At 44.4% G+C, this 67,799-nt stretch overlaps 4 protein-coding genes across 8 annotated transcripts; 3 read left to right on the top strand and 1 right to left on the bottom strand.

Moving 5' to 3' along the window:
• The first annotated feature begins 7,595 nt into the window (after window positions 1–7,595).
• On the top strand, window positions 7,596–24,709 carry LOC142889666 (P2Y purinoceptor 14-like). Its single transcript, XM_076028464.1, has 4 exons — window positions 7,596–7,718; window positions 18,271–18,424; window positions 21,201–21,457; window positions 22,007–24,709. The coding sequence occupies exons 1-4, from the start codon at window positions 7,699–7,701 to the stop codon at window positions 22,830–22,832; spliced, it is 1,257 nt and encodes a 418-aa protein (XP_075884579.1). The 5' UTR covers window positions 7,596–7,698; the 3' UTR covers window positions 22,833–24,709.
• A 332-nt stretch (window positions 24,710–25,041) lies between these two features.
• On the top strand, window positions 25,042–34,845 carry LOC142889665 (coagulation factor IX). 5 transcript variants are annotated; one of them, XM_076028462.1, is made up of 11 exons: window positions 25,042–25,408; window positions 25,517–25,686; window positions 25,774–25,798; window positions 32,143–32,256; window positions 32,352–32,486; window positions 32,907–33,154; window positions 33,264–33,378; window positions 33,554–33,750; window positions 33,833–33,958; window positions 34,041–34,296; window positions 34,513–34,845. In XM_076028462.1, the coding sequence occupies exons 1-10, from the start codon at window positions 25,345–25,347 to the stop codon at window positions 34,287–34,289; spliced, it is 1,443 nt and encodes a 480-aa protein (XP_075884577.1). In that variant the 5' UTR covers window positions 25,042–25,344; the 3' UTR covers window positions 34,290–34,296; window positions 34,513–34,845. The 5 variants fall into 5 exon arrangements, with proteins under 5 accessions (XP_075884577.1, XP_075884578.1, XP_075884576.1 ...); XM_076028463.1 differs by having other exon boundaries at window positions 34,041–34,300; XM_076028461.1 differs by having other exon boundaries at window positions 34,041–34,334; window positions 34,559–34,845.
• Window positions 34,846–35,003: 158 nt separating this feature from the next.
• On the bottom strand, window positions 35,004–42,180 carry masp1 (MBL associated serine protease 1). Its single transcript, XM_076028457.1, has 13 exons — window positions 41,898–42,180; window positions 41,433–41,697; window positions 40,972–41,149; window positions 40,729–40,860; window positions 39,212–39,408; window positions 38,904–39,051; window positions 38,703–38,821; window positions 38,515–38,593; window positions 37,921–38,040; window positions 37,586–37,663; window positions 37,252–37,499; window positions 36,989–37,177; window positions 35,004–35,971 (listed from the first exon to the last, which is right to left on the bottom strand). Exons 1-13 carry the CDS (start codon window positions 41,903–41,905, stop codon window positions 35,516–35,518), a joined length of 2,217 nt encoding a protein of 738 aa, XP_075884572.1. The 5' UTR covers window positions 41,906–42,180; the 3' UTR covers window positions 35,004–35,515.
• A 291-nt stretch (window positions 42,181–42,471) lies between these two features.
• Window positions 42,472–46,108, top strand: clrn1 (clarin 1). Its single transcript, XM_076028471.1, has 3 exons — window positions 42,472–42,742; window positions 44,340–44,519; window positions 45,627–46,108. The coding sequence occupies exons 1-3, from the start codon at window positions 42,490–42,492 to the stop codon at window positions 45,890–45,892; spliced, it is 699 nt and encodes a 232-aa protein (XP_075884586.1). The 5' UTR covers window positions 42,472–42,489; the 3' UTR covers window positions 45,893–46,108.
• The last annotated feature ends 21,691 nt before the right edge of the window (window positions 46,109–67,799 follow it).

Raw genomic sequence — 67,799 nt, 5'->3', positions numbered from 1 at the left:
TTTATTTGAACATCCAACGGCATCGTTAGATGGCGAACCAATGGTTAGCTTGATACTATGAAAACGTCACTTCCGGAGTTGGCCAGCAGGAGGGAACGGCGGTGACGAAACGAGGAAATACGCTGAAGGTTAGACCGTCCCATGTGGTTTACGAGGAGGCGGGGTTTGGTCCGTCCTTCTAGGCTGGGTCCTCGAAGAACGCTTCCTTCAGACGGAGGACACTCGGTCTGAAGGGTGCAGACCCTGAATTGAGATACAGCAAGTGTCAGCCTGACCGCAGATATGTGGACTTCCATCAACATGGATGCGTATCTTGCTCTCACCTGTCATGCTATTCATGCAGGTGAACTCTCCACCACTCTTTTGGGAGTTCGGCCTTTTCCCATCAGTCACACAGCAGACAACATTGCTGGAACTGCTCGAGAGCTTTTAAAGGAATGGGCTCTTGAAGAGAAGGTCAAGTGCTTGGTGACTGATGCCGCCGCAAACACGATTGCTGCGGCAAATATTCTGCAGGTGAAGCGTGCCGTCTGCCTGGACCACGCACTTAATTTAATTGTGAAGAAGTCCATGGATGCTACTCCTGGGCTTGATAGCATCAGATCAAGAATGAGGCGGATGGTCACTGACTTTAAATCAAGCACCACAGCAAAGGAGAAGCTGCAAATGGGCCGTCCTGTCTCAAAACTAATAATTGAGGTTGACACAAGATGGAACAGCACCTACAAGATGCTTCAGCGCTTTTATGAGCAGAGGGACGCGGTGGCAGCTGCTCTGACCAGTCTGCCCACGGATTTGCAACTATTTTAAGTGTGCATCTCAGTGTATCAAGATGCCGTCACCATTTCATGCTGCCACTGTCGAGCTTTCAATTGAAAAGAGAGTGGGTGGATCAAAAGTGATACCCCTGGTAAAAATGCTAAAGCATACATTGACTGAGGTGATGGCACAGACCACAAATGAAATGGCGAAACACCTAGGGATAAACCACAGCTGAATTCTTAATGATAAACTCATTGGAATTGAGATCACAAGTATCTTCTCATTGTCTTTGTTGCTTGAGCCAAGATTTAAAACACTTGGATTTCGAAGCCCTGCAAAAGCTGAGGCAGCTGTGCGCCAGTTAAAATCTGAGAGTGCGGCATTGTTGCGGAATGTACCGCATGAAGCGGAGCCGCCATCTACTTCGAGAGCACAGCCAGAACCAGCTGCATCTTCCCAAGGTACAAAACACATAGAATTTGGATCAATAGACTTTATTTGCATTTTTTTCATGTACGGACTAAACTTTATATAATGTTTTATTTTCAGCCATTGACCTGTGGAGGCTGTTGGATCGGGACGCTGAAGAAGCGAGGGCATCCAGCAATGCTACGGCTGATGCCATAGTGGAGGTGCGGTGTTATCTGTCAGCACCTCCACTTGAACAATCACAGGACCCTCTGGTGTACTGGACGACACACAAAGCTGAGTACCCAAACCTACACAAGCTGGCAAACGAGTACCTGGCAACACCAGCATCCTCTGTGCCCTGCGAGAGGGTGTTTTCTAAAGCTGGGGAAATAGTTTCCGAAAAGAGAGACAACCTCAAACCCTTTTACTGTGGAGAAACTGTTGTTTTAAAAATAAAAACGCATAAGCATCCAAGTTCACCCAAGCACCTTAAGCCCATACACCCCATCTGTACATAAAATATATAAAAAAAATATGTGCATATATATACATACATAAATACATACATACGTATACATATCATGAATCAATTTCTTCTTTTTATCTGCATATTCACATGTACTTTACCTCTACTACTATTATTTCTAACCCTAACCTTTCAACAATGATTTTTGGCAATAGTTTATTTATTTATTATTCATTATTTATTTAATGTTTGCCTGAGGAACAAATTTTGTTCAAGATGAACAATATATCAAGGTGAAACTTGATATATTTTTAGGAGAAGGAAAAGCAACACATGAAATGAAGTTTGCTTCAGTTTTATTTAGAAATTGATGCTTTATTAATCCCCCAGAAAGAGAAATTTGTGTGTTCAAATGCCAACATACATACAAGGTCATACAAAAACACAGAGTCATAACACACAGAGTAAAGGTTATCAACGATGGTGATAATAATAAAAACAAAAGTGTACAAATACAGCAAATCTCAAAGTGCACACTTGCTCGGGTCATCAACCTTTTGCATGGCTGCAGTACAACCAATGCGCCAGCAGATGTCCCCCACGTTCTTAATGAATGAGGCTTCGAGTAATGAACCAATTTTCAACACAATTGTCCAAAAGGGTTCAAAGCCTCATGAAGCCTCGTTTGGACATCACTGGACATCACTAACCACACCAGTGATGTCAAGTCTAGCGTATCATGTGATTCACTGCTTTTTTCTTCTTATACCTTTCTAAAAAGGTTATGGTAACAGGGTTGTGTACATGTTGTGGAACACAAGTTCCATGATTAATAATCATTATTTGAAATATTATGTCATTTATTAAAACACATGTTGCCACCGTTCCAGGAGACATTAATGAAACAAATAATACCAAAAAGTTTAATTCAAATTTCATTTTAACTGTTTTATTTGAGATTCAATTTGGTCGTTAGGGGGGTGGGACAAGAGAAAAATGGCATTTTAGGGGGTACTCCTGATTATTTGGTATTTTTAAACCCATTTTCAAGCATTCTTTTCTTTTATTATTTTTTTTTTAATTTGGTCTCCGGACAGTTAAATTTGCTCAGAAACTGCATGTTTTAGTATTTTGTATGTGGATGATTTAAATTTTGACGGGTGGGACACGGCAGGGACCTCCAGAGTGGATCAGAGGGTATGAGTCAGGGTGTCCAGAGTGCAGACAGTTCAGGTCTGCAGCTCAGGGCGAAGGTCTCGCGGTACTGCGCTTCTCTGGAAGATGTTGAAGATGAAGAGGGGAAACAAATGCAATGATGTTGAAGCTGGTTTCGACTCTATGATCTGCTTAGTCAACACAAAGTCTTTCTGATGTGGCTGCTAGCAGCGGCGAGTGCTGCAGGAAGAGGGGCGGTAGTGCTGGTGGGAACAACAGCCGAGCCTCTCTTAGCCGCAGCGCTACTTCCTCCTGCTTTATCAGCCCGCTCACCTGACACAGTCGACGACAGCGGAGGTTCTGTCGAGGCTTCCAGGCGTTTTCAGACTTCGGACAAGAAGTCAGACAAGTCAGGTGAGTGATTCAGGTGTTATCACCGCCTCCGGGGTCAGATTGCCTTTGTCAGAACAAACCGTAAAAAGACGCTGTAGAGGGGAAGAAAAGGTTGTGTAAGTATGCGCTGAAGTTTGTGGTTGTTGTGATGTCGGCTGGCAGAGACAGAGCCAAAGACTCACAGAAATAATTCAGAAAACAATTCAGTAAATAGTCATCATGAAAGATGGTTAAAGTAGCCAAAGATGATTTTTTTTTTTTTTTTCTTACTGTGTTTCATAATTAAACAAGTCTCAGACTGAAAACACTTGGCCGGCTCTCACTGCTAAACTTCATTCAAAAAATATTTCAACAGCAATTACAGAAAATTGTGGCATCAAAAAAAATGTGAAGTTTTTAAAATAATGAATTACGAACATTTGAAATCAAAAGGTGCAAATATATAAAATGCAAAAGGTCCTTTAATCTGTCCCTCAGTCATGTCCAGTGTTGATTTGATCCAATGGCTTCTCTGCCAACTCTGACATGCTGATGATTGCCAGGCCAGTTCAATCAGCTCCAGTTCTTTGTCGTCATCATCATAGTCATCTGCTGCAGAACTCAACCAACATCCTGTTCTTCAGAGGCTTCTCACTTCCTCCTCCGAACCACTTGTTAACTGCAGGCAGGAAGTGGTTTTGACCTGTGAATGAAATTATTTTAAATGAAACGGAAGTTAACACAGTTCACATTAGGAGTCTCTTCAGTGTTGGCTCGGGACTCAGGGAAGACTCAATGTTATTGTTATTAAATATATTAATGTATATATATATATATATATATATATATATATATATATATATATAGGTCTGAAGGGTGCAGACCCTGAATTGAGATACAGCAAGTGTCAGCCTGACCGCAGATATGTGGACTTCCATCAACATGGATGCGTATCTTGCTCTCACCTGTCATGCTATTCATGCAGGTGAACTCTCCACCACTCTTTTGGGAGTTCGGCCTTTTCCCATCAGTCACACAGCAGACAACATTGCTGGAACTGCTCGAGAGCTTTTAAAGGAATGGGCTCTTGAAGAGAAGGTCAAGTGCTTGGTGACTGATGCCGCCGCAAACACGATTGCTGCGGCAAATATTCTGCAGGTGAAGCGTGCCGTCTGCCTGGACCACGCACTTAATTTAATTGTGAAGAAGTCCATGGATGCTACTCCTGGGCTTGATAGCATCAGATCAAGAATGAGGCGGATGGTCACCGACTTTAAATCAAGCACCACAGCAAAGGAGAAGCTGCAAATGGGCCGTCCTGTCTCAAAACTAATAATTGAGGTTGACACAAGATGGAACAGCACCTACAAGATGCTTCAGCGCTTTTATGAGCAGAGGGACGCGGTGGCAGCTGCTCTGACCAGTCTGCCCACGGATTTGCAACTATTTTAAGTGTGCATCTCAGTGTATCAAGATGCCGTCACCATTTCATGCTGCCACTGTCGAGCTTTCAATTGAAAAGAGAGTGGGTGGATCAAAAGTGATACCCCTGGTAAAAATGCTAAAGCATACATTGACTGAGGTGATGGCACAGACCACAAATGAAATGGCGAAACACCTAGGGATAAACCACAGCTGAATTCTTAATGATAAACTCATTGGAATTGAGATCACAAGTATCTTCTCATTGTCTTTGTTGCTTGAGCCAAGATTTAAAACACTTGGATTTCGAAGCCCTGCAAAAGCTGAGGCAGCTGTGCGCCAGTTAAAATCTGAGAGTGCGGCATTGTTGCGGAATGTACCGCATGAAGCGGAGCCGCCATCTACTTCGAGAGCACAGCCAGAACCAGCTGCATCTTCCCAAGGTACAAAACACATAGAATTTGGATCAATAGACTTTATTTGCATTTTTTTCATGTACGGACTAAACTTTATATAATGTTTTATTTTCAGCCATTGACCTGTGGAGGCTGTTGGATCGGGACGCTGAAGAAGCGAGGGCATCCAGCAATGCTACGGCTGATGCCATAGTGGAGGTGCGGTGTTATCTGTCAGCACCTCCACTTGAACAATCACAGGACCCTCTGGTGTACTGGACGACACACAAAGCTGAGTACCCAAACCTACACAAGCTGGCAAACGAGTACCTGGCAACACCAGCATCCTCTGTGCCCTGCGAGAGGGTGTTTTCTAAAGCTGGGGAAATAGTTTCCGAAAAGAGAGACAACCTCAAACCCTTTTACTGTGGAGAAACTGTTGTTTTAAAAATAAAAACGCATAAGCATCCAAGTTCACCCAAGCACCTTAAGCCCATACACCCCATCTGTACATAAAATATATAAAAAAAATATGTGCATATATATACATACATAAATACATACATACGTATACATATCATGAATCAATTTCTTCTTTTTATCTGCATATTCACATGTACTTTACCTCTACTACTATTATTTCTAACCCTAACCTTTCAACAATGATTTTTGGCAATAGTTTATTTATTTATTATTCATTATTTATTTAATGTTTGCCTGAGGAACAAATTTTGTTCAAGATGAACAATATATCAAGGTGAAACTTGATATATTTTTAGGAGAAGGAAAAGCAACACATGAAATGAAGTTCGCTTCAGTTTTATTTAGAAATTGATGCTTTATTAATCCCCCAGAAAGAGAAATTTGTGTGTTCAAATGCCAACATACATACAAGGTCATACAAAAACACAGAGTCATAACACACAGAGTAAAGGTTATCAACGATGGTGATAATAATAAAAACAAAAGTGTACAAATACAGCAAATCTCAAAGTGCACACTTGCTCGGGTCATCAACCTTTTGCATGGCTGCAGTACAACCAATGCGCCAGCAGATGTCCCCCACGTTCTTAATGAATGAGGCTTCGAGTAATGAACCAATTTTCAACACAATTGTCCAAAAGGGTTCAAAGCCTCATGAAGCCTCGTTTGGACATCACTGGACATCACTAACCACACCAGTGATGTCAAGTCTAGCGTATCATGTGATTCACTGCTTTTTTCTTCTTATACCTTTCTAAAATGGTTATGGTAACAGGGTTGTGTACATGTTGTGGAACACAAGTTCCATGATTAATAATCATTATTTGAAATATTATGTCATTTATTAAAACACATGTTGCCACCGTTCCAGGAGACATTAATGAAACAAATAATACCAAAAAGTTTAATTCAAATTTCATTTTAACTGTTTTATTTGAGATTCAATTTGGTCGTTAGGGGGGTGGGACAAGAGAAAAATGGCATTTTAGGGGGTACTCCTGATTATTTGGTATTTTTAAACCCATTTTCAAGCATTCTTTTCTTTTATTATTTTTTTTTTAATTTGGTCTCCGGACAGTTAAATTTGCTCAGAAACTGCATGTTTTAGTATTTTGTATGTGGATGATTTAAATTTTGACGGGTGGGACACGGCAGGGACCTCCAGAGTGGATCAGAGGGTATGAGTCAGGGTGTCCAGAGTGCAGACAGTTCAGGTCTGCAGCTCAGGGCGAAGGTCTCGCGGTACTGCGCTTCTCTGGAAGATGTTGAAGATGAAGAGGGGAAACAAATGCAATGATGTTGAAGCTGGTTTCGACTCTATGATCTGCTTAGTCAACACAAAGTCTTTCTGATGTGGCTGCTAGCAGCGGCGAGTGCTGCAGGAAGAGGGGCGGTAGTGCTGGTGGGAACAACAGCCGAGCCTCTCTTAGCCGCAGCGCTACTTCCTCCTGCTTTATCAGCCCGCTCACCTGACACAGTCAACGACAGCGGAGGTTCTGTCGAGGCTTCCAGGCGTTTTCAGACTTCAGACAAGAAGTCAGACAAGTCAGGTGAGTGATTCAGGTGTTATCACCGCCTCCGGGGTCAGATTGCCTTTGTCAGAACAAACCGTAAAAAGACGCTGTAGAGGGGAAGAAAAGGTTGTGTAAGTATGCGCTGAAGTTTGTGGTTGTTGTGATGTCGGCTGGCAGAGACAGAGCCAAAGACTCACAGAAATAATTCAGAAAACAATTCAGTAAATAGTCATCATGAAAGATGGTTAAAGTAGCCAAAGATGATTTTTTTTTTTTTTTTCTTACTGTGTTTCATAATTAAACAAGTCTCAGACTGAAAACACTTGGCCGGCTCTCACTGCTAAACTTCATTCAAAAAATATTTCAACAGCAATTACAGAAAATTGTGGCATCAAAAAAAATGTGAAGTTTTTAAAATAATGAATTACGAACATTTGAAATCAAAAGGTGCAAATATATAAAATGCAAAAGGTCCTTTAATCTGTCCCTCAGTCATGTCCAGTGTTGATTTGATCCAATGGCTTCTCTGCCAACTCTGACATGCTGATGATTGCCAGGCCAGTTCAATCAGCTCCAGTTCTTTATCGTCATCATCATAGTCATCTGCTGCAGAACTCAACCGACATCCTGTTCTTCAGAGGCTTCTCACTTCCTCCTCCGAACCACTTGTTAACTGCAGGCAGGAAGTGGTTTTGACCTGTGAATGAAATTATTTTAAATGAAACGGAAGTTAACACAGTTCACATTAGGAGTCTCTTCAGTGTTGGCTCGGGACTCAGGGAAGACTCAATGTTATTGTTATTAAATATATTAAAATATATATATATATATATATATATATATATATATATATATATATATATATATATATATATATATACATATATATATATATATATAAATATATATATATGTACTAGAGCTGTCAGTCGATTAAAAAAATTTATCCGATTAATCGCATGGTTTTCCATAGTTAACTCACGATTAATCTCAAATTAATCGCATATTTTTTTTTATCTGCTCTAAATCTACCGTAAACTGATATTTTTCCATTTTTTTAATAATCATATCAACATGGGAGTAGGCAAATACTTGCTTTCTGCAAATGCAGCATGTTTATTCGTGTTGGAGCAATGACAAGTACTACTAACAAAACAAAAGATGCACAGGATAAAAGAAATAATTATAAACTCAAGCCCAACAAAGATAACAGATGGGCATAACTGTAACATTACAGTACTAGTAATGATTACTAGTACTACCAAAATTTGTATATTTTACTTTTCAACACAAACTTGAACTATTCATCCCCTTTTTTTTCAGCAGCCATTAACACAAAAGGATGACCCGCACTCAGGTGTCCATCTCAAGACCTCTTTCATAATGATTACTGACCGGCATCTCTAGGATCAAACAGACATATTTTGATCAAGTCTTCCTCTGTGTGTGTGTGTATTTGTTTAATCTCTCTCGCACTCTGATACAATGTACTGACAAATATAACATACAAATATGATCGAATTTGTCATTCGGTTTTTATTTTGAAAATTCACCGGATTTTCTCGTTTTTATTTTGAGCGACTTCCTGTACTATTGACGAGGATCGCTCGCGGCTCGCGCACAAGATAGAGCAGACGCCGAAATCACAACTGCGTGGCGCGAGCAGCGCGCTTGTTCGCGTCTAGTGTGAACCACCACATCAATGAACGTGGGCGCCGAATGGAAGCGCTCAGCGCTTCGCTTCCACGTCCAGTGAACTGACGTTAAATGCATGGTGCGATCCGCGACGGGAGCCGCGCGCCTGTTCGTGTCTGGTGTGAACTACTACATTGATTGCACATGGGCGCCGAATGGAAGCGCTCATTACAGTAAATGCATATCACGCCTGATGACGCCTTATACATATATATATATATATATATATATATATATATATATATATATATATATATATATGTATACATACATACATACATACATACATACATATACACTCACTGACATCTGGGTGTTCTTGCTTTGTGTTTGTGCTTTTATTTTTAAAACGTTAAAACCAGAACTGTGATGTTGCTGGTCAGAATCAAGGACTTTTGGAAAACTGAACCATCCAGAACAGAAAGACACGACTACTCAGTTGGCAACTGACTCTGTCACTGTGAACGGCTCTCCTGACTCAATTTGAACGGTGCTACTGGCTCAGTCACTTTAAACGGTTCTACTGACAGTTGTCAAGACAGACAGTACAGACAGTAGTTGCTGGGAACAGCTCTCCTGATTCAGTCACTGTGAATGGTTCTATTGGCTCCATTGCTGTGGACGGTTCTACTGACTCAGTCACAGTGAACGGCTCTCCTGACTCAGTCACCGTAAATGGCTCTACTTACTGGACTGACCAGTGAAGCTCTCTGGTGAACTGGTAACCCGTCAAAGTTGAGTCCTGACTCGTTACGATAACAGTGTCTCGAATAAACCTGCTCTGAAGGTTTAAAGAAACACTCAGTAATTTGGACTCATTACTACCCCCTGTTGGTAGAGAAGTGCAATGATCTGTTCACAGTGTCATAAAGGGAAATCAGGCCTACACGTGAATGGATTTAAGGAGATGGCAAATCCTCAAGCGTCTTTTAGAAACACGTCCACCGACAAGGTAAAGTAGTCAAGCAGTTTGTTATACAGTATTTAGAAAATACAATTATGTCATTCTGTTTAGTGTGACAGAAAACTACGACGACAAAACAAATGGTATTGTTTACAGCAGTATTTTTGCTATCATGGTTGAACATTGCTTGCAAAGGATGTGACCTGTATAAAAAAAAAAAATTCTTCTTACCCAAAATGCCCGTAACAACCGTTCAGGCAATATGAGTGTGCCGCAGCATTATTTCATTGATTCAAATATGATCACTTTTATCATTATTATCACATTTCTCGAGTGATCTGTAGAAATGTAAACAGACATGAAGTAGACGTGGTGGAGCACTCGTTGTGGATCAGGGTAAATACCAATATGAAATACAAAACGGACATGGCACATAACATTAACATTGTAACCATCACTCAAAACCTTAATTATTTCTGTAGTTATTGAGGTTACTTGTTACTTCCCATGCAGCCACAACAACCTTACTCTGTGATGTATAACAAAGCACAGTGTATTAGTAAGATAGAGTAAGAGTATGATGTTTGGAGCTCCAACAAAACCTTTTGTTTGTTTTGTTTTTTTAATAAATATATGTATGTATATATGTATATACAGCATTGTTGACGCCACGTAACAAGAAATCAAATTAGTTGATAAGATAATAAATATGTATATATGTAATATATGACTTACAATCCCAGTAGCATCAAGGCTAGGTCACCATCAGTCTTGAAGCCCTTTTCCCCTTTCCCCTTTCAGCACCACCAAGTGTAGAAGCTGAATCCGAGTTTGGCATTGTGTCATGATGCCTGGACTCTGCCCTAAATTTATGAACAGGGACATAGAAAAGCTCCACTGACGCCAGACCCTGCAGGACAGCTGAGCATTGTAAACTGGATGAAGAAGTTTTGATATATTGCTTGTGCAGCCCGGAATGACATGTTGTCTGTGCACAATGACCAGGAGCTGGGAACAGAGCAGTGACAGTATCAGCGCACGGTTTAACAGATTTTTGGCTAAATAATAATGTTAAATCTCGTGTCCATCTCTGCTGAGTACAAGACAGCGTTGATTGTGGCAGTTGGAGTAATTTGCCCCCATCAGGGTCCGTGTGCAATATACTGGTGGACGATGGGCAAAACTCTTTTCTGCATTCATCAAAAAAAAAAAGAGTGGTTCTTGAAATTCTCCAGATCTAAAGCAGTCCTGTGTAATGTAACAAAACAAATTATTATTGTTTTTTTTATCACAAATTGTCTTGCAACAAAACAACATGCATACTATGTGTAGTAATTCAAACAACATTTATATATTTATTAGTATAGCATTTATAATGATAAATGCATCATTTGATAATTGATGTGAATTCAGAACTGTCGAGTGAATACCTGAAGTGAATGAACTTTCTTTCCTTTAGCCGGCACTTCTCCAATACAATGGCTGGAAGTGCCTGGTGAGCTGCTGACCCTGTAACCACATTACTTGACTGTGAGTAGGACAGTCATTCGAAGCAAAGACATCCCCTGAGTCTGATGAGTTACCTTGTTTCATGTGGTTTCAGTGGCTCATGATCACAGCACCCTGTTGCCCATGTATGCTACTTACAGACAGGGTGCGGGATAGCGTGCCTCTTTATCTGCAGGAATAGAAGATGTTACTGGCTCTCTCTCCCTCTGCGCAATTGAAATTATTGGTTATGTACCAAAACATGACAGTTCTCCCTGATATACTTTGAACTCCTCCTCAGAGAGTAGGCTTGATTGGAGCTCACCAGAAATAGTTCACAATGCCTTTTAAAAGTAAACAGCAAGTGCAAATAAATGACAATAGGGCAATAGACAGTCAATCAATCAAAAAAAATGGCCATATCACCATCTCAGACAAACTCACCTGGCTTCTAAAGTGGCAACTTTTTTTCATTTGTCATTTCCCTTCTGCTAGAAAGTTTCCACTGGGTTTAAACAGAAAATTGGTCAACATCAAAGCACTTCTAAAAGTGATCGATAAATGCTGTAGCAGGAATATACAGTACCCAACACGTTCGCCATTACCACCACCATCACTTCTCCTGCATCTCCCAGTCACCTCACCTGTGGCTGATCAGAGCACCCATCAGCTGCTCTATAAAAGGGCGGGGTCCAGCCCTTCTATCCCTCTCTCTATGCTCCATGCTCCATGCTCACCTATGACCGGTGCTCCTGAGTCGGTCCCATTTTGTCCTCCTTGTTTTGCCATTGTTGTATGCCCTGCCTTGGGACAGGTAAGAAAGGGGGCCTCCATACACCGGCATCACGTAGGCTTCCGGTCTTGTTAGTCACACCAGGTAAGGGGTGGTTGCCAACTTTTTATTTTTACTTGCACGGATAGCGTAGTTAGGCAGGCAGGCTTTTGTTTTCTTGAACTGTTAGTTAGTTAGTTTAGAGTGTGTTTCCTCCCTCCTAGCTGCTTGAGATTATTATTTTGGCAACACCCACGGTCCCCTGGCAGTGGCTTATTTTGTTTTGGTACCCTTCTTCTTTTTGGAACAAGAGAAATTAAAATAAGCACGTTCCTACTCCCCAATCCTGTGTGTCCCTCTCATTTTTGCCTCCCAAATGCTCGACGGCCCTCTGGTTTTTAATTTATGTTGCAACCCGTGACCCTAGACTACCTGGGTTCGTAACATAGTTGTTAATTCTCATCCCGAGTTGGTTATAGCGATTGCGTTGGTCCGTTACTTTATTTACAAAACCACAACCAACTCTGTATGACAACACGATCTAGCACAGGTGTGTCAAACTCAAACACACAGTGGGCCAAAATTTCAAACTTGGACGAAGTGGCGGGCCAACATGAGTAAAAAATGACCACAGATATAACAGTGACCCTTTAATATCGACCCAAACACATTTTTACTTCAACACTGAATATGGAACAAGCGACACTTAGTACTATACAATAAATAACTTCATATTGCACACCTACAAAATTGAATTTCCAATTTAAAAAAAAGCAAAATGAAATGTAAATAAAAATTGTATGCCTCTTTTTTGCAGCCGTCTGATTTAAATTTCAACAGTAACCTTTTTTCCATTACCTAATAATACATTTAAAATCAAATAGCAATAAAATACCAATTAACTAGTGATAATGTCCCTGAATGTGCAACCATTCAAGCCCATGCCTTGGAGCAGCAAGAAAAGGTATATAAAGAAAACATTACTTAAAGTCTGTTACAGTAAATAGTCTGGCAGAATACCAGCAGAGAATTGAACGTGTTTTTGCCGCGGTCTGCCAGGCGGTACAGTGCAGAGCGCTGTGACGACATCTTGGCAAGTCCAATAGGAGAGCAGCCGGTTCTGAAAAAAAGTGTCCATATGCAGTTATGTGTTAAAACCTCGATGTAGAAAAGTTTTAACACAATATTTTACCTGACAATATATGAACATAAAGTTGTTTTATATGTACATGTATATGTATATATATATATATATATATATATATATATATATATATATATATATATATATATGTATACATATATATATATATATATGTATATATATATATGTATATATGTATATATATATATATTGAGGGTGTCAAAGTTAACGCGTTAACTCAACGCCGCTTTATCGCCGACAATTTTTTTTATCGCGCGATTAACGCATACGGTGCTTTTTGAACCTTTGGTCGCTCCGTAGATTGTGGAAACGGGAAATGAATTGACTCACAGCACACAGTCACACGCTTGCAGCCAGCTTGTAAACACACACAAAAAAAGAAAAAGACACTGAGCGTAGATGAGCACTAGGAAGGACTAACATGGATAAGGCGTCAATTGTAAATGGAAAGTTCCACTTCAAAACCCTGCCTGATGGCAGTCTTGACAGGACAAAAGTGATATGCATTTACTGTAACGAGCGCTTCCATTCGGCGCCCATGTTAATCAACAGTCCACGAGGGGAGCCTCGCGGACTGTTGATCGCGCCATGCATTTAACGTCAGTTCACTGAACGTGAAAGCGAAGCGCTGAGTGCTTCCATTCGGCGCCCACGTTAGTCAATGTGGTGGTTCACACTAGACGCGAACAAGCGCGCGGCTCGCGCCATGCAGTTGCCGTTTCGGCATCCGCTCTATTTTGTGCGCAAGCTGCGAGCGATCCTCGTCAATAGTACAGGAAGTCGCTCAAAAAAAACGAGAAAATCCGTTGAATTTTCAAAATAAACTAATTTCAAAATAAAAACCGAATGACAAATTCGATCATATTTGTATGTTATATTTGTCAGTACATTGTATCAGAGTGCGAGAGAGATTAAACAAATACACACACACACACAGAGGAAGACTTGATCAAAATACGTCTGTTTGATCCTAGAGATGCCGTGATCAGTGATCATTATGAAAGAGGTCTTGAGATGGACACCTGAGTGCGTGTTTCTATTTACACACACACACACACACACACACACACACCTACGCCCGTTCGCGTCTGGTGTGAACCACTACGTTGATTAACATGGGCGCCGAACTGAAGAGCTCGGCGCTTCCGCGTCTGGTGTGACCCGGGCGTAAGGGTCATCCTTTTGTGTTAATGGCTGCTGAAAAAAGGGGATGAATAGTTCAAGTTCGAGTTGAAAAGTAAAATATACAAATTTTGGTAGTACTAGTAATCATCACTATGTAATGTTACAGTTATGCCCATCTGTTATCTTTGTTGGGCTTGAGTTTATAATTATTTTTTTTACGCTATGCTTTTGTTTTGTTAGTAGCACTTGTCATTGCTCCAACACAAATAAACATGCTGCATTTGCAGAAAGCAAGTATTTGCCTACTCCCATGTTGATATGATTATTAAAAAAAAAGGAAAAATATCAGTTTACGGTAGATTTAGAGCAGATAAAAAAATATGTGATTAATTTGCGATTAATCGTGAGTTAACTATGGAAAACCATGCGATTAATCGGATTAATTTTTTTAATCAACTGACAGCTCTAATATATATATGTGTATATATATACATATATATATATATATATATATATATATATATATATATATATATATACATATATATATATATACATATATATATATATATATATACATATATATATATATATATATATATATATATATATATATATATATACATATATATATATATATATATATATATATATATATATATACATATATATATATACATATATATATATATATATATATTAGGGTTGTGCATCTCTGGTCTGTGGCTGATACGATACGTATCTCGATACACTACCAACGATTCGATACATTAAAGATACGATACGATTCGTATATTATAGTTCCGATACGATACGATTCGTATATATACGATACGATTCCCCCAATACGATGCAGTGCGATTCAGCACAGTTTGATCCAACACAATGTGATTTGATTTGAGACTCCGATGCAAAGGAATGATGCTATGCAATTCAATGAGTTTGACTATTCATCCACCAAAATACAAACATTCTGTATTTTTCAATTTAAATTTAAAGGTATTTTGTGAACAACTGGTTCACAATTAACAATAACAAGGCAAGTGCAATGAAAAATAAATAAACCTTTCCTTATTGCTTACAAATGGAATAAATGTAAACTCTTCTTGCTGTTGCTGTAAACAGACAGCAGCCTAACTGTCATAATAAAACAGTCACGACAGTGAAATAGCTTGGCTGTGATGAGAAATTGAAGACAGAAAAAGATTCAAATACTAAAAAAAAAAAAAATAATGTCATGGTTCCTTGAACTCAATCAAAATTAGTACGCAATGCAACTATCATTGGTGTGTGACTTTCAGTCCATACTGTATTATTCAACCGACATGTTCCACTCTAAGGTTTTTCTTTAGGAATATCAGTTTGATCCACATGATCGGGGTGAAGCAAACTGCGCTGTGCTGTAACTTCCAGCACAAAAAAACAAACAAAAAACGCCGAAACGATCGCTGCGCTGTGCTGTAACTTTCAGCACAGCACTCCTTCCGCTGCGCCAGAATTCAGGAGTCCGGCGGTGACCAGTGTTCTTTGTTGTTGGGCACTTTTGGCTGTAGAATCGTTCCACGAATAGCCGCCGAACGATGGTGTCGTTCACGCCAGACTTGAAGCGGCACGCACCTCTGGGTCCGGCTCGCGCAGCGATCGTTTCGACGTTTTTTTTTTGTTTGTTTTTTTTTTAACTGCGCTGTGCTGTAAGTTCCAGCACTGCGCTGTGCATCGCTGTATCGGTCTGTGACAGACGTAAAAACCGATGAATCTAGATTTAATCCCAAAATTGCATCGATTCACGGCTGCTCTACCGATGCACTCGCATCGTGCCCGCGCCTGTCCGTGTATCGATACGTATCGGTTAATCTTCCCATCCCTAATATATATATATATATATATATATATATATATATATATATATATATATATATATATATATATATATATATATATATATACATATATATATATATTCGTCTGCCGGACTATGTTAAGAATGTTTTATGAGTTTGTGGTCTCAAGTGCTATCTTGTTTGCTTTGGTGTGCTGGGGCAGCAGATTGAAGGTTGCAGACTCAAACAGACTCAACAAACTCATCCGCAAAGCTGGTGACGTCATTGGAGTGAAGCTGGACTCCTTGGAGTCAGTGATGGAGAGGCGTATGCTTCAGTGTAGTATTCTGGAAAATACAACACACCCCCTCTATCAGTTCCTGGTCCAACACAGAAGCACAAGGACCAGGAGACTTAGACTTCCCACCTCAAAGACTGAGCGCCACAGAAGATCTTTTCTTCCTGTGGCAATTAAAGTGCATAATTCCTCATTGTAAAATCACTAATCACTGCCATATACATCCACATGCTTACATCCAAACATTTTACAGTATCTTATAGTTATATGCTCTTCATTTTTATATTATTTAATTTTATTTTAACTGTTAAATTTGCACTTTGGACTATGCCAATTTTTTCTGTCAGCTACTTAATTTTCTATTGTTTTTATTATTTTTACTTAGTTAATTGCATGCTTCTTTCTATATTTTATGTACATTTCTCAAGTTGACTGGAACCCTGTTACGAAAAGAATTTACCTCGGGATAAATAAAAGTAGACTTTGGCTCTGCCCTCCTTGGTTGTAATGGATACAGGTAGAGGAAGGGGAAGTACGAAGGTGCAAGTAGGAGGGGATTTTCCACAAACTTAGTCGGGCCAGTGCACCTCGGTATGAGAATAATTCTAGCATGCTAACGTGCTGTGGCGCTAGCACGCTGTATGCTAAATCTAACTAACGTAGGCCATTGTTTATCGGTAACGTTAACATGCTCGATCATAGGTGTCAAACTCTGGCCCGCGGGCCCACATTGTAATTATATATTTATGTATACATATATATATATATATAAGTTTGTGGAAAATCCCCTCCTCCTTGCACCTTCGTACTTCCCCTTCCTCTACCTGCATCCATTACGACCAAGGAGGGCAGAGCCAAAGCCTATATAGGAAGCCAAAACAACACCGTCCCTCCCCTTTTTTCCTGAGAAAAAAAGAAGCTGGCTGGTCGCATGTCAAGAGTTGCAGGATTATTGTTTGTACTGAGTTCATGAAATGTGAGTTTATTTATTTCTACATTTATAATCTGATGTGTGTGCTGCCTCAATATCCCAGACAATAACTGATTGGATCACCTCATCTGCCTCCACCTGACTGTTTTAATAGACAGAACCCATTAAGTTGATCACCCCCTGGAACCAGACTGTTTATCTAGCCTTCCATTTGCACACTAAATATTTTTCAAAGTTACTTCCAAAACACGACACTTGTGTGAGAACGTGTTCAGTAACGCCTGAAAACATAATTTTTCAGGAGTAACTAAATGTAAATCGAAAGTTGTCATTGTGCTCATTGTCATTCCTGTAATAACTACAACCTGAACTAGCATGCTAACGTTACCAATTTACCAGTTACCAGTTTACTCATTACACCGATTGTCTGCATGGATCAAGGATCTGCAACTTTTCAATACAGGACGTTTATAGTATTTCAGTCATCATTTATACATTAAAAAGCGTGCCAACTATCAAAACAGGCAGCATTAGATTCTCCCTGCTCCCGGTTATAAACTGTGGACAAATACGGGCAAATGTTGACGCCACGTAACAAGAAATCAAATTAGTTGATAAGATAATAAATATGTATATATGTAATATATGACTTACAATCCCAGTAGCATCAAGGCTAGGTCACCATCAGTCTTGAAGCCCGTTTCCCCTTTCACCTTTCAGCACCACCAAGTGTAAAAGCTGAATCCGAGTTTGGCATTGTGTCCGATCGCTGTCTCTTTTCCTTTGCTTCGCCTTCTCAGACAAAACCTTCTTGAATTTCGTGGCTGACTTGGTTTAGGAAAAAAAAACTTAGAGTAGTTATTGGCTAAAGCTACCTATGAGTAAACGTGTGACGTTGCCGTGAAGCAAATTGTACCCTACGTGACTATGTCACGCATACAGGCACCCACCCGAGCAGAAAAGTTACACAGTGTGGTTGCAGCTGGCAAGACCACCCTCCAGCTGCCAAGATTAAGCTAGTGTTGCTTTAACAGCTCCTCCTTCCGGTAGGTGGTGCTGCACTCACACACCAGCTCTGCTGAAGTTGTGCAGATCAAATTCTTCAGCGAGGTTTCCATCTCCAGCTGGGCTCATGAGTACGTTGGTTGGAGGGAACCTGTCCGGCCTGATCAACTCCACCTCCTGCCACCAGGTGGACCCCTCAGCCAACATGGTCTTCATTCTCTTCCACAGCCTGGTGTTCCTGGTAAGAAAACTGCTCCTGCTCTCCTCCTAAGACCCTGAGGTAGTGGTGATGGTAGTGGTGGTCATGGTGGTGATGACGGTCCTGGGGGTGATGGTGATGATAGCAGTGATGGTGATCCTTGAGGTGATGATGATGGTGGTGGTAGCTGTGTGTGTGTGTGTGTGTGTGTGTGTGTGTACGTGTGTGTGTGTGTGTGTGTGTGTGTGTTAATTGACACACAAGGTGTGTGTGAAGCGTCCAGTGCGGTACTGTGGTAGTATAGAGGTGTTTGTAGTCAGTGCTTGCTGCATGCTGCTTCATGCTTGCAATTCTTTGCTTTCAGGTATTGCCACTGGCTGGCCCTCTGACAGAGAGTGAAACGATGAGCCGAGTACGCAAGTCTCTCCTGCCAGTACTACGGCCTCTCCACCACCAAGATTCCTGTCGTGCCTCCTCAGGCCACACATGGTAGCTGGGTGCCCCGCGGCCCCAGGCTAAATCTGCAGGGGCTCTCGGAGCAGCAGTGTGACAGAAAAGCAATGTGCTGGGGATACACAATAGGCAGGCCTAAACAGAGACAGAACTCGTGAGCCATGATGAGGAACTGGTTTTCCCAGACTCATTCCACCAGATCATCCTCATCATGTTGAAGATGGTGCTACTGGGGGGGCACGCGCCCTACAGCAGCGGCCCCCAACTTTTTTTGCACCATGGCCCGGTTTAATGTGAAATGAAATATTTTTATATTTCCGGCATAGAAACTGTGGTATTTTCTAAATATAATAATAAACATGAATCCACAGTGTACACATTTGGAACTCTATTAGCAGCGTCCTCGTAACATAACATGAGTAACATATGCTTTTTTCTTTCTCAATAATGCCGGGTGCTTGGTCTCTGAGTGGCGAAGCAGTTTTGAAGGCTTCATTGCCTCATTAGAGAGCTGGTTGCCATATGTTAAGCAGAGTGGGTTTGTTGCGTAGGAATCTTCTGTCAAGATTAAGTTAGTAGTAGGACTCTGTTAAACGTTGCTTTCTTTTTCTTGGAAGTCTTGGGTTCTTCTGTCTCCTCACGGGGCCTTTTCCTCTTTCCAAAGACATTTGTTTTCACCCATGTTGCTTGCTAGTTTGCTGGCTCGTGGGTTTAATCTAGTGAAACGCATCACGTGACTGAGACAAGGGCCTTGACGAGAGTCAAGAGTTGAGCCAACAGAAGTTAATTATTCTTTCTGTGCGGCCCAGTACCAAATGACCCACGGACCAGTACCAGTCCGCGGCCCGGTGGTTGGAGTTGCTGCCCTACAGCACCCTCTGCGCAGGTATCCACCTCTGACCATGGCGGTATTACCTGGATCAACATCTGATGGAAGTCTGGCGACAGGGTCTCTGGAATGGGCTGGGGGCTCCGAATCAGAGCCTTACACAACAGTAGCACAGGGTATTGGTCACCAACAGCTTAACATGAGGCCCTTTACAACTGGCCAAAAATGGAATTAATCAGCATTTGGTGGCAGTGGGAAAGGCTCACCGAGCCACACGAAACGCGTCAAACAATCCGGCAAGGGACCCAGGCTGAAATCGGCTCCGATCCGTTGCACTTCACCTACGCGATATCAGCGTGATGACGTCAGCAGACACACAGCGGTGAAAGCGGAGGGGGAGCCGCTTGCCGGCGGGGGTGAGACCTTGCTGGTTTTGGTCAGTGGGAAGGGGACTAAATGCCAATCGATTGAGAGTCATTCCACGTTCAAAAACACATTGTCAACCCCTTAATTTTAGTGGGAAAGGGGCTATGGAGGCCACCTCTGCAGAATGAGTGCTGCACCAATACATCACTAAACTCTGGACCAGTGAATACATCCCACAGCAATGGAGAGATGGCAGGGCATGTCATAAGGATGCCGCAAAAACTTCCTTGCAAAGTGCTTTATGGCCAGCTACACCAGGGGCGACTCACTGCTGGAGGACAGAAGAAGCATTCAAAGACCATATTAAAACAGCACTAAAGAAGGGCTATATCAGGTCTGGGGAACTGGAGAGACTGGCAACTGACAGAAGCACTTGGTGGCAGTTGTGTCTTAGCAGGACCCAAACACTTGAGGAGGAGAGGACAGTCCGGATGCAGCTAAAAATACAAAGGAGATCCAACAAATGAGCAAATATCAGCAATACCACCACCGCCACGTACACCTGTCCTACCTGCAACAGGTGTGGTAGTCCTGGTGTTGGTCGACCTGGTGGTGATGGCCTGGTTGTGGTCCTGGCCCTGGTTTTCGGAGGTGATGACGGTCCTGGTGTTGGTGGTAATGATGATCCTTGTAGTGATGATGGTGACGATGGTCCTAGTGGTGGTCCTGGTGGTGGTGATGGTAGGGTCAGGTAACAAATCAGGATGCAGATCGGTGTTCAAAAGGGAGTCTTTTATTAAACAACAGGTTAGTCGGCAGGCAGTGGCGTGGTCAAAAACATGCAGAGGTCAGAACAGGCAGGTTCCAAGCAAACGTGACAAAAACTGGGAACAGATTTCTCAAAAGGTCAGGAACCATCAAGGACTGGAGCAGACAATCAGACAAGGTAGAACTGTCTAGGCTGGGTTTAAATAGAAAGGCTGGTTGCTGGAGATTAGAGACAGGTGAGTCAAGTGGCAGAAGGTTCCTCAACAGGGAAGTGACCAAATAAGGGGCAGGACCCTGACACATATGGATAGTCCTGGTGGTGGTGATTATGGTCCTGGTGGTGGTCTTGGTTGTGGGTCTGTTGATGGTGGTGGTGATGATCCCGGTCTCTCCACCTTGCAGGTCGGTCTGGTCCTCAACAGCTTTACGCTGAGGGTCTACTTCTGTGGGGGTCTCCTTCCGTCCAGCAGTGTCACCATCTACCTGAAGAACCTGGCGGCCGCCGACTTCTTCATCAGCCTGTGTCTCCCGGTCCGTATCGCCCACTACGCCAGCGCCTCCGCCCATCTCCATTTACTCTACTGCTCCATCGGCGCTGCCGCCTTCTACCTCAACATGTATGCCAGCATCCTGTTCATGGGCTACATCGCAGCCAACAGGTGGGTCCGCCTGCAGGGGACAGCGCAAACACCAGCAGCAAAGGTGAAGGTCTCTGCTGACAGACGACCACTAAACAGGGAGTCGTTCTCACTTCCAGTCAGAGTCGCCGCCTGAGCTGAGTAGCTGCACTGTGAATGTCATTCTGTGCCGTAGTCAGAGACCACTTTCTGCTGAGCTGCGGAGGGAGGAAGAGAGGGAACAATGAGTGGAAGACCAATCAGAAAAAGATCTTCCCTCCAGTCAGACCTATGAGACCAGTGAAGCCAGCAGAATCAGTGGGACAAGTGAAGCCAGGAGGAACAGTGGGACCAGTCAGACGAGTGAGACCAGTGCAGGCAGTGGGACCAGTAAGACCAGTCACAACAGTGAGACCAGTGAAGCCAGTCAAACCAGTCAAAACAGTGGGACCAGTCAAAACAGTGGCCTCCGTTCATAGAAGACGGATCCATTAGTTCATGTTTCTGATGCACTGTGCCACAGTTCTGCAGAACCGTCCACTCACTCCTCCTTCTCTCACCCTCTCTCTCCCTCTGTCTCTCTCTCTGCAGGTTCCTGAAGATTGTTCGCCCCCTGGAATCTCACTTCCTGCAGAAAGAGCGAAGTGCCTCCGCGGTCTCAGTGGCGACATGGCTCCTTCTCGGCGCTGTGGCGGGCGCCTATGCCATCCAGGCCCTGGCCACGGGCTGGGAGCGGCCAACCGGTGCCAGCAGGGGGAGCTGCAATGACCTGCACAGCAGTGAGGTGGGTATGTTGTACCTAATCAGCCACAGCTGCTCAGCTGCCATCTTCCTGCTGGTCCTGGTTAGCCTGGTCTGCTTCTACTGGAGTACCTCCCGCAGCCTGGCAGCGGCACAGCAGAGGCAGGCAGCCTCTTCCAGGTACCGGACACTGGTCAAAGCCCGTAGGAACATGCTGGTGTTGGTGGTGGTCTTCTGCGTGTGCTTCGTGCCATACCACTTGGTGCGCCTGCCCTACATCTTCCTATGGAGGCGGTGCTCCAGGGGCCTCGCCCTCTTCTACCTAAAGGAGCTGTCCATCATGGTGTCCACATTCAACATCTGCCTGGACCCCCTCATTTACTTCATCTTCTGCAAGGCCTTCCGGGCCCAGCTGAGCCGGACCAGGCGGGACAACAGCAGACAGAACCAGGAGTGGGCAGCGAGTGTCGGCCACACCAAACAGGAAGTCGGCGCTCAGGGGGAGGAAGTTTATGACACGCCTACAGCCGAGCACCAGCCACATCACAGACAGACGACTGAGACAACACCAGAATCAGGACAAGGATCAAGACCACGACCAGGTGCAGGAGCAGGATCAGGAGCTGGAGCAGGACCAGCATCAGGAGCAGAACGTTTCTCCATGGCAAATAACTAAGAAATGGTGCCAAGCCTACTGTCTTGGCTTTGCTGAAGGCACCAGCAGGTTGAGTGTATTACTACAGTAACATCATATAACATCATATATATAACATAAAGCAGCTGATGGAACCTGATGTCAAGCCGGACTGAAGTGGACTGAAGTGGCTCTGTGACTTCACTCTGGAGGGCTCCACTAGAGAACATTGATTTGCACTTCCTGTGCACAGATATTACAGCACCGTCAGCATCAGTGTTATCTGCTAGCATTAGCGCGTACTTTTTGGTTTATCTCCATTGATTTAGCTCATTTCTTGAAACAGAAATGGCATTCTCAAAACTCGAAGGTCACCATAGCTCATTACAAAATTTCATATCTCTTTCCCAAAACTGCTCACTCATGCTTCAAAACTGAATTTCTTTCCCATGCAAATAGTCATTGCTCCCAAAATGCATTGTCCCTTTGGCATTGTGTAAGCACTGTCACTATGCCAGAGGGCCACTGAAATATTCCTTATGTCCAGCTCTCAGTCTTTGCCCTGTCCTTCATTAACAATGAATTTTTTCTTCCCCTAGGCCAGGCATGGCCAAACTACGGCCGGCGGGCCACATCCGGCCCGCTGCGTGTCTCTGTCCGGCCCGCGTGAAGCTAGTCATTGTGCTTAAAACTGAAAAAAAGGATTTTAGGGTAACGGTAGCCTCAGAGATTTGACATCAAACATTGCAATCATACTGCCAGTGAAATTGTACTTACTATTCACATGCATTAAGTAACTTCAGTTTTACTTCACTCTATGAGAGTAAAAAGAAAATATATACAGCATTATATACTGCGAACACATAAACAAATAACAAGGACATTTCTATGCAGCCTACAGTGCTGCAAATAAAGCTGGAGTACAGTGCTTCACTGGTCACTGTCCTCACCCTCCTGGCCGTCCACACACTGCTGTCTGTCTGGCCACAGATTCTCGTCCACATCACGCCCGGTTCACACAGGAAGCGGAAGCGCTGCACCTGTGAAGATCACGCATGAGCCGCAGAACTCTGATACTTGTTACCGACAAAAATAACATACACAAATATGATCTAATTTGTCAATATGGTATTGTAATAGTATTTTATTTGAGTGACTTCCTAACCAGTTGACGCAGATCGCTCGCGCACAGAATAGACCAGATGCCAAAACGATCGCTGCACGGCGAGAGCTGCCAGTCCCGGTGTGAATGACACCATTGGTTAACGTAGGTGCCGAAAGGAAGCGGTCTCCGCGGTCTTCTTTGTGAGGGAAGAAACGGCGTGCATGTCGCGCATGAATGTCTCTGTGCTCCTCAGCCTCTTCTCTGTGTTCCACCAACCTTGATTCCTCCTCCTGTTCTGCCTCTTCCTCGAGCCGTGAGGTCCCTGTTGATTCTGGTCAAGCTCTGTATGTGTAGCTGTCCACGATTGGCAGTATTCACAATCATGGACAGCACATGTCAAGTAACGAAACATACTGTTTGATTGGTCATCTAAAATGTGTCAAACTCCCAGTTCATCAATTCTCAGCAATTGCCGGGATGTAGACTGTAAACAGATACCCATAGGGGGTGCTGTGACCTACATATTTCTGAACAGGTGTTAAAAAAAAAAAAAAATCACATATAATCTTGAAACTTTTTACTTAGTTTTTGTTTCTTTAAATAAAAGAAATAATTCTCAAATGTGTCAGAAATATTTAACCATGACATTATATCTTTGTTTCTTCTGTTCGAGTGGGTGTAAAAAGGACAGTCGCACTGCTGAGTGAACAACAACACCAACAACAACAGTGTTTGTTTGATTTGTAAAATAATAATAAAAAAAAACAAACTTTATAAACTCTGACTTAGTTTTTTCTCTGTTAAAGATTTCAACTCCAACAGTCACATCACATCACATGGTCTCAGTTATTTGTTGTTTCTTGGACTGACCCTCACCACAGGTTTAGTCACATGGCTCATTGCTGTTCATGAGTCAATATTTGATCTCTGATCGATCGGTCGATCAGCTGACCCTAGCGCCGCCATTTTAGCTGCAGTCAGTCAGACGGACGGACGGACGGAAAGACAGAGGCAGGTAGGACCTCCACCGACACTCGCGCACACCTCTGAGTCTTTAATGACTAATTTAACCAGGACAGAGACTCGTTTTCACGTCTGGACAGCATGAAAAGTAATCCAGAGTCTGAGAAGAACGCGAACCTTTAGACTGCTGAGTATTTGGTGAACAAGGTGGAAGAAGCTGAGCAACAGTTTCAGTCATCTAGGTCAGCAGCAATACATTCTTCATCATCTTCATCAGTTATCTCCTCATCTTCATCAACTTTATCATCTTCATCATTTCATCATCCCCATCATTTCCACAATCTCCATCAAACATCATCTCCATCCCATTACTCTCTATAGCAGAGACACTGAGGTGCACAACTGCACACACACACACACACACACACACACACACACACACACACACACACACACACACATCCCGGTGTGTGTCACTGTGCAGCTATGTGGCCTGTTTGGTCTCTGGGCTTCTGTTTGCTGCTGCTTGTCGCTGTGATCCAGTGTTCAGGTAAGTCCGACCTCTGACCTCTGACAAATCATCACTCTTTTTTATTCATATGTTCCTCTCAGCAAACAGTGAGTGTTGTTGTGTTGTCGTCGTTATTGTTTTTGTCAGTGTTCCTGGACCAGCCCTCGGCAGGCCAGGTCCTCCGTTTGGCCTCCAGGAGGCGCCGTGCCAACTCGCTGTTGGAGGAGCTCCTAGCAGGAGACCTGGAGAGGGAGTGTTATGAGGAGGTCTGCAACCAGGAGGAGGCAGCTGAGATCTTCCACAGCACTGAGAAGACGGTGAGGCACACACACACACACACACACACACACACACACACACACAGGTGTTCTCCATGCACTAACTCTTAGCTCCTCTCCTTCCAGCTGGAGTTTTGGTTCAAATACACAAGTGAGTCAACTTATCGCCCTCTGACTGATTCATCACTGTTTCAAATGAACCACAGCATGAGTCACTGGTTCACTGTAGTCTGGTGTCAGTCAAGCACACGGTGATCTGGACTTTATTTTTTATTTTTTTCCCTGGACACATTTCCACTTGGCTGCTACTTGGCTTGGGCCACCTCAGCTCTGCACGGTATGGTTCAGCATGGGTGCGTTTACACTGCGACTTGGTACCAGCTCAGTGTGGGTTGAGTTACCACAGTCTTTAACTTTGACAGTCTTTAACTTTATTCCTCACAAAGCACAAAACAGCAACCGCTTAATTCAACCAAATACACAGGTGTGCATTAAAATCAGTCTAAGAAGCGAAGCGTACGAATGAAGTTTTGCTGCCAGCGAACGCAAAATACAAGCAAAACATTGAGTTAGCGGTATTAGCTAACACAGGGGTCGGCAACCCACAGCTTTAGCATTGGGGGAAAAAATAATAAGGAAACATGGAAATATATTTTAGCTATTTTTATGGCCACGTTTACAAGGAGAGGACTTTTTTTTATTTTTATAAACCAAGTGTGTTAAGAAAAGCATTTAAAAAAAAGCTGATTACACGAAGCTGTCTCCAGAAATATCCGCATGTACACGGAAACACTGGAAAGTACTCACGCCAGCCCTTATGTGGCGTTGTGGTTTTACTCCCTGAAGGAAGAAGAAGAACACCTGGTGCTAGATACATTTACAGATGTAGCAGCTCGCTAATATAACACGGCGAAGACGGCAAAGAACGTGAAGCCGGTTCGGCTTGACACTGCCTCTGCTACGAATTTTGCGTTGTGTCTTTGGTTATGAACATCGAGGCGCAGACATATGCAGGTCGACTCGTCGGCTGAATTTATTTTCTGTGCAAAGAAAATAAAAAAAATAAAAATAAGTCTGGTACAGCACACCTCCACCAACCGTCTCTCTCCTCAGCAAGGCTAGAGCCAAGTCAGTCTATTAACATTTTCAACAACCGATCGACACAAAAGGGAGCCTACGTACCTGTACAAGGGGGAAAAAAAAGAAAAAATAAGTCCGGTACAGCACACCTCCACCGACCGTCTCCACCAACGTACACATTTAAAAGAAAAGCACGTAAAACAATGCAATAAAAATGTCTCGGTGCTGCGACCGCGACTCCTCAAATGAACTTATATATTGTGCACAATAAACATGGACATATAAAATGCTATGATTAACATTCTTTTTACCACATTTCACAACGCCATATGCGTGAGCACCATCACATCTTACCTCCCCTCAGCAAGGCTAAAGCCAAGTGAGGAGAAAACCGCGAAATGTACAGGAAATGACGCCGCTACTGTGTCAAAAGTTAATGAAATAAATTCAAGCAATAAAATTAATTTTACAAAATTATTGCTCGCCAAAAAAAGACATTTTAGAAAAAACATTTTAATGAATGAACTTACAGCACTTATTTCCATAAAAAAAATGAAAAAAAGAATAACTGATTTTTGTGAAATCGAAACAACCCGATTAACACATCGGTTACAAACGCACGCAAAAAGACGGTGCGGATAAACGACACAGTTGAACTACTGCTTTGAGTTACTTACCTACTTACTATGTCCGCCATCTTATCCTCAAAGGTTTTTGCACTGATGATATGCAGTGCACAAACACCCAGAAATGCGGCACCTGATGAGTCAGAAGCGCAAATTGCACTTTAGTAACCCTGAAGCATTTTGCGACCTCGATCATCAGATATTGTAACGCTGGTGCAAACGTCATCACCGGACGTTTCATTTCCAATGGAATGCGTTATTTAGCGACACGGTGGCGCAGTGGTTGGCGCTGGCGCCTCACAGCAAGAAGGTCTTGGGTTCGATTCCAGGCCGGGGACCTTTCTGTGTGGAGTTTGCATGTTCTCCCTGTGTCTGCGTGGGTTCTCTCCGGGTTCTCCGGCTTCCTCCCACACTCCAAAAACATGCATGTGAGGTCAATTGAACATTCTAGATTGTCCGTAGGTGTGCATGTGAGTGTGAATGGTTGTTTGTTTCTACGTGGCCCTGCGATGAACTGGCGACTTGTCCAGGGTGTCACCCTGCCTTCACCCTATGACAGCTGGGAGAGGCTCCAGCAGACCCCCGTGACCCTGAGCTCGGGACTAAGCGGGTATGGAAGATGAATGTTTCATTTTTTTTTTTTTTTGCTGTCAAATAACACGTGCATTGTCTTTCTTGCCAAACTCACGCCAAGAAAAAGACAGTTGCAAAAATCCCCACAGCCTCAGGTCTCCGTCACCCTCTTAAAGAGGCAGTATAATGACCCCCGGTACCCCATCAGGTAAATGTTAATTGATAGCAGATGAGGCAAGATGGCACTGTTGATAATGAAGGTTGCCGTTTATACATAGCATAAAAGCAAAAAGAATAAATAAAAACAAAACAAACGTTATATGCAGTTCTATTTCATTTTAAATGTCCAAAAGGGTTTTGTGGCTCCCAGCGTGTCCTTTTCTGGGGGAAACAGGTCTAAATGGTTCTGTGAATGGGAAAGATTGCCAACCCCTGTGCTAACAACTTACCTACATGAGACAGTACATGAGATGTACTTTGCAGATAGCCTTAAAAACGAAAGTTGCTTGTGGTCACAATACACTCACAGTCATCATGCATGTTTTCAAAATATTAGCTGAGTCAAGGCCGTCTATGTCTAATAGACATAGACGGGTGATGGGTAGATGAGGCGTCATGACGCGTTTCGACACATTGCCAAACCGTATTGATACTGTGTTGATACTGTGTCACTGAATACTGACACCTGCTGGACCTTAAAAATCCCTACAGGCAACCTAGTTGACGGACTCAACTGACACTGATTTGATGACCTAGTGTATATACAATAATATAATTGAAGTCATTGTATTTTATATTGTATTATTTCATATCTTCATTTAAATTTAAAATATCTTGGATATTTTTTAGATACGGTCAATAAATAATGTGAACATGTATCATAACGTGAAAATCTAAGTGAACGTGTTGTGAATGAGGATGCTTGTGGACTGATTTTGTTTTGGTTTTTCTTTACAAATTTTTATTCAAAAAAATACGTTCTTCCAACGTTTTGAAATTGAGTCTGTTACGCTTTTTTGAGACAACTTCTCCAGCTGTAGAAAAGACTCGCTCACACGGCACAGATGAGGCTGGAGTGCAGAGAAATTGTAAAGAAAGCTGGTCGAGGTGTGGATCAAAAATGTTTTGGTTGTCCCAGTATCTCAGAGGATCCTGGGACCCGGCAATATTGCCCTGTGCCAGGTATCTCTGCACCTCCTGGATGGCATCAGCTGTGGCACTTTTGGTCTGCCTGTCCACTTCGATGTCAAAATGTTGCCAAAGGTTATCTAAAAAACAACAAATTGGCATTTTAGTACATGATTTCCAAACAACAACAAACAAATAATACTGAATAACATGCCTGAAGTGGGTGCAGACAGCTGTTGTGAAGACGTTCCCGGCTGGGGCTCATTTGTGCGTCCGATTACAGACGCACATTCTGACCGCAGTCTACTGATGGCCTCGTTGCACTTGGAGAAACTGCGGAACCCGAGTGATTTAAATCTGGGGTCTAGAAGTGTTGCTCGGGTCAACACACTTAATGACTCCAGATTGGAAGCAGTGTCTGTGACTCCACGCTTCAGGTGTTCATGTAGGTGTATGGCTGCCTGTGTGTGCAAGGTTGAAGCATTACGCTCTAGTGCATGATAGAGCATCTTCATCATCGGGATGACCTTTGACCCCGACTCTTGCCTCTCTTCAGACAACTCCACTGTAGCTTGATGGAAAGGAGCAAGCACAAGAAGTGTTTCTCCTATGATGGTATACTCATCAGCTGTAAGTGGAGTCACATCTGTTTTTAGAGAGGCCAGAGATTCCCACACTGGTTCCCTCTCATCATATAGCCTTGACAGCATTTGATATGTGCTGTTCCAGCGTGTTGGCACCTCATTGATAAGTTTTAGGGTTGGTCGTCCCATCTGTTGCTGCACTTGAGCAAGCTTCTCCTTGGCTGTAGTGCTTGATCTGAAGTATGTGACAATGTGCCTGGCTTTGTGTCTGATGGATGGAAGTGTGGGGATCTGATCACATGATTTTCTAACTAATAAATTGAGACTATGTGCAATGCAAATTGAGTGCCGAATTTGGAGCTGTCTAGTGGATGCAATCATGTTTGGTGCTGCGTCAGTCACAAAACACTTTACTTTATCGGTTATGGCCCAGTCCTCCATCATGCCCCTTTTGACTTGGGCCAAATTGTCAGCAGTGTGACTTTGTGGAAAGTATTGCACTCCCTACACAGATGTACACAACTGCAAATTCTCATTAATGTAGTGACAGGTAAGAGCCAAGTAAGCCTCCATGTTCACAGATGTCCACATGTCAGCTGCTATACTCACTGCCACAGCTTGCTGTACTTCCATTTTCACTCGTTCCCGTTCCTCCTCATACTTTTTGGCCACCATTTGTTTGATGGTCTGAAAATTACACCAAGTCAAACCAAAAGCAAATCAATATATTTAAATTAAAGATGAAATAAAATTTAGATACTTTTACTTTTAGATAATACTTAAGATGATTTCTACATAAACCTTTCTGGTTGGCAAAACATATGAGGGCTCAAGGACCTGAACCAGTCCCCTGAACCCTTCACTCTCAACAATGCTGAGGGGCTGGCAGTCCTTCAGAATGGAATTCAGCAGAGCCTCATCCAGCATCTGCTTCCTGGAAGCTTGATGGTTAAAAATGAAGTAAATAATAAATGAATAGGAATTAATTATCAATAAAGCAACTGTGAATAAGTTGTCGAGTGGCTGTATACCTGAGTTTTTCCTGGGTGCATCTGGGACTTCATTCGCATGCCTGGCCCTATAATGCCTCAGCATTGAAGAGGTGCTTTTATTTAAATATGATAGTTCTGTCGAACAAATGCGACATTTAACCTGCAGAAAATAATATGAATTGTAAACTAAGAGTCACTTTGAAATGAATTTGAATTCAGATAGATCAAGTGGAAACTCTGAGAGGAACAGGATGAATCAACAAGGATATTAAAACAAATACCTTATTTTCGGACATGAGATCAAAATGGTCCCACACGGCGGAAACCTTTCTCTTTGCTTGAGGCTGCGCCATAATTCTCGGCCGATACATCCCATTGACAGATGCGCTTCCTTATAAACACAGTTTGGCGCGTCAGTGTCAGTTCGAAACAGTTTCTGTATCGGTCACGTGACTTTCTTAAAGCGATACGCGCACCGACACGGGGTTTTGCTCTATGAGCTCGACGCATGCGCCGACGCGTCGGTGTTGCCGGACCCATCACTACCGTCTATTCTCCCGTCGCCCACAGGCCGAGTCGAGGCCTCCTCCTGTTGCCCCCCGGCCCGATGGTACATCACATCCATGTCGCTGAACGAACCTACAACATTTTTCCTGTTCGTTCGACTCCAACTGTGTGAATGGCCTTGATGCTTTTGGTGGTTGCTCCGTAGTTTTGTTTTTTGTCTTTTTAATTTCTCCCAATACTGTTTTCCTGTACAGCGGCTATCAACTACCAGGAAATAATCATAAATCAAATAACCATAATCATTTCAGCTTTCAATACGTGAAAATGTAAGATTCTACACGCGAGGCAAATTACGTTTTTGGTGAAGGACTCGCACATCTTTCGTTAAAACTCTTACCCAATCAGTGCCCTGCTCTGTGTTTACGCCACCACTTTGGTCCCTGGTCCCTGCTTACACCACCACTTTGGTCCCAAACGGGCCGAGCAGGGACCAAAGTGGTCCTGAGGTTGGACCACTTTTGTTCCTACTCCCGAGGGAGCGGAGACCAAAATGTTAACGTTTGGAACCGTGTTGTTACAAACCAAGCCGAGCCAAGGTGCACTCGTGGAAACGTGCCCTCAGAGGACAGGAGCTAACAGAAACTAACGGAAATTAACATGCTGTCACTCATTTTGTACTTTTTTTGATTGTGTGTCAACACAACACCTTCAGGCAATGCCCCTGGGTGTCAATATTTTATTCAATGTAGAACAAATTAAAGAGATTCTCAGTGGTTCAGCTTTTTTTGTTTTTGTTTTAATTTAAGAGGTAGTGCCCCCTACAGGCTGCACGGATTAGTTCACACAATTACATCTGCCATTACAGCAGCAGGTCAATGAACTGCAGCAACAAGAACAAATTCAAGATTTTAGTGGGAGGGGCCTCCTGTTTTAGCTGACCAGCTGTTTAGCTGATGCACCAAACTAAGGCACGATGCCTTCAGGCTATGCCCCTGTCTGTCATAGATCTGAACCCCTGTGGCAGGAACCCGTGTTTGAATGGAGGGCTGTGCACCCTGGAGCGAGGACACTTCCTGTGCCTCTGTCCTCCTCCGTACCAGGGCAAGACCTGCGACACAGGTACACAAGTGCAGCAACAACAACAACAAAACTACAGAACAACTTACCTGCAGCAGCAGGAAAGACTCCCAAAAATTGTGTTGCTGTCGCCACAGTTGTGTCAGAGTGCAGCTACAAAAATGGTGGCTGTGTGCAGTACTGCAAAGACCTGCCGGGGGGAGCCGGAGTGCAGTGTGGCTGTGCTGATGGATATAAACTGCAGAGTGACGGACTCAGATGCTCCAAGACAGGTGACGTCGTCACACAGCACCTTCAACGTCTGACAATTAACCAATTCAATCGCAGACATGGTCCCACAATCGCAGGAGAAACCAACAAACGCTGATTGTAGCACAGCAACACATCACAGCCAAAGGAACACCCACATACAGTGACATTGAAGTGCTCGGAAATTTTACACAACACAAGCAACAAAGTTTTTGTCACACATTTTCTGGTTATATGCTTTAAACCCACACACACTCGGAAAAACACACATATATATATATATATATAGAGAGAGAGAGAGAGTCACACACATGCACACACACACACACACACACACATGCACACACATGCATACAGACACACACACACACACACACACACACCCTGAAACGCCCTCTTCTTGGTGTGACCATTCACTCTCAATCTTGTGTCGCCCTGTCCAGTGTCATTTCCCTGCGGCCTCCAGCAGAGGGAGCTGTTGCCTCACTACCGGACTCTGCTCAGTGACGAGCAGGTGCTCAACAGTAGCTTGGAGCTCTGGGAGGCGGAGTTCAACAGCAGCAAGCTGGAGGAGCAGCTGCTGACGGGCAACATCACACTGTCCAACCACACGGCGGGAAACAGGACGGAGCAGATGATGCCTCGGATTGTGGGCGGAGACCTGGAGAGGCTGGGAGGGAGTCCCTGGCAGGTGTGGGCGTGGTTTAAACTGACTACCAGCAACATTTTCATTTTGGTTTGTATTATGGTATTGACTGTGTGTGTTTGTATTCTGCGTGTGCGTGTGTGCGTGTGTCCAGGTTCTGATCCACAGGGCCGATGGCTATGGGTTCTGCGGGGGGGCGCTGGTGTCGGACCACTGGGTGGTGACGGCGGCTCACTGTCTGGAGGAGACGGCTGATCATGTGACCATCGGTGAACCAATCACGTCACAGCTGCTCTTTACGCTTTCATTCATTACATTGTCGTCAAACAAACACACACAGCTGAGAGTATCAATGACTGGCGGCTCACATTCTGCTGTCATTGGCCAGTGATTTTTTTTCCCCCTGTCACGTGACATGACCCTTGTGGCTCCGCCCCCTTCCAGGAGACTTTGACAAGATGCGGCCTGATCCCGGCGAGCAGCTGATCAAGGTGCAGGAGGTCTTTGTCCATCCTCACTTCCACTCCTACACCTTTGACAGTGATGTGGCTCTGCTCCGCCTGGCCCGCCCCCTCACCAGAGGCCCCGCCTCTACACCAGCCTGCCTCCCCGACCAACACCTGGCTACCTACCTGCTGCAGGTGACCCCTGACCGGAGGTCAGAGAGGAGACACTGACCTGCAACCAGCTCACTTGTGTGTGTGTGTGTGTTTATGTGTCCAGGATGGGACCTATGGGAAGGTGACAGGATGGGGCGTCACCCACTACCTGGGCCGCTCCTCCCGCTTCCTGCGTCGTGTGACACTCCCAGTTGTCAGCCACAGGAACTGTAGGGCATCGACCAAGCAGGTGAGCAGGTCAGCTGACCGGCCGTCAGCTGTGAGCTGTGAGGAGCCATGTAAAGCCACCCTCTCTCCGCCGTCCCCTGCAGGTGGTGACGGACAATATGTTCTGCGCCGGCTACCTGGGTGCGGGGTCGGACGCCTGCAGTGGGGACAGCGGCGGGCCCTTCGTTGTCCACTACCGCGGCACCTGGTTCCTGGTGGGCGTGGTCAGCTGGGGGGAGCGGTGCGGCGCCGAGGGGAAGTACGGCGTCTACACCTGGCTGGGGAGCTTCCTAGGCTGGATAAAGGAGACCATGGAGGCCCCTCGACCGACCGCATACCAGACGGACCAGTGACCGACCAGTGTGTGCGTGTGTGTGTGCGCGTGTCGTTATAGACAAGTGTACTTCCTGTCAGAGGGTACGCTTCTTCTATTCACTTAGCACCTTCTATTTGCTTAGCATCAAAGCTAAGGGAGGCTATAGAAACAGCCGGCCAGCTGTTTCCATAGCCTCCCTTAGGAGCCTCCCTAGCTTTAATGCTAAGAAAGGTTATGGAATTAACTAGCAGCTCCGCTAGAACTCACTGTGTGTGTGTGTGTGTGTGTGTGTCTCGTTATTGACAGATGTTGTTCCTGTCAGAGGGTCAGCTTCTCCTGTTTGCTTTTGTTCGCCAAGCACTTTCTATTAGCTTTAATGTTAAGAAAGGTTATGGAATCAGCTAGCAGCTACGATAAAACTGTGTGTGTGTTACTTTGTTGCAGACGCCACTGACAACCAATGTATTTCTGTATTAAAATGTCTTTATTTTGAATTAATACAGGGATGTTAAACAAAACAACAGAGACATGACATATATTGTAATGTTCAGTTAAATATTGTATTCAATGTAGAATAAAATAGACACTTGGTGGTTCATTTTTTTTTATAAGAGGCAGTGCCCCCTACAGCCTGCACGGGTTAGTGCACACAATTACATCTGCCATTCAATGAACTGCAGCAACGAGAACAAATTCAACTTTAAAATAAAAATTTTAGGGGGAGGGGCCTCCCGTTTTAGCTGATCAGCTGTTTAGCTGATGCACCAAATCAAGTCATCGGGGGAAGGAAGTACTGCTGTGAAGTAAGTCTCAGGTTGGACGATGGCAGGGACAATCAATAAATCGATTACTGACTGGCACAAAAAAAATGTTTCTTATTACATCCGATTGAATTCATATTGAAAGATGTACTGATTTACTTACACATTTCTGGAGAGAATTTATATATATATATATGTGTGTGTGTGTGTGTGTGTGTGTGTGTGTGTGTATTTGTGCAGTAACACTGAGTCCTGATGCAGTAGTGATCTGGTAATATACCTCGAGTGGGTTTGGTATTGTTCTTTGTGGTATTAAACAATTGGTGTTATCCAAACAATAATTTATAGAAGCTCCCTGAAGCAGACTGATCCAGTGTGGCTCAGCGCCACCTGGTGGAAATACATGGAACTTTTGTAGAGTGCTGAGGAATTACTGGAAGACTTCCCATTGGACGGGACGTCGTCCCAACAGCTGACAGGTGTCACTACAGAGGTCTGGCCATCAGGGGGCGCTGCGGAGCTGCTCCTTAATCCACGGGACATACTTGGCAACCCGGGTGTACACACCGTACACCCTCTGGCTGCCGCAGTCCTCGGGGCCGCCCCAGGACACCAGGCCAAACACGGCCCACTTCCGGCTGACCCCGTCCTCCATCACAAATGCCCCCCCACTGTCACCCAGACAGGTGTCGCGGCCGCCCTGGAAGAAGCCGGCGCAGAACATGTTGTCGGTGATGTTGTAGCTGCCGGAGCGCGAGGCGTAGCTCGCCCGGCACTCCTCCTGGGCCACCACCGGTAGCTTGACGTACTGCAGGAGGTCAGAGGTCACGCCCCCATCCGACAAAAGCACGGACGGCGAGGAGGAGGAGGAGGAGGAGAAGGAGGAGGAGTTGATGGAGGAGATGCCCCAGCCGGCGACCACACCCAGAGTGTCCGGCAGTGGGGAGGGAGGGGCCTCCTGCATAGGGAGGGATGGAAGAAGGAAGTGGGCGTGTCCTCTGCAGAGCCACCATGGATGTATTATCAGAACTGAATACCAGGCTGTCAATTAGGTGGCATGACCATTATTTCCCAGTGGCCACTCGAGTTACTGCAGCCAAAAGTCCCACATGGCACATAAAGCATTTTTCCCCATCAGACCGCAATACAAAAATTAATAGCTGTAAAACGGTTGACAGTACGACCTCTGACCTGAAACACACTTCATAAAATAGGATTTAAAAATCTTTGTATTGTAGATTTTTAAGTCCTGGACTTTAAATATTTCTAAAAATATTACAAAGGCCAAAGAATCGCCAGGAAAGATTTTCCCGACATCACAGTGTCTCAGCTCGTTCTGATTGGCTGATGCATGCTGCTGCATCGCATGACTTGCAGAGGCATGATGGGCAATACTGCTACATGCTCTATGGGCCACATAATAAGGATTCAAAAAACGTTATCGGCATATGAGCTGGGGTGAGCAACTCGATTGAAGTGAATGGGCCGCCAAGATCCCGCGGGCTTGAGCGCCACCTATAGCTTTTCAGCGGTACTGCACATAACTTCCTGTGTCGCTACCACGCCCCTGGGATCCAACATGGCAGCCCCACAGAGCATGTACAGTAGTGTCACTTCCCATCATGCCTCTGTAAGTCAAGTAATGCATTAGGATGCATCAGCCAATCAAAACGACCCGCGACACAGCAGCAGCTATGGAAATCTTTAAAACTTTTTTCTGGGGATTTTCTGGCATTTTTAAAATGTTTTGAAAGATTAAAAGTGAAAGGACTTAAAAATCCGCTTTTCAGGTCAAAGGTTGTCATTTTACAGGCCTTTATTTCTGTATCGCAGTCCAATGGGAGAAAATACTTTGTGGGTTGTATGGGATCTTTGCTGCAGTACCTCGAGAGGCCACTGGGAAAGCTTCGCCACGCCTCCATATGGTCAGGTCTGGTATCCAATTCTTATAATATAATATAATATAATATAATACCTCACGCTGCGGCGGCGGTAGGCACACAGGGCGGACCAGCTTGCTGACCACCACCTGCTGGCTGAGCCTCAGCAGCGCAATGTCGTTGTTGTAATTGTCAGGCCGGAAGTCGGGGTGCAGCACCACTCTCTCCACAGGCCTAGCGGTGGCCGTGCGCCGGTCGCTGGCGTCATGGAGACCCAGTGAGGCCTGCGGAGGCAGCAGCGGTTAGCAGTGCGTGGGTGCCAGGGGTCAAAGGTCACAGGTCAGGAGGCCTCCCTCACCTGGACGTGGCCGGGGGCGACGGGCACCACACTGGCGTCTCTCCGCTGGGACAGCAGCACGTGAGCGGCTGTCAGCACCCAGCGGGGAGTCAGCAGGGCCCCGGAGCCGAACCAGCGGCCCTCTGGGACACGGGACTGGTCCTCCACACTCAGCAGCACCTGCCAGGGGAACAGACCCGGAACGGCACCTCGACCTCCCACAATCCTCTTAACCTGGGCAGGGAGGGAACGGGCCGGACGACCACAGGCTGCACCCAACCACAGAAAGACATCACTAGTTGTGAGTGTGTGTGTGTGTGTGTGTGTGTGTGTGTGTGTGTGTGTGGTTAGTTACCTGGCTGGCAGCTCGGTAGCTGTTGGCTCCCTGAGTCTGAACTGACCCAAACTCCAGCAGGGCCGCAACTGTAAGAACCTGTACACGCACACACACACACACACACACACACACACACACACACACACACACACACACACATTCATGGTCAGGGATGAGGTCGATCTGGCGTCAGGGTTGCAGTCAGGGTCAGGGTCAGAGTTCATGGTTAAGTGTCAGGGTTGGGGTGAGGTTCGGGTCAGGGTGAGGTTTGGGGTCAGGGTTACGGGTCATGGTTAAGGTCAGGGTGGGTGTCCGGGTCATGGTCACCCGAACCCGAACAGGTGTGTACTAACTGTTGTGGCCGTCCTCCTCGCAGATGTAGTGAACTTGTGCCCCGAACTCGGTGTTGTTGTCATGACTAGCAAACACCATGTTGGCCGCGTCAACCACCGGCGGACTCCCACAATCCACCACTGCGACAGAGAGAGGACCGGCCAATCAGCTTGTCAGTGTGATGACGATGGAGGCAAGAAGGCCAAAGTGAAGGTGTGTACCTGTGTGTGAGTGTGTGTGTATGTGTGTGTGTGTGTGTGTGTGTGTGGGACAGCTAACTGATAAACTGATTTGGCTTTGACATCAACAACATTCACACATCAAGTTTTCATTTTTCATCTGTTTTATTAGGAAGCCGCTGGAGTTGATTGGTCCTACAGTTTGGCTCTGGGCCAATCAGGATCCCTGTCTGACTACTCTAGCATGTGATTGGTCAGAGTGGCCGATGAGCCCGTCTCCTCTTCCTCCTGGTGCCCCAGTCTGTTTCTGAGGAGACAAAGGTGGAAAGAGATGCGTGGTTTCTGCTGCAGGACCAGCGAGGACCAGCTGTTCTTCCCGGCAACAGGCATCTGATTGGACAACGTGTTTGATTCAATGTTAACTGCGTTTCTTACTGTCACAGCGAGGAGGATGGCTGCTCCACAACCCATCAGCCTGGCAGTCCAACTGGAAGTGGTCCAGAATCCCACCGTCCTGGATCAGAACCACACACAACCACAGGGATCAGTGAACGCACCGCCGGCAGACAGTACAGGGTGGGGCTCGGAGGGATTGGTAGGTTGGTTACAGGAAGTAGCCCCACCTGCAGAAGCTGGTACCCAGGCTCACAGCTGACCCGCACATGGTCTTTGAAGAAGTACTTTGATTGGACGGGGTGGAGGAGGGCATGGGGCGGAGCTTCGAGCACTGGACACTCACTTCCTGTCCCAAGACAGAAGAGCAATCACAACGGCCAGTGTGTGTGTGTGTGTGTGTGTGTGTGTGTGTGTGTGTGTGTGTGTACCTATGCTAGTGTAGCTCAGCCTCCAGCCTTGGTTCTCTCCAGAGTCGTCACTGTGGAAGAAGACGGTGGCAACGTGGCTGTCGGTCTGGATCTCCTCTGGAGCTTTGTCACCACAGAACGGACCAAAGACTCTGCTGTCTGCCTGGACCTGACACACACACACACACACACACACACACACACACACACACACACACACACACACACACACACACACACACACACTGCTAGTTGACCTGCTTCACACACAGACACACACACGCTGCTGGTTGAGCTGTTGCGCACACACACACACACACAGCTCCCACCTTGACATGGTCGTAGGGGCAGCTGATGTCAGGATGGTCCTCCACGTCAAAGCGAGGGTCAAACTGGAGGCGGAGTTTCAGTCCAGGCTCCACTTCTATGCGGTACACACAGTCGGAGCTCTTCGGGTAAGGGGAGGGGAAGTCCACGCTGCTCAGAACACCTGAGCGTTCCCGGAACACGCCGTCGCTACACTCCACTGCGCGCACACACACACACACACACACACACACACACACACACACACACACACACACACACACACACACACACACACACACACACACACACACACACGTCAATAGGAAGGATGCCTCCACCTGTCCTCAAATGGGGTTGGCAGTGCGTGGAGGGGTTGGAGTGTCTCGGTTTTCCACCACCTTTTCTTCCTGCATCGGGCCCAGGAACACCTCCCAGGACTACCCCCAAATGACAAAGTCCAGCTGCACTGCAACACAACACCTACGTGTCTGTGTGTGTGGGTTGGGGGGTGGGCATGGGGGGGAAGGGTGTTTGTGTGCGCTGGAAAAAATTCGCTTCCAGAACCTAAACATCATTTTTTTTCTGTTATCAAGCTGAAGAAACCAGCAGGTCATGTAAATATTTAGCCACAGTCAGAGCTTCAGTATCAGTAAGAGAGAGGTCACAGTCCAGGCAGCCAGTGACTCCCTCACACAGGCACACACTCAACATAGGTCATGAGGTCAATGCTCTCCCTGGTGGTGAGCAGCAACATCTAGCGGCCTCTGATAAAGTCGCTCCTTCTTGAATGGAACTTTAACGGAGTGATGGAGCCCCCTGGTGGTGAGTCTGTTTTGCAAAAAGTCACTTTACCAATTAATAAGTCCAATTGAAACCAGACTCTGAAAGTGTGAGAAAACATGCTGTCTAGACTAAAGTCAAGTTGTGTTGGTGGGACCAATAGTACACCAGGGTCGGGTCAGAGGTCAGGCTGCTGGAATTCAAATCTCACACAACTAAGCTCATTAAGTCAGAAAAGCTTTGGCACGCCAGTGGAATCAGAGAGGCAGGAGGGTCAACACAACATTCCATCAAAACATCACAACACAACAACGTTCCATCACAACGCAACATCACACACATCTTCACACCAGAATGTCATAGCGTCGCAATACGTCTCAACATAACATCACAGCATCACACCAGAACTTCACACCACAACACACCACAACACAACACGACACAATGCCATAACATCACACCACAAAAACACAACACAAGATCCCTACACAATATCAGACAACAACATCGCATCACACCACCACACACTTCGGGATGTGAAAATCACTGGGACTTTAAATTAACTTAGCAACACGACATTACACAATCACCACCACATTGTACCATAACAATCTCACCACATCACAACACATCACACCACAACATCATTCCATCACAACATCCCACCAAAACCACTGGCGCCAATGTCCAGCGGTGCTGCCATGCTGGCAGGTCATGTGACCGGGGCATCATGTGACCAGCAGCCAGGCGGCCTCACCTCTGCAGGTGCGGTTGTCGGAGTGCAGCAGGTAGCCGTAGCGACAGGAGCAGTAGAAGCCACCGATGTAGTTGTGACAGAAGTGGTCGCACAACAGCTGGTCGTCAGGCTGCTCGTTGCACTCGTCCACGTCTGGACAGAGGAGAGAGAAAGAGAGTGAGTGACCGGGTAGTGAGAAGGTGTATGTGTGTGTGTGTGTATGCGTGTGTATGTGTGTCTTTCTGGCCCCGCCAACCCACTTACCCACAGCGCTGTAGTGCGCCCTGAAGCCAGAGTAGCGCTCCTCGTCGGAGAAGTCGGAGACAAACAGCAGGCTGAGGGAGTTCCCGGGCGAGGTGATGACCCGGGCGGCCGGCACCGCCTCCGTGTCCGTGGCCTCCCGCCCGCAATAGAGCGCCAGCAGCTCGCCCTCTGCCTCCACCTGCCCAGAGGGGAGGGGGAGGGAATCACCGACTCCTCGTCCATCATGTTTGTTGGAGATACATGAAGCTCTGATATGGAGGAGCTTATCTGGATGTTTGTACACACACACACACACACACACACACACACACACACACACACACACACACACACACACACACACACACACACACACACACACACACACACACACACACGCGGAGATGCAGAAGCACTTGTGTGTCTTTCACTCTTGGATCCTCTTGCTCTCCTCTGCACTGCGCGGCCCCCCCCTCCCTCACCTTGACATAGTCGTACTCGCACAAGTACGAGGGCTCCAGGTCGAATTGGCTGAAGTAGAGCCGCACGTGGAGGCCGTCGGGCACGCTGATGTTCCAGTGGCGGCGCGTCTCGCGCGGGTAAGGCGCTGGAAAGTTGGGCGACTGGAGCACGCCGTGCGCGCGCTCCGAAGTCAGCGGGCCGGTGACGGCGTCGTCTTCCGGCGGTGGCGACCAGGTGAAGGCGACGGTGCAGGTGAGGAGGTGGAGGAGGGGGAGGAGCAAGTGACTGTCGGAGGACAGGGGGCAGTAGATGACAATATGTGACGTCACACACATCGCATCATGTCTGTGATGCTTGTAGCTGTGAGTCAACGCACAAGAAACAACACGACACAACTAAGTGCCGAACCATCAGTCGCGCGCAACACGACGTCCAACCTAACTGTCACATGACCTCTGATCGATCAGCCGGTGTCGGTGACGTACCTGATCATCGTGGCGCGCGGCTCCGCTCACTGACTCCCTCTCTCTCCTCGAAGCTGGGTCCCACCACTCCACTCCGGACGTGGACAGGACATGCTCCAGCGCGCGGCTTTGCGTCATCACGTCAAGTCCGCACCAAGGCGGAGTTACACGGCGGAGGGAGAGGGACGGGTGGAACGGCTCGGGTTCGCTCGTTTCATCACCCCAGGAATGTTTTATTAATGCAAAACAAATGAGAGGTTTGAGTCGGAACAGCAAAGTAAATCCTCAACTCTGCAAGATTAAAGTTGGGCTTTTTGACCGGTGGTGGAGCTATAAAGGCGGTGTCCAATCATCTTGGTATAGCCGCCCTTCAGTTCAATCAATCAATCAATCAATCGATCAATATGAATTTACAAGTGCAGGTCTCCAACGTACTGATCTTCAGCTTTATCTGGAAGATTCACAGCCACGAGTTACCTCTAGGGTCTGACCGGCAGGGGGCGCCAACCACTTTCTAATTAGTTCCGTGTGTGCGTGTTGTGGAGGGCTGTCATGCCGACTTTGCCGCGGGGCAACCCTGGGGAGGGGGCGGGGACTCTCAGGTGCTGCCGCCATGCCGAGCCGACGGAAGCAGCTGCTCTTCTCCGCAGGCGGCCTCCTCGGTCTGTGCTGTGCCCTGACGGCCGCCGTGGCCACGGGCCTGCCGCTGTGGCTCAGCGGCTCCGTGCTGTGCCGCACCGGCGCCGAGCTGGTCAATGCCACCGGGGCCGAGTTGGAGCAGTTCCTCGGCCGCCTGAGCCTCGGCCTCTTCCACGGGCTGCGGGTGAAGCAGTGCGGGCTAGGGGGCAGGGCCAGCCGCTTCTCCAGTGAGTACACACACACACACACACACACACACACACACACACACACACACACACACGTGCAGTGCGCGCGGTGATGTCACAGCAGCTGCTGAGATCAGTATTGGTGAACATCAATTATTCATGGCTCATTAATTATTCAGCGGTTTACCTGCAGGGTCACCTGTGGCTCTCGGGTAAACATGTTTGCGGATCATACAGTGAGCGTACTGTGGTTCAATTCAACCTTTGTCACAGTCATTTGGTCTGCTGATTTGACTCGGAGCTTCAGTCCTCTGGTTAGCGTCTCGTCCAGTCCAGTTCCCACTGTCTCGCTTAATGAGAGCAGCCTACCATCACTAACGGCCTTCTGCCTGACTGCACCTAAAAAGCACACAGACAATGCTGATCTGTTCTTCTGGGACGACAGTGTGTGACGGTCACACTGTCGTCCCAGATACGCTGGAGCAGGAGTGTCCAAACTACGGCCCGCGGGCCAACTGCGGCCCGCAGTCCATTTTTAATTGGCCCGCAAGACATGTTATCAATAGAATAGAATATGGCCCGCACTTCAACTTTTGCCTGAGTGTATTGCACTTCTTAGTTTTAACACCAGGGGGAGCTGCTCCCACTGAGTGCAATGCAGTTCCCACTTTAAGTGAGTAAAAAATATATTCCACAGTACCCGTGTGTTAATAAGCATGCGTGTGCAGGTACACACGCGACATATATCAATAATGCGCATTAATTCTGTCACTACCCTGCTTTTGCGCACCACTTTCTTATATGCGTTTTTCTTGTTAACACAGAATGCACACCGCTGTGCACAGCGTACACACTGCACACGCAAAATCAGCTGATCTCATCTGATGCAGATTTCCTCCTTGATGGAGTGACATTTGTCCAGATCTTTGACACGAGTGGCGTCGGATCAGCACCGCAGCTGGAGGGCCCGGTTTACACACCCAACGCAGCTGACACTCAGCAGAATAATGCAGCACTCCTGTTATTAAGTCCAGTTCAGTCTGTTAATGTTGACAACCGTTTCAAACGAACGTTAATAGCTGTGTTGCTAAGCCTAATAACTTGAATAACAAGCTTGAAATTTGCCCGTCCCATTTTTCCCTTTATTGTTTTTTCTCTGTACTGTAAATCTTCTGTCTAAGAAGAAATCTGAGGCTGCTGTTCTGAGAATGAGCTACCAAAGCTTTTTCTGAATCAATCAATAAAGATCCATTTATGGAAAGCTGTGATGAAGGCAGTTTTGTCTTTAATTATATTCAACAGTATAACATATTTGACCACTTTTAATTGATTTTTCTAACTTTAATACACTAAAGTTAAGGCTATATACCTAATTTCAAGTAAGTGGCCCAGCCCCTCCTATATTTTTATATATGTGGCCCTCAGTGAAAAAAGTTTGGACACCCCTGGTCTGGAGGAACCAAGCAGGAGCTTCCTGCAGGAACTATGACCAGTGAAATCTGCAGCGCCACAGTGTGGACAGCAGAGGTTCCTGTAGTACCACGATGTGGACTGCAGTGATGCAGGTGTTCAGGTGTTGGTCCAGATGTTCCCCAGTCATTGAACTTCTCTTCTCGGTCTCCTCCCTTCCTCCCAGTCTTCCCGGACCTACTGAGCGCAGTTCCAGCAGGCCTCCACGTCACTGTTATCTTCTTCTGTGGTGCCGTCGTCCTTTTCTCCTCAGTGGCTTGCGGCTTCTTCTTCTTCAACGCCTTCGGCCGGCCGTACGAGACGCTGCACGGCCCCATGGGACTTTACCTGTGGACCTCAATCAGCTGTGAGACACGCACACACACACACACACTCAAACACACACACGTCTGTGGCTCAATATCACTATAAGGTGCCTTTGAGACTTCCCAATCTCCCCCCAACAAAGCAGAGATTTTCCATTTAACTACACATTTATTGTATTAAGTAGATGTTATGCTGTTAGAAATGCATGTTGGTCAAGCTCCCACACTTTTTATAAATGAACTGCAAGCAGACAATGTACATGCAAACCGCTAAATATGTCAACCCTGTCATGGACAATTTCAAAGCAGGATAAATACATTACAATTACATAGTGATTATAAAATGTGTATTTTCAGAAAGCTATTTAGTCATTTTCTCAACGCTATGTTTTAGTTAATGGGAAAAGTATTTGGATAGGAGTGAAATTATGTAATTATATATAACTATTTGCATGTGGCCTAAACTATGCAAATGTCCCCATGTCCACACTATCATGGAAGGCTTGCTGACAGGGTGGACAATGACAGGGTGGACATTTTTGGCTAATGTTAGCATTTAATTGGCACATGTGGACCTTACAGCTAGCTAAATGATTCAGTTAGCAAGCGGTGTCCTGTTTAACACAGATATTTTGAGTTTCTGAAAGGTTTTTATATTCACTATGACAGGGTGGACATGTTAAGCTTGACAACATCAAACTACACACCAAATATGATGGAAATGAAGAAAAATAAGAGTAAATACTCTGCAACTGGCCACTGTTTCAGTCTCCATTGAAGAAAGGCAAAATGGTGCTTGTGATGTCACTGAAAACATCATTAGGTTTCTTATCGGGGCAGTTAGCCCAAAATGACAGGGGGGATGGCAATTTCAGGGACACATGCAAAATGTTCAATATTATTATGAAAATAGAATATACATAATAAAAATGACTCGTTTTATCAAATAACTTGTTGTGACAGTAAGATAATGTAAAAAAAAAAAAACTGATTTAGTATAATTTAACCATTTATGACACACACTGAAGTTAGCAACAGCGTGTGGGACATGCCAAAATCATGTACATCCATGTGTGTGTGTGTGTGTGTGTGTGTGTGTGTGTGTGTGTGTGTGTGTGTGTGTGTGTGTGTGTGTGTGGCCCCTGCAGGTCTGTGCAGCTGCCTGGTCATGGTCCTGTTTGCAGCCGAGGTGAAGCTCCACCGCCTGTCGGAGCGCGTGGCCAACGTGGATGAGCCGACCTTCGTCTTCCAGTTGCACACTGAACGCTATGACCGCTGCTTCTGGCTCTTCGTCCTCGTCTTCCACCTGCACGCACTCAACCTGCTGCTGGTCCGACTGGCTGGTGCCCACTTCCCCTTCCTAGAGTCCAAGCAGGCCGAGCAGAATCAGGGCGCCGCCGACCTCATGTACTGAGCCCCCCCTACCGGACAAGAGAACAAACCGCTTTCCCCACCCTTCCAGATCAGGAAGTAGCGGCACCTTTTGGCTGCAGCTGCAGCTGCAATGTTAAACCTCCTCAGCCCTGAGACTAAAGCTGAAAATGAAGATGAAGCTAATCTCCATTCACAGATGTTCTGTTGATTCATCACATGACAACTTTTATCTGCTTTTTTTTACTACCATTGATCATATTTCACTGCGACACGGTGGCACAGTGGTTAGCGCTGCCGCCTCACAGCAAGAAGGTCGTGGGTTGGATTCCAGGCCTGGGACCTTTCTGTGTGGAGTTTGCATGTTCTCCCTGTGTCTGCGTGGGTTCTCTCCGGGTTCTCCGGCTTCCTCCCACACTCCAAAAACATGCATGTGAGGTCAAGTGAACACTCTAAATTGTCCGTACATGTGCATGTGAGTGTGAATGGTTGTTTGTTTCTATGTGGCCCTGCGATGAACTGGCGACTTGTCCAGGGTGTCACCCTGCCTTCGCCCTAAGACAGCTGGGATAGGCTCCAGCAGACCCCCGTGACCCGGAGCTCGGGACTAAGCGGGTATGGAAGATGAATGAATGAATGAATGATCATATTTCTCAAGAATGTGCTAATAAAAATAAAGAAAAAGATCTCTTCAGATTTTTCATTACCATATTCAGCTGCTCATCATGACGCCCCACCCCCTTTCAAATCACTAAAGTGAACATCAACAACACGAATATGGAGAATTAGTTTTAAATGAGTCGCCTGCAGACAGAGGGGGGCAGAGCTCCTTGTATCAGTCAGGGTTGCTGCTGTGTGTGAGAGAAGTGTGATGGCCCCGCCCACCCTGAGGCTCCTGCCCTCCCCCATTGTGACACTGACACTTGCTGTGTCTCAATTCAGGGTCTGCATCCTTGAAGTACGCATTTTGAAAGGAAGTTGCATCATAGCACTGCGCGAAGGCTCGTCCCAATTCCCAAGGGTGCTCTGGACGCTCAAAATGTGTACTCGGAAATACGCACTCGTTTTAGCTGATTCCAAGAATGCACCATGATGCTCTGCGTGCTGCTGCAAAGCATCATAAGATCCTGGAAAGTCAGCTGAAATTAGCGGCATGTACTGGTTAAGACACGACATATAAATTTAAATATTGAAGTTTCACATAGAATATGCAGTTTTAACATCGGGTTTTTATTTATTTGAATATCAAACTACATCGTTAGATGGCGAACCAATGGTTAGCTTGATGCTATAAAAACGTCACTTCCGGGGTTGGCCAGCAGGAGGGAACGGTGGTGACGCAACGAGGAAATACGCCGAAGGCTAGACCGTCCCGAGTGGTGACCGGGGAGGTGGGGTTTGGTCCGTCCTTCTAGGCTGGGTCCTCGAAGGACGCTTCCTTCAGACTGAGGACGCTCGTTTCGAAGGGTGCAGACCCTGAATTGAGACACAGCCACGGTCTCTGCAGCTCCTCCAGTCTACTCCATGTGGTCACAGAATCAAACAATCCGTTGCAGTGGGTCCAGCAGTGGGGGCCAGCGAGCCATTCAGAGGCACGAGTCAGAGTCACCTGGTGATCCCTTTGCACCACTGGGATTCAGGTTTCTGGAGGAAAAGAAGAGTGAGGTTACCAAACCGTCGGCTGAAGGGCCGTTAATACGATATTATTGATCCTCCGTTTGTCATGCAGTGAGATCGATTTATCAGCACCAGTTATCAATAAACTGGGGAGGAAATATCTGCTTTTTGATTTATGTACAGTCTGTGTGTGTGTGTGCGCGCGTGTGTGTGTGTGTGATAGAGGCGGGCAGAGAGACACTCAGCTGGGAGTGTCACTCTGGGCAGCTGCAGGTAAGAACTCTCCTCCTCAGGTGTTTATCAGGTTAAACTCAAGTAAAACTAATGTTATTGATTTTTTTTTTCTGTTTTTAATCTTCTGTTAGTTACTTAACCTATGCAAAGTCATAACTCAGACATTTTCCTAGAAGTTCTAGAAGGTGGTTCTGTTTTCTCAAACTGAATTTAATTAAAAAGATGATGATGATTTATTTATTTATTTTTAAACTAAAAAAACGTGTGTTACCATTCAGCTACTGTTAGATATTAGTCTTTAAAATAAAGATTTTTGTAAACTGATTGATTGCATATTTTGAAGCTGTGTTGTTTTTCTCTGTTGTCATGCTGCAGCTCAGTGTTGTTTCTCGTCTTCACTCCTGGGGCCCGTTGCACGAAAGTAGGATTCTGTCATCCAAGATCAGTAACTAAGCCGCGTTCAAGCAATCCGCACCACGTGTCCAGGCTTATCGGTTGTACAAAAACCCATCCAGAATAATCACACACAGATTCATGAAGCCTGGTTAAACCTATCCTGGATAAGTGCTTGCACGTGCCTTCCTTGAATAGACCCCTGTTATTGATCTCAGATTCAGTGATTCACCATGACAATGAGAGCGACATTTTTTCCTCCGTCGGAGGCGGAAATCTCCATGGAGGCTTGTGAGGAGGTAAAAGGACAAATAAAGCAGAAAGGCAACACCGTCACAGTTATAAAACAGAGAGAAAAAGCGTGGCAAAGTATCGCAGACCATCTGAATGCGCAAGTAGGGCACAAATACAAACTCACTGCTCCGCTGGGAGAAAAAAACATCACAATTACGATCATAACAGTCAATAAAAATAGTCATATCCAAAAAGGAACTTGTACTCCGATTATGAACCAGTTGAAATTGCTGGTGGAATTGATTGCAAATGTGAGTGAAATTGTGTAAATGTAACTCCAACAAACCGTAACAGTTTTGATAAATAGACAAGTTCACTGTCTTCACAGAATTTCTGTTTGAGCTCAAAAAAAGTTCCTCTTATCATGTGCACATACGTGCGTGCGTGTGTGTGTATTCAGATCAAACATGACTGGGCCAAAAATGTCATGGCAGCAAGTGAAAATGAAATACAAGAATATCCTGCAATAGGATAAGTACCCTAACTAATACTTAAAATACACAAATGTACATTGTATGCAGAATGTGCCTGCTCATATTGTCTGTTCTCTTTTTTAGCAATCAAATAGAATGTACACAAAAGGGGTACAGGTGGGGGGGTCACCAAAAGCTGACCTCACCCCAGCAGAGGACATAGCCTTGGCTCTGAACAAAGGCAGGCATGTGGTGAGGGGGAACCCTGGGGGGACAGAAACAAATCTATGTCCGTCCCAAGATGCCACCCGCTTCATACAAGGTATGTTCTTCTATCTCTACATGGGACACATTCACATGAAATGCATTCAGACTCTCTAAGTTTGGTTTGCCTTGCAGTCTGCGGCAGCAATGCAAGGCACCGGCACCAGCACCACCATCGCCAACATCGGCTGATACTGGTCCAGTGATTACTGGCATGTAGGCCTGGCAAGTGTAGTCTACTAGCTTCAATATTGATGTTGTTAAATGTGATAGGGTGAAAGCACCAAGCAACTACGTTAGACCAAAAGAAATCTGGCTGTTCAAAACGTTACGAACGCACGAATCCATGCACATTTCCTTTGAACATACCAATCATCGTGGAATTGATCGCACATGAGCGGAACGCCTCCATATACATATTGCATATTGATCGAAATTAACTTTGCAGATTGGAGTTTCATTCATTCAATTCTGCAATCGATCTCAGCATGAAAAAGAAAAACTTCATTGACTATAAGCTGGAAACACTTTGAAACAAAGTAGAAACTTGGAAAAATATGCAAATATCTCCGCAGACAGAGTTAATTAATGGACTTCGTCATATCTCCGTTCTCCACAGTGCTCCGTCAGTCCGTAGCGTCGTCAGCCGGGTCTTCCAAAGGAAACCACGGTCACCCAGGTCAATTAAAGAAAAGCATATTAGAATCAACATGCAAAATGCATTATTGATTTCCATTGAGTCATTTTACATGTTGTAGTGTATTCAATATAAGAGCTACAATACTAGGTATGTTCGCTAGATGGCACTGTGGCTTTGTGGTGGTGTTACTGTGTTGTGCAGACCGGAGAATAAAAAGACAAGTTGATCATCAGGCGTCGTCCATCACATATATTACATGGTGTCAGAGTAAAACTTGGGAAAGAGAAAGAAATGGAACAGATGAAACCCCCGACCTTGCTATGTCTAGAAGGAAATCTAGCAGAAAATTGGAGGATCTGGATCCAGAGGTTTGAACTTTTTTTCGTCGCCAGCGGAGTTAATGAACAGCCCGACGAAGCGAAAAGAGCCACGTTCCTGCATGTGGCCGGTGACGAATCATTTAAGGTGTATAATACATTTAACTTCGATGAAGACATGGATGACTACGACGTTTTGAAAGAGCTGTTTCGCCGACATTGTGAGCTACGGAAAAATGTAACATATTTAAGACATCTATTCCTCACACGACTACAAGGAAAATCGCAAAGTATTGATGCATATGTGGCTGATTTGAAAAATAAGGCAAGAGACTGTGAGTTTGAACATCTTGTAGACTCACTGATTCGGGATCGAATTGTGTGTGGCATCACTGATGATCAAGTTAGAGGATGACTACTAAGAGAATCTGACCTCATGCTAAACAAAGCAATAGACATTTGTAGAGCCAGTGAGCTAACTCAGACTCAGCTTCAAAGTCTACATGAAGAGGTTGAAATTACGGTTCATTAAGTCACCAAGCAAAAACACAGCGACAAACAGAAAGATAATGGTGCCACATCACAAAGTACAAAGGTGAAAAATCAAGGAAACTGCACCAGATGTGGATACAGACATGAGCCAAGGAAATGCCCTGCCTACGGACAGGTGTGCAAAGCCTGCCACAGGAAAAATCATTGTGCAAAAATGTGTAATTCAAGAAGACACACAGATAACCGTAAAGTGCAACAGATAAGCAAGGCAGAGGCAGATGATGAAGAATTCTTTATTGGCTCAATCCAAGCAGAAAAACATGACCACCCAGTCTCACAGATCAATACTGTGGATGGGAAGAAAGGAAAGTGGCAAGAAAATCTGGTTGTCAACAAGACAGTGTTAAAAGTCAGGCTGGATACAGGAGCTGACTGTAATGTCATTTCCTTGAGTGACCTCAGAGAGCTGAGATTGGACAGAAAGGTGAGCAAATCACACTCCAAGCTTGTTGCTTATGCGGGTCACAAAATCCAAGCTAAAGGAAAAATCATGTTGACATGTCAGTACAAAGGTAAAAAGTATGATGTGGAATTTGAAGTAATAAAGAACAAGGCATCTGCAATTCTGGGAGAAGAGTCGTGTGAAGAAATGGGTCTTGTCAAAAGACTACATCTACTCAAAACAGAGAGTGACATTCTTAGTGAATATGAGGACGTGTTCACTGGATTAGGCTGCATACCAGGAGTGCACCACATCAAGACAGATGCAGATGTTACTCCAGTTATACATGCTCCCAGGAAAGTTCCTGTCGCACTAAAAGACAAGATTGAAACAGAGCTGAAAAGAATGGAAAGCTTAGGGGTGATAACCAAACAAACTGAACCTACAGATTGGGTAAATAGTATGGTGACTGTAACTAAACATAACACAATTTGGATCTGTATTGACCCACAAGACCTCAATACAGCCATTAAGAGAGAACACCATCCACTGCGCACAATAGAAGAAGTGGCTAATGCCAAATTCTTCTCAGTTTTAGATGCCAATCATGGATTTTGGCAAATCCAGCTAGATGAAGAAAGCTCTCACCTGTGCACCTTCAATACACCATTTGGTAGATATCGATTTAAAAGGCTTCCATTTGGTATATCATCAGCACCAGAGGTGTTCCAGAGGTGCATAGCCAGACACCTAGAAGGGCTAGAGGGTGTACTCAATGTAATAGATGATATTCTAGTTTGGGGAGAGAGCGTACAGCAGCATGACTGTCGTTCGAGGCAACTGCTAGACCGCCTCAGAAGCATTAATCTGAAACTGAACAGAAGTAAGTGTAAAATAAGATTGACTGAAATGACTTACATTGGACATGTGCTCAGTGAGGAAGGACTCGAGCCGGATCCTGAAGAGGTCAGAGCCATTCAAGACATGCCTGCACCAGAGGATAAAGCTGCGCTCCAGAGGTTCACTGGGTTACTCCAATACCTCTCCAAGTTCATCCCTAACCTCTCGGACATAAGTGCCCCTCTGAGGAAGCTGGAAGGAAAAGTGGAATGGCACTGGGGGACAGAACAACAACAAAGTTTTGACAAACTGAAAGTTCTCGTCAGCCAAACACCAGTACTCAAGTACTATGATGTCGACAAGCCAGTTACATTATCTGTTGATGCAAGTTCTGAGGGTTTAGGAGCTGTGATACTCCAAGAGGGACGGACAGCCAGTGGCATATGGCTCCAGGGCTTTAACTGACTGTCAAAAACATTACGCCCAAATTGAAAAACAAATGCTTGCTATTGTATTCGGCTTTGAGTAGTTTCACCAGTATCTATATGGAAGACATGTACATGTAGAAAGTGATCATGAACCACTGGAAGTGGTATTCAAAAAATCACTTCTCAGCGCCCCAGCCAGACTACAAAGAATGCTCATGAGATTACAAAAGTACAGTCTTGAAGTCAAATACAATCAGGCAAGGAAATGCACATTGTTGATGCTCCAAGCAGAGCATTTCTGAAAGAACAAAAAGAGAAACTTCTTGATGGGGAGTTGGAAGTTAATTGTGTCAGCCTGCAACTTCAAGCATCAGAGGAAAAGTTGCAGGAATTCAGAAAAGCCACGGAAGAAGATGCAGCGTTGGGACTGTTTGCAAAAGCAATTCAAAAAGGATGGGCAGATAAACAGAGACAGATTCCAGACAACGCTAAACAATACTGGACATTTAGAGAAGAACTGAGTTATGTTGATGGACTCCTATTCAAAAACGCAAGGTTAGTAGTTCGACACACATTGAGAACTGAAAGGCTCCGACTAATCCACGAGTCACAAATGGGTATAGTTAAGTGTAAAGAGAGAGCCCGTGATGTACTGTACTGGTGGCATGAACCAGGTTTGAGTTCAGACAAAAGATGGGAGACCACACAGAATTGAATTAATTAACCAAAACATTTATTGAGTAAAGTAAAACTATGAACAAAAAGAATTAAATAAAGGATGTGATCAGTGTGTGAGTGCATGTGTATGTAGAGCAGTGTATCAAATTAACCTTAACCCAAACAACCAAACGTAAGCAAACCAGCATCCTGCTTGCTGCGTAGGCAGCCATTTTATAAAAGAGGAGGAGCCTAGATTGAGAAGAGCTTCAGGTGTGACCATCCCTCCTGACACACCTCCTCACACCGGCGCACAGAGGGATAACAGGCAAAACAGTTTGAGAGGGTCATCACAACTGGCCACTCATGGCAAAACAGATAGAGGAAGTTGTGGCTCATTGTGCTGTCTGCAATGCACGCAAAAACAATAATCCTAAAGAGCCACTCATGTCGCATCCAGTGCCCGAAAGAGTGTGGGCAAAGATAGGTGTGGATTTGTTTCATTTCAATGATGCAGAGTTTTTACTGTTTTTTTTTTTTTTTTTTTTAGCGGGTCTGTGCTTTTATTTTGAAGGGCATGGACATAGGATATAACATCCGCGGCCCAGGTTCCCTGTCAGTCCATGTTGGTTCCGGCTGAGAGGTTGGTTCATGAAATTCAAAAAAAACATAAAGTTATCTTATTAAGTGTAAATGAAAGAGTTAATGGTATTTTTTTTTAATATAACATAATTTGGTCATATATGGGTAATGATTCATGTTGGTTTGTTGGTTTTGGAGCCACTTAGCAGAGTTAATCCCGCCGCGACTTTCCCTGTATATGTGTACGTGAGCGAGTGAGTGGGTGTGTGTGGGGTGAGCACGTGCTCGTGTCTCCTCCACATATCCTGTTAGCTAGCGGGCCGATATATATGTATATATATATATATATATACATATATACATATCAGCACGCTAGCTATTTGCGCGCAGCCCTGAACAAATACGTATTCCTTCGTATTTATATTTCTACCTTTTTGTTCACATTTTTTGTAAGTTAGAAGTTTGACTTTGGAAATAAAAGCACACCAAAGAGATGTTTTTCTGATTTCTTTTTATTTTGGTAAATTCACTGTTATTCTGCTGGAACCGGCGTGCAGTGGCACGAGCTTCCTCCACGGTCGGCACTTTAATGAGCGTGTGTATAACTGAAGACACCGTTCCTTTGCGAAACTTGTACACAAACTTTTTAACTTTGTATTTGTGCACTCCAAACAACGCGGTATTCTGCAAAGCCAGCTAGTTTGTATAAAACAATGGTGGTTCTCATCTGGAGGGGAATTGGTGTTCTAACAGTCAACTCCTAGGGGCTTAAAAACATCTTTCATCAGTCCACAAAGTTTGTGAAATGATCTGCGTGTCATTCGGAAATTGTCTTTCCATTCCGTGTCCGAAAACTCCATCAATACGACCCTCTCCCACCAGTCTGTGCTCCGAACACGCGTCCAAGAAGAACAAGAGTTTCGGGTCAGAGGCGATGGCACAAAGTGTAGCATCGAAGACATTGTGTTGTTGTAGCCCTCCAACAGCATACAACGTTCTTGTCTGCCTTTTAAAATAACCAGGAGCACAAGAAATAAGGTACACCTTAACTGCAAAGTAACACGTAAATTATGTACTATCGTAGATATTGTAATGATGTAATATGACAAGCGAAAAGCAGCTGACCAGCTGAAAAGACTCACTCCACCCCCTACTGTTGGGAGGAGGACATGTTTCCATCAATAATTCAAATTTCTCAGCTGCATGGATACGGGGACAAGGGGAGAACTCCGATTGGACGAGAAAATCAAATTATTGCTTACTCCGATTAAACTCTGCATGTAAACGCACTGAGTGTTAAAGAAACACAGCTTGCCGAGGTCCTACGTAGTCAAAGCAACAGGTGGAAGTGTTCAGAAGGAATCGCAGACACCTGCTAAAAAATAAAGAGACTTCTTTTCCAGGGACAGCTGATGACACTCAATCAGAGCACCTAGGTAGTGTGGGAAAAGACACTTTGCCAAGTGTTGATTCTCCCAGTCCGACACCAGACTGTTTCAATGCAACACACAGTCCATAAACAGTGACTGGTCATACTGTTTATAGCCTTGTGACTACAACACGCTGTAGGAGACCAGTACGAGTGCCAAAACGTTATATGGAGTAAATTAGAACAAGCTAATGTACAAACTGTTATGGGTTGGTTCAAGGTTTGAATAAAGAGCCGTCAAAGAGCCAGCTCTTTGACGTGAACGACGGGAGCCGGCTCCCGTCTGACTTTTTTTTTTTTTCGTTCGCTCTCTCTCTCTCTCTCTCTCTCTCTCCCTCTCTCTCCCTCTCTCTCTCCATGCCGCATTTGATTGGCGCGACTGGCGCGATATTATGATTTAGCGCACGCTCAACGTCATTCCGTGCGGCAGGTAAAAAAAAAAAGGTGGTGTTGTCCCGGGTGTCCCAATTCTATCGCAAGCCGATCGATGCGGAGCTCATCGGAGTCGATTATCACCCGGGTCGCTTGCCGGGTTGTTGGACCCGTTTTGTTGCGCAACAGCGCGGCTCGGTGAGCAGATTCCACCGCCACGAAACTGCAGGCTTCAATTTACCGACGCCTTACACATGTGATGGCATGGAGACTGTGCATTGTAGCAACATCAGTCCCCTCAGAGAGAATCTTCTCCAAGACAGGGCAGATAATTACAGAGAAAGAAACATAAAAAGTTTAAGTTTAAAAGTTTAAAATTGTTAATAGTTATTTAAGTTCATTTGTAAATAGTTTAACATTTGTTTTTTGCACTTACTATCTTAGTTTTTATCACTCTAGAGTGTATGAATAAAGGTGTGTTTATATTATAAACATTGGATATAGTCCATGTTTCTGTTTTTACATTAGTAATTCATATTACGCATAATCTTTTATTACTGTTGGTAATAAATTATTTTAGGTACCAAAAAATTTGAAGAGCCGTTTGGGAGCCGAAAGAGCTGGCTCTTTTTAGTGAGCCGAGCCAAAAGAGCCGGTTCTCTAAAAAGAGCCGGAATGCCCATCACTAGTAAATAATAACAGAAAAAATGGTATCCTGATTGTGATGTTTTAATTTGGCCATGGCCTTAAGGTACAGATCTTTTCTGTTAAAATTGAATTACAGAGTGTAATGTTGAAGTTAATTGCTTTTCTGACATGCAATAAAATATGCAGACGGTATAGTGAGTCTATAGATCTAAGATCAGATGGCATTTTGATAATGAGAATGTTAAAAATGTTAATTCAGTTTAGTCAGAACTGTAGTTTGTTTTGAAGTGTTTTATTTACTAAACTTGGTTGATACACTAAGTTACCTGTTTGCATAACTGTTATAACATTCTTCTACCGGGACGTGAAAAATAATCTTGAGAAAAGGAGATGTAGTGTATTCAATGTAAGCAATACTAGGTATGTTTTCGCTAGATGGCACTGTAGCTTTGTGGTGGTGTTACTGTGTTGTTGTGGAGACCGGAGAATAAAATGACAAGTTGCTCATCAGACACGGCGTCGTTCATCACGTATATTACACACGTCACCAATGTAGGTCGTACTATAAATGGCACAGTGCGCCGGCGAAAATCAAGTCACTAAACATTAAGCATGTCTTTAGTTGACGTACTCGGGGCTGCTTAACCCGCAAAGAAATTTGGGGGCTTCAAAAAAAAACTTCAGAATTTGTAGTTTGACCCGACAAAGAACAGCTACTGTCTTATTTAGTATCGCAGGCAATGAATAGACAGCAAGCTCAATTTGTGGCAGTGGCAGCCGTGCCGCGACTGCCGGAAGCGCCACAACTAGTAGTCGCGGCATTTGCTGCGACGGCTGGTGCAGGACAGAATTAGTCCGCCTTCGGAATGTGTCCGGGGGACGGCAAATGCCGATGACGTAGCAGCCTGCCATTGGCTAAGTGGCGACGAACAACTGTCATTGGCTGTCATTGGCTAAGTGGTGATGAACAAATTTTTAAACGTTTAAATTCTGTGGAGAGTGAGGAGATTAGTTTGGAGAGCTTTAGTAAGAGCAAAAAAAATGATGGGTTTTTACTTATTTGAACATCCAACACCATCGTTAGATGGCGAACCAATGGTTAGCTTGATGCTATAAAAACGTCACTTCCGGGGTTGGCCAGCAGGAGGGAAAGGCGGTGACGCTACCAGGAAATATGCCGAAGGCGAGACCGTCCCGTGTGGTCACCGGGGAGGCGGGTTTTGGTTCGTCCTTCTAGGCCAGGTCCTCGGGAGAACACTTCCTTCAGACGGAGGACGCTCCCTTCGAAGGATGCAGACCCTGAATTGAGACAGCTTAATTCTGTATCTACACCGGAAGTGTCACTGCTCGGTGTCCCTAGCAGTCGCGGCATTTGCTGCGACTGTTGCTCGCTATTTGTTGTTTTAATTTAAGATACCTTGTCCTTATGCTCCATTATGTGAATTTAAGTGCCCTATTCACTTTATTTTTTTAATTTTTGCTCTATATGCACCTCTTATTATTATTGGACTTCATTTTTTTATTTATGCATTATATTTATTTTGTTTCCTTTACAAAATCCATGTTTTCTATTTACTTTTATGATGTATTTCATTTGATATGTGTTTATTATCCTATTTTAGAGTTTGTAATGTCATAATTTCAATAGAAAAAAAAAACTTGCTGCCACTGCTTTCGCAGCTCGGTGTTGCCAACAGTCGCGGCACTTGTTGCGGCTGCTGAGCTTCCGGCAAGATGGCGTGTTGAGCAGCAACTCACATTAGAGGCTGTAGTTAATTTGTCCCGAATTTTGACTGTGCACTTGCTTGTTTTCACTCAAACTACTTGGAATGGAGAAGAAAACTGTTGTCAAACCTGCCAGTTAAAATGGGCGACGAAAGTGCTTCAATGACCCAAACTACAACGAGTGCAAAACAGGTAGATTTAGCCTCTGCAGAGCCGACTGCCGACCGCCGACTATACCATGGATATTAGCATGAGCAGCAAGAGAAAAGAAACGGGGTCCACTCCCGCAACTCCTAGCAAGATACCAGTTGGTAAGAAAAGTAAAAATGCTGACGAGATGGAGACTTCGAACGCGACCATATTGGAGGCTATTAAAGGCATGGAAAAGGACTTTAATGAACAGTTGACGCAACTCAGTGAACAAGCTAAACAGACCACCTGCATGGTGGCTAGCTTAGCTAAAACGGTGCAATTCAATGCTGAAGAAGTTAAAGAATGCAAGGAAAGGGTGAATGAGCTGGAGAAAAACAGCCAACTCCTGGATAAAGAAAACAGCGAGCTGAAAGAAAGGATCCGAGAACAGGAGAGATGGAAGTTGCGATGGTGCCTGAAACTCAAGGGTTTAACAGAGAAAAATGAAGACAACATCAGAGCAGACACCATTCAACTCTTCAAAAAGATCGTTTCCGACATGGAGCTGCAGCAGCTGGAAGAAGCCATTGACGTTGTTCATCGAGTCGGGCGAAAGGAGGACAACAGGAGCAGACATGTCATCGTGCTGTTCATCCGGAGGCTGGTCAAGGAGGAGATATGGCGCCGAAGACCCCGCCAAAACCAGCAGAGACCGGCTCAGTTTCTTTCCCTGGGCTGTTGCTGTGATGAACTCACACCACTAACAGAGACTCAGAGCAGTTACTGTGCAATAACTATCCTTCCGCTTCACCTGTTTACACCTGTTTACCTGTTAACCTGTTTACATTGCTCATACTGCACTACTGTTTAGCTGTTAACTTTGGTGTTTTACATTACATTATTGCACTAAACTGAACATTTCCACTTGACTTTATTTTTATTTTATTTTACTGTCACAGGGTATACATATGTAGACTTGTATATATTTTTTATATTCAGGTATTTTTTAGGTATATGTGCACATTTAACGAATACTTGCATATATATATATATATGTATATATATATATATATATATATATATATATATATATATATATATATATATATATATATATATATATATATATATAAATGTGTTTTATTGTGGCCCTTTGTTTAAATCAATTTTCAAGAAGAAGCACTATTTTTTTAATTGGTCTCTCGATAACGGAAGGTTTGGAGGAAGGACTTTGTTTCCTTTGAAACCTTTGCTCTCCAACTTGCACTTTAACTCGATGGACTAAGCCGTCTCTGTCTTGAACAGCCTCCACCACTCGTCCTAATTGCCAATGATTTCTCGGAAGGTTATCATCTTTAATGAGGTTACGCCAAGGTAGGTGCCATTTCTGTCTTGTCGATATGTTGAGCAAATACTCAGCGACCCCAGAATTGTTCAATTAGGAACTGGACTCTCCTCAATCTCTTTGTAGCATATACATCTTCCGTCACAAATTCCCCAGGGGGACGGAAGAGCAACTTTCGATTTCATCGAAAGTTCATGAGGTGATTCGGAGGTGATAACGATTGCCATTGCCTCATATAACAGAGTTCGTAAAGAGGCGTCATCAAGTCGGCCTGAGCTCTGGGCGAAGGTGGCATTCAACACGTTTCTCACAGTCCTGATTTGCCGTTCCCAAACACCACCTGCGTGACTGGCAGAAGGGGCATTGAAGACAAATTCACACTGCACTTCAGACAGGAAATTCTCCAGTAGCTTAGTGTTGCATTGTTTAAGTGCTTCCCTAAACTCGTTTCTGGCACCAACAAAGTTAGAACCTTGGTCACAGCGCAGTTGTCGGACAGCTCCTCCGATGCTGATGAAGCATCTCAATGCGTTGATGAATGAGTCAACAATTCCCAAATTTCAAACAGTTGTTGTTTTTAGTGTTCACCACTGAACTTTGCATGTGCTTGCACAAAGGATGTTAACACCTCGTCCCGTGTTTTGGAATATAAACGCCACTTCCTTTGCTTTATGTGGAATCGGATAGGACAGGTACCGTTTCCTTATCTTTTTTGCTTCCTCTTTACTAAATCCTTGAAGAATATCATTTCTTTTCAGCTGACATGGATAATACCACGACGTTAAAAGATTTAGTATAAACTTATTAGTGAGCTGTTTACTACCCAAATTGACACCATCAACACAGAGTGACCTCATCTCAAATACGTCAGACCGCAGCAAGAGTTGTTGCGTCATCACGTATAAGGGAATTGGAATGGCATTTCTAACTTTAGCATACTCCTTGATTGAACAGTACAAATTGAATTTATCACATAATTCTGTATGGTTTAGGAAGTTGCCATGATCGTCCATCAGGTGAGACCTAACCAAGATTCCCTTTTCCATCCAAGTCCCTAAAAACAAAGACTTTCTGTTGGTCACAATGTATCTATTGTTCCACAGGGGAGTGTTATGAGGTGTAAAATTTGTTTGTTTGTATATTAGGCTCCAGTAAAGCAGAACTTGCTGGTGAAAGTCCGAAAGTTTCACAGGCAGTTTATACACGTCATAGTCACATCTCAACAAAAAATCAATGCCTCCCAGTTTTTTGAAAATTATATCAGGGATGGTAAACCAAAAGGTGTTTGTTAGTAATAAATTAATTCAACCATTTTAGCTTTAGAACACCATTCATGGCAGAGAAATCTATGGCACCGAGCCCACCTTCCTCCACATTTTTAACCATGTCAGCTTTTCTAATGTATTGACACTTGTTTTTCCAAATAAATTTAAAGTTTACATTATTTATTAATTGAACCATTCTGTCAGAAACTTTAAGTGAAAAGGCAGGATGAATAACTCTAGATAAACTTTCCATTTTCAATAGTAATACTCTCCCAAATATAGTTATGTCTCTCCTCAACCATGAATTCAACATAGTTTTACATTTAGTCATATTTTTATGAATGTTTTCCTTCTCCCTTAATTCTTTGTTTCTGGTGACGACAATACCCAGGTATTTGACTTCAGTTTTAATTTTTATGTTGCTAATAGAATGAGCTTGCTGATTATGCAACGCAAGTATTTCACATTTCTCAATGTTCAATTTCAAGCCTGCTACTTTAGAAAATTGATTACCATCCGCAAATTGACTTATTATAATTTGCTTATCCCCAATTTTTATGCCTTCTACACCATTGTTTTTAATCATAATAGACACCAATTCGGCCACCATGATAAACAATAGAGGTGAGCTGTTGCAACCTTACCTTATACCCCTCCCAATTTTGAATCTTGGACAAGTTCCATGTTCCAGAGCCACACAACTATCAATGCCATCGTGTAACATCCCTATTAAACTTTTTTTTTTCTCCCAAAACCGAAATGTATCAGAGTTTCTAATATAAGTGGGTGTTCAACTGAATCAAAGGCTTTGTATGAATCTAAGAACAAAATGAAGCCATTTTCTAAGAATATATCTCTGTAGTCAACTAAATCTAAAACTAGTCTTATGTTATTGTGAATAGATCTTCCACCAAGTAAGCCAGATTGTGTTTTATTTATTATCAGAATCAGAATCATTCTCTTGATTGACCAAGTTTGTACATGACGTTTTCTTTTTTCTCTTTTCTACTGCTTATGTTAAAAAACAAACAAAAACAACTACAGAATAAGTAAAAAGTAAGGGTAAACATGTGGAACCGGAAGTATAAATAAACTCTAAACCAGGGGTGTCCAAACTTTTTTCACTGAGGGCCACATACCTAAAAATATAGGAGGGGCTGGGCCACTTACTAGAAATTAGGTATATAGCCTTAACTTTAGTGTATTAAAGTTAGAAAAATCAATTAAAAGTGGTCAAATATGTTATACTGTTGAATATAATTAAAGACAAAGCTGCCTTCATCACAGCATAAATGGATCTTTATTGATTGATTCAGAAAAAGCTTTGGTAGCTCATTCTCAGAACAGCAGCCTCAGATTTCTTCTTAGACAGAAGATTTACAGTACAGAGAAAAAACAATGAAGGGGAAAATGGGACGGGTACATTTCAAGCTTGTTATTTAAGTTATTAGGCTTAGCAACACAGATATTAACGTTCGTTTGAAACGGTTGTCAACATTAACAGACTGAACTGGACTTAATAACAGGAGTGCTGCATTATTCTGGTGAGTATCAGCTGCGCTGGGTGTGTAAACCGGGCCCTCCAGCTGCGGTGCTGATCCGACGCCACTCGTGTCAAAAATCCGGACAAATGTCACTTGATGAAGGAGGAAATCTGCATCAGATGAGATCAGCTGACTTTGCGTGTGCAGTGTGTACGCTGTGCACAGCGGTGTGCATTCTGTGTTAACAAGAAAAACGCATCTAAGAAAGTGGTGCGCAAAAGCAGGGTAGTGACAGAATTAATGCGCATTATTGATATTTGTCGCGTGTGCACCTGCACACGCGTGCTTATTAACACACGGGTACTGTGGAATATATTTTTTACTCACTTAAAGTGGGAACTGCATTGCACTCAGTGGGAGCAGCTCCCCCTGGTGTTAAAACTAAGAAGTGCAATACACTCAGGCAAAAGTTGAAGTGCGGGCCATATTCTATTCTATTTATAACATTTCTTGCGGGCCAATTAAAAATGGACTGCGGGCCGCAGTTGGCCCGCGGACCGTAGTTTGGACACCCCTGCTCTAAACAGTGTGCAACTTGGTGGAGTAAAATAAGGATCTATATACAAGTCTACATAGTACATATATATATATATATATATATATATATATATATATATATATATATATATATATATATATATATATGTATATATATATATATATATGTATATATATATATATATATATATATATATATGTGTATATATATATATATATATATATATATATATATATATATGTGTATATATATGTATATATATATATATATATATATATATATATATATATATATATATATATATGTATATATATATATATATATATATATATATATATATATGTGTGTATATATATACACACATATGGCAAGCCTCCTGTGCCCAGCCCATCTCCAGCTCCTGCACAACCAGCTCGTCGGACTGATGAGGGACACCTGGAGACTGATTGGGTGTGGCTGGAGGAACACAAGAGGCTGGTGCTCTTGCTGGGATTTACTCACAGCATGCAGAAGAAGCAAGACCTTTAAGGGAGAAGCTGGGGGTTGCTTTGGAGCTTCTTTTCTTTGTGTTATGGGTAAATTTGCGTTGTTTGCATTCACACACACTAGACTTACACACATCCATTTCATGACATTACTGATTACTGATTGCGTTCTTTTTTGGTTTATGTAGTTTTCCTTAATAAATTATTGTTAAAGCTTCACCCACAGCCTGGTCTCCACCTTTTTGTCAGCCTCACAGGGCTTGAGGCATGACAAATGTGGGCTCGTCAAAAACATCAGTGAATGGTTGGTAGATTGTTGGAGTTTTTGCCTTTATTATTTTGGGTGGTACCCTGGGAGGGCCCTTGGCGAACCCAGCAATGCCACTGAAGACTAGGGTTGAGTGTAGTTAGTGGTGGTTAGGCAGTTAGTAGGGGGGGGGGGGGACCCAGTGTAAGAAAAGCCACTGTTTACCTCCATTTGTTTTATCTAGATAGAGTGATGGTGAATTGAAGTATGGCTACAGTTGTGGAGGAGTTTGTGAGTGCTCCTGACCAGAAGTTGTGAGACCAGTGCACAAAGGATCAGCTTCTCCAACTGGTTCAGCACTATAAATTGACAGTGGATGCCAGGCGTACGAGAGACACCATCCAGAGCGTGCTGCTGGCAAATCTACAAGACGAAGGAGTCCTGGTGGCCAATGATGGTAAGAGTGGGGTTGCTACTTCTGGGAATGGGCTAACCTTTGAGCAACAAAAATAATTGTTAATGTTGGAACGAGAGGCAGAATTGGAAAAGATGAAATGGAAAATGGAATTTGAAAAGAAAATTGAATTGGAAAAAATTAAACTGGATTTTGAACGAGATAAACTGAGACTGATTACAGTGGGGGAACTTCCGGGGAATGTCACAAGGAGTGACGTTGAGGCTGCAGCTCAGTTTGATGTCACCAAGAATTTGAGGTTGGTGCCCAGATTCAATGAGGGGGATGTTGACATTTTTTTTCCATGTTTGAACAGGTGGCTGATGCTAGGGGTTGGCCTGATGAGGAACGAACATTAATGTTGCAGTGTAAAGCACAAGAAGTATATTCTGCCATGTCAGCAGAGGACTACAAGAGCTATGAGAAGGTATCAGCCTTTTAGTCATCTGATAGTGGACCGTGTGGGCCCTCTTCCTTGATCCAGGGCTGGTTGTTCGTATTTGTTAACAATAATGTGTCAGTCCACGAGATATCCAGCCGCTTATCCCTTGCGTTCAATCACCTGTGGTAAAGGCTATTACAGAGGTCATATCGGTGTTTGGAATTCCAAAGGTGATGCAAACAGACCAAGGATCAAACTTCACCTCTCGATTGTTTTCTCATGTTCTAAAACAACTCCATGTCTCTCATAACATGTCCTCTGCTTATCATCCGCAGAGTCAAGGGGCACTGGAACGTTTTCATCAGTTCTTAAAGTCGTTGCTGCGTTCCTATTGTACAGAGTTGAAGGCGGATTGGCAGGATGGCCTGCTGTGGCTCTTGTTGGCGGCCAGAGAAGTAGTGCAAGAAAGTACGGGTTTCAGTACCAATGAGCTTGTTTTTTCTCATACAGTTCGTGGTCCACTGTCGGTCACTCGTGATCAGTGGGTGGCATCGGACCCCCCGAAAAATCTAATTTCTTATGTGAATGGGTTTAGACATCGGCTTTATGAGGCTGGGGAGTTGGCAAAACAGAATTTGCAGGTAGCACAAAAGAAAATGAAACGGCTTTTTGACCGAAACGTGGAGCGATGTGAGTTTTGTTCAGGAGACCAGGTGTTGGTGTTGCAGCCATTGACTGAATCGCCATTTCAGGCTGTTTTTTTTGGTCCCTGTGGTGTTATACGTTGGGTTTCGGAGCAAAATTACCTGATTGCGATGCCAAATGGAAGGAAAACTGTGAAAGTCTGTCATGTTAACTTGTTAAGATCATATTTTGCACATGATGTTTCTGCTGATGTGGTTACAGGTGTTCCTGTTTTGGTGACCAGTTCTGGGGTGGAGGACGACCTGTTGGATGAGGTGGTGTCTCGGCCTCGGCTGAAGAATTCAGAATCGCTGGCAAAATTGGGTTCTTTGCTGGGGCATGTAGAGGGGAACAGACAGAAGCAACTAGTTGATCTTATAAGAGCTTATTCTTGTCTGTTTTCCGATACTCCCACTTGTACCAATTCAATAGAACACAATGTTGATGTTGGGGATGCAAAGCCCATCTACCAGCGGTTCTACCCGGTTAGTCCGGAGAAGCGAAAGGTTTTAGAGTCAGAAGTGGATTACATGCTTGAGAACGGTTTGGCTGTTCCTTCCACTTCCAGCTGGTCATCACCCTGTCTTCTTGTGGGGAAGCCTGATGGTACATTTCGGCCGTGTACTGACTTCAGAAAGATCAATGCAGTAACAAAGCCTGACTCCTTTCCCCTCCCGAGAATGGAGGACTGTAACGACCAGGTGGGGTCTGCTACTTTTGTTAGCAAGTTCGATCTTCTTAAAAGGTTATTGGCAGGTTCCACTCTCTGACAGAGCAAAGGAAATCTGTTCATCTGTGACCCCTTCTGGTCTATACTCGTATACAGTGATGCCGTTTGGCCTGCGCAACGCTCCTGCCACCTTTCAAAGATTAATGAATAAGGTGGTACGCGGGTTGGAGGGTTGTGCAGTCTATTTGGAAGATGTTGTGGTATTTAGTGATACATGGGAGGAACATTTGCAACAGGTGAGAGCTTTGTTTGACAGGCTTCGTTGGGCACGACTTACTGTAAATCTAGCTAAATGTGAATTTGCGAAGGCTACTGTGTCCTACTTGGGAAAGGTAGTGGGACGTGGGGAGGTGCGTACCGTTGAGGAAAAGGTTAAGGCAATTCGAGATTTCCCTGTTCCAACCACAAAAAAAGAACTGTTGCGTTTCCTGGGAATGGCAGGTTATTACAGGCAATTCTGTCCAAATTTTGCCTCCGTAAGGGCTCCTGACTGATTTATTAAAAGCTGATGTTAAATACATCTGGTCTTCTCCTTGTCAGCAGGCATTCGAAAAGTTAAAGGTTCTGTTGTCATCTGCCCCAGTACTGGCTGCTCCTCGGTTGGACAGGCCCTTCCAGTTACAGGTGGATGCCAGTGATGCTGGAGCCGGGGCGGTGCTGGTACAGGTAGATCAACAGGGGGTTGAGAGACCAGTCAGCTATTTTTCTAAAAAGTTCAAAGGTTGCCAACGTAACTATTCAGTTATTGAGAAGGAAGCCCTTGCGTTGGTGCTAGCTCTCCAACATGTTGATGTTTATGTCGGGTCAGGGTGTTCATTGGTTGTGCACACTGATCATAACCCTCTTACTTTTTTGCGGTCATTACAGAACCCGAACCAGCGGTTGATGCGGTGGGCATTGTTCCTGCAGCCTTACCATCTAGACATGCGTCACATTAAGGGCAGGGATAATATTGTGGCGGATGCCCTGTCGCATGCTCCTCTGTAATGCTGATGTTTTGTCTACTGTGTACTTGTTGTTTGATTCCAGCCTGTCCATACTTGGGGTCCAGTGAATCCTTAATGGTGCGTCTGTGGATCCGCAGTTGCTGGGTCCTGGTGAAAGTATGGGGTCAGAAGTGGACCTCTGCCTTGGTCGGGGGGGGGGGGGGGGGTGATGGCCTGTGGCGAGCCTCCTGTGCCCAGCCCATCTCCAGCTCCTGCACAACCAGCTCGTCGCCCTGATGAGGGACACCTGGAGACTGATTGGGTGTGGCTGGAGGAAGAGGCTGGTGCTCTTGCTGGGATTCACTCACGGCATGCAGGAGAAGCGGGACCTTTAAGGGAGAAGCTGGGGGTTGCTTTTGGACTTCTTTTCTTTGTGTTATGGGTAAATTTGCGTTGTTTGCATTCACACACTAGAGTTACACACATCCATTTCATTGCATTACTGATTACAGATTGCGTTCTTTGTTGGTTTATGTAGTTTATAAGTATGTAGTTAAGTAACTGCATAGAAACTATTGATAAAGAATATAATGAACTTGAAAAGGAAAGAGTTGCAGAAATTTTAAACAAAAGGGAATATGGGTCTGTCTTTGGTCACACCAAAACTGAAACTACAAGCCCATCAGAGGAATTAAGCAATCACTCTGGCTCAAGCAGTACCCACAGCAGCAGAGTCAATGCAAAGTCAGAGCTCGCTGTTGAAATGGAGCAATCCAAGGCCATAGAAGAAATTCAAGCACAGCAAGCGCATGTCCACAAATTAGAAAGTGAATGAAAACTTAAAGAAGCAAAAATGTTGTCAGAAATGTAACAAAGAGGTGGAAATGCAACAACAGTTGGAACAAGAGAGCGCAAAGCTGCAGCAGTTACAAGCAGAAAAGGAGGTTGCTATAGCAGCAGCCCGTGTCAGAGCCTTTGAAAGTTTTGAAGGTTTTGAGGACCATAATGAAGAAATTGACACCCAAATTGGTTCTGCTTGCTACAGAAGACTGAAAACAGAGAAGCTCCTTTAAATCCAGATATTGCATTATTCCAACCTCACCAAGCTGCTTCTGAAAGAACACTGAACCAAGAGTCTGCCAATCTAGCACAAGCAATTGCTAGTTCATTGAGTATGAATCGCTTGCCAGTCCCTGAGCCCACCACATTCAGTGGCGACCCTTTAAGATTCACAGGTTGGAAGATGTCATTCATTACTCTTATTGACAGAAAACCCCTACCAGTGAGTGAGAAGATGTTTTATCTAAAAAATTATCTTGCCGGAGAAGCGTGCAAAGCTGTGGAAGGTTTCTTTTATTGAGATTCAGAGAACGCATACAACGGAGCGTGGAAAGTTTTACAGGACAGATATGAAAATCTGTTCATTATACAAAAGGCTTTCCGTGATAAGCTCATGAAATGGCCAAAGAT

Source organism: Nelusetta ayraudi, unplaced genomic scaffold (genome assembly GCF_046127955.1).
Source record: "Nelusetta ayraudi isolate G7.1 ecotype Tasmania unplaced genomic scaffold, CSIRO-AGI_Nayr_v1 ptg000023l, whole genome shotgun sequence".
Classification (NCBI taxonomy): domain Eukaryota; kingdom Metazoa; phylum Chordata; class Actinopteri; order Tetraodontiformes; family Monacanthidae; genus Nelusetta; species Nelusetta ayraudi.
This window is presented reverse-complemented; position numbering and strand designations above follow the sequence as displayed.

What these genes read in the sequence shown, in the direction of transcription:
- LOC142889666 (XM_076028464.1), top strand. Translation starts at nt 7,699, where the DNA reads ATGAAACGGAAGTTAACACA. An exon ending in ATGAAACGGAAGTTAACACA is followed by an intron (nt 7,719 to 18,270) that starts GTTCACATTAGG and finishes GAAGTTGTGCAG; the next exon opens with ATCAAATTCTTCAGCGAGGT. An exon ending in GGCTACATCGCAGCCAACAG is followed by an intron (nt 21,458 to 22,006) that starts GTGGGTCCGCCT and finishes CTCTCTCTGCAG; the next exon opens with GTTCCTGAAGATTGTTCGCC.
- LOC142889665 (XM_076028458.1), top strand. Translation starts at nt 25,345, where the DNA reads ATGTGGCCTGTTTGGTCTCTGGGCTTCTGTTTGCTGCTGCTTGTCGCT. An exon ending in ACTCAGATGCTCCAAGACAG is followed by an intron (nt 32,487 to 32,906) that starts GTGACGTCGTCA and finishes CGCCCTGTCCAG; the next exon opens with TGTCATTTCCCTGCGGCCTC. An exon ending in TGGGAGGGAGTCCCTGGCAG is followed by an intron (nt 33,155 to 33,263) that starts GTGTGGGCGTGG and finishes GCGTGTGTCCAG; the next exon opens with GTTCTGATCCACAGGGCCGA.
- masp1 (XM_076028457.1), bottom strand. An exon ending in GCGAGTACGACTATGTCAAG is followed by an intron (nt 41,150 to 41,432) that starts GTGAGGGAGGGG and finishes CCCTCTGGGCAG; the next exon opens with GTGGAGGCAGAGGGCGAGCT. An exon ending in GCTACCGAGCTGCCAGCCAG is followed by an intron (nt 37,500 to 37,585) that starts GTAACTAACCAC and finishes GGTTGGGTGCAG; the next exon opens with CCTGTGGTCGTCCGGCCCGT.
- clrn1 (XM_076028471.1), top strand. Translation starts at nt 42,490, where the DNA reads ATGCCGAGCCGACGGAAGCAGCTGCTCTTCTCCGCAGGCGGCCTCCTC. An exon ending in CAGGGCCAGCCGCTTCTCCA is followed by an intron (nt 42,743 to 44,339) that starts GTGAGTACACAC and finishes CCTTCCTCCCAG; the next exon opens with TCTTCCCGGACCTACTGAGC. An exon ending in CCTGTGGACCTCAATCAGCT is followed by an intron (nt 44,520 to 45,626) that starts GTGAGACACGCA and finishes TGGCCCCTGCAG; the next exon opens with GTCTGTGCAGCTGCCTGGTC.